At 40.5% G+C, this 72,089-nt stretch overlaps 2 protein-coding genes across 2 annotated transcripts; both read left to right on the top strand.

The window, feature by feature from the left end:
- Nucleotides 1-10,816: 10,816 nt before the first annotated feature.
- KRT222 (keratin 222) lies at nt 10,817-18,013 on the top strand (the record flags this gene model as incomplete). The annotated part of the gene is made up of 6 exons (XM_082861004.1): nt 10,817-10,912; nt 14,314-14,442; nt 15,167-15,387; nt 16,987-17,063; nt 17,243-17,378; nt 17,785-18,013. 6 exons carry the CDS (start codon nt 10,817-10,819, stop codon nt 18,011-18,013), a joined length of 888 nt encoding a protein of 295 aa, XP_082717130.1.
- A 6,783-nt stretch (nt 18,014-24,796) lies between these two features.
- SMARCE1 (SWI/SNF related BAF chromatin remodeling complex subunit E1) lies at nt 24,797-45,923 on the top strand. Its single transcript, XM_082860987.1, has 11 exons — nt 24,797-24,918; nt 26,917-26,968; nt 27,146-27,189; nt 30,125-30,229; nt 35,355-35,435; nt 37,054-37,185; nt 37,445-37,616; nt 40,851-41,023; nt 41,539-41,640; nt 42,297-42,507; nt 44,688-45,923. Exons 2-11 carry the CDS (start codon nt 26,962-26,964, stop codon nt 44,894-44,896), a joined length of 1,236 nt encoding a protein of 411 aa, XP_082717113.1. The 5' UTR covers nt 24,797-24,918; nt 26,917-26,961; the 3' UTR covers nt 44,897-45,923.
- The last annotated feature ends 26,166 nt before the right edge of the window (nt 45,924-72,089 follow it).

The raw sequence follows: 72,089 nt of genomic DNA on the forward strand, positions 1-72,089 counted from the left end.
TTATACTGGAGTCACAAGTTATGAAAAGAGTGTTTTTCTTTTTAGAAATAAATGAAATCCTAAAAATGAAAAAAATATTTTAGCTGAATACACTATAGAAGGCCTGTATTTACAAGAATGTTTTGTGTTCAAATAATCACTACCTAATTTATGTTTCATAAGTAAGAATTATTTCATTTATGTAAAGTTGAAAAACATGTACTGTACCATTACGAAACGATGTATGGTTTAGTGATGCAAACAAAAAAGGTTAAACTAAAAAGAACAGCAAATAAAATATAAACACAAAATTCAGGGTCAGGAAGAGGGCATACAAGTGACTCAATTGTACTGGTAATGACAACGTTTCATTTCTGAGTGTGGTTCATGGGTATCTGCTGCATTGTTTTTTCCAATACATTGTACACAGTTTATAATTATTACCTTGCATCTATTCGATAATGCTTTTAGTTTCAATAAAGTAAAAAGGCTTGAATTTTAAAGGAAGGATTTGAATAGGCAGACATGAAGCCAATATGAATGAAGGAAAAGTGATAGGACTGACCATGATTTACATGGAACTATGACGTTGAATCTGGCAGAATAAAGAATTCACCTTTGGAGAATGACAGGGATAAGACTAGATACATGGAATAGGGTCAAACCATGGAGGGTCTTAGCTTCTCTGAGGAGTAGAAACTAATGTTAAGTTCCACAGAGAACTCTTGGAAGCTTTAGGCTTAGGAGAAACCTATCAAGGGTTGATTAAGGAAATTAATACGACCTCTGCACACAAGATGGATTGGAGTGGTGGGGACAGAGACTAGAGACAAAGTGAGTAGCTTACTGTAGCAACTCAAGGATAAATTGAAATTTTTCTGGATTGAGATAATCCTGGGAGAAATAAAGAATCTGGAGACAGGATTTGGACAATTACTAGACTTTAAAGAGCTAAGACAGGGTAAACAAAAATTTTTCCATTTTAAAGCAGAATAAAAATTGGAAAGTTGGGAGGGAAAGCAGAATTAGGAGAAAAGATAATAGAGCAAGTTGTACGTATATTGAGTTTGATATAACAATGGAATACCCAACTGGAAATATCCAATAGACAACCAGAGATACAATGGACAGTTGCCTACAAGTTTCACTAAGGTAAGTATGCAGAGCATGAAAAACACAGTAGTCTTAATTGGTATGTAAAATTTATTATACACAGCCAAAAACCTAACCAACTGGTAAACGGTCGGACTTTTAGAGTACACTTCAAAATGACTTTACAACTAATACAACTCTAGAAATTCAGAACTAAATATATTTTGAGGTATGAATTATCTCAAGAAGCACAACAGAGAGGTCCTTTCCAGAAGTGAGTTACACACAAAAATACACATATTCAGAACGGAATCATGCAGAGTCTGTCTTGTAGGTACTCAACTCAACTCAAAAGACAGTTATTGATTGTTTAGAATAGGCAAGTACAGAAATAAGGTAATATAGCTGAACTATCAAAGGTATCATATAGCATCATACAGTTGAAAAAAGATCAAAGTTAATCCTAAAAGGTTAACATTTAGGATTCTCAAAGAGAACTGAAAATGTTGCCCTAATTCTCAATCAGTGCTGACTTCTGTGAAAATCTCTTTCAAGGTAAGAGTCACTGGTTTTCTAACCACTTGGAGAAGTTTCAAAGATAATGATTTTTGAGGGTAACTGAGCTTGTGGTACCTGTGGTACCACATACCACCCAATTTCACTTCTGGAGTCAGAAATCATAGATGGTGTGAGCCGCTGGGGAGATGAGCCATTTGACAAAAGTGAGTATGAAGGAGTTGAAGCTTAATGGATTAGTATAATGATTTTTTCTGAAGGCAACAGTGTGGAGATATTTGTAAAAGGTGCAGCAGAACATGGAATCACTAAATGGCAACTATTCTTGCCCTACTGACAGCTTTGTTTTCATATAAGCTGGACTAAATTTCAGAAAGTGTATTAATTTCCCAATGTGATCATTTGTATTTTAAGCCAAAAGACATCTTAAAATATATTAAAACTTTTTTTTTTTTTTACTGAATGCACCAGTGGTGTAAGAAGCAGAAGAGAAATAAAAGTCAAATTGAGAGGCCAAAAAAAATGAAAAGGAAATTTTTAAATGTTCACAAATTTCAGAACATTTTATACCGCAAATAGTATTGCAGACTACAGCCTTCAAGAAATCAACAACTGTGTTAAGCACAAAAGTCAGAAAATGAATCTTGCACATTTTAACCTTAATACCAGATTCTTTCAAAGATAGCTCAGAAGTTATTGTTAACTACACAAAGTTATAGTTAAAAGTAAGAAGGTAGCATAGCTAAACCATCAACGGTATCATATAGGATCATACAGTTGAAAAAAGAGTGGGTTCTGTTTTACTCAATCTTTGAGATTAATATTGAGAATTTGTCAAAGAGAACAGAAAATGTTTTCCTAATTCTCAAACAGTGCTGACTTCAATGAACAGCTCTTTCAAGACATGAGTAGCTAGTCTTGTGGCTGCTTGGAGAGGTTTCAAAGATAATGATTTTTCAAGGTTAAAATCTACAGACTCCAGCATTTCCTCCAAACGCTCAAAATTGTTCACAAAGGTAGAAGTATTACATTCATGTAAAATGATATGATCTACAGGTGTAATTAAGTTGCATTACACAAAAATTGCCAGTATGCTGTATTAGTGTCTTTAATCTGAACACAGCCCCACGCGCAAGAGGAAAAGATTATCATTCAATCCTAAATATACAACAGTAATCCCTAAGAGAGCAACTCCTCTCATGGTTATACAATAAGAAAGTCAAAACAAACCAGAGCTTTGCCATGAACATTCCAGAACTCAAAACATACTTTTAAGAGAAGTTTGACAATAGCCCTCATTTTCAAGACAAGATATAACATCAATAAAAGATAATCTACTCTGGTATTCATTCGTTTGTTCAAAAGCAAGCGTTAAGTCTAAGGGGTTAGTAGGAAACCCCACTAAATTAGTGGGAGTTGGGGCAGTTTCCAAAGAAACAAGACATGCGCTCTTTGCCCTTGAGAAGTTCACAATCTAGTTAAGGAGAAAACAATTACCAAGCATTTTGAATCTCACTTAAAGGTTGTGAACAAATAAAATTTTTTTAATCTATATATATTTTAAATGCATTTATTTAACAGCCAAAGTCAGAGTCTACCTCCTCCAAACCTGTGGGGAAATATCATTTTTTTTAATAACAGTACAGCTAAAATTTCTTTTGTAAAATGTCTTTTTATAAAGAGCCTAAACGTACCACTTCTGAGATTCCTGTTTTTATATATAAAGCTTACTTAGAAAGGGATCCACGTGTAGATACCAGCTGCCATACTACCAGCTACACACATTGCGTCCTTCAAAGCTGTACAACAGTACTGAGCAGCTGAGGGTGCTTGGATACTCAGAGACTGACTGGAAAGTTGAAAGCAAGGGAAGAAGAGAAGGATGGGGAGACAAAAACAGATGCATCTGGTAGCAGCTGTCAGAGAGCAGAGTCCAGCCCAGAAGAAGTTAGAGGACTCTGCAATGGCAGCAGAAAACTAAGGAGGTGATAAGCACCATGGGGAAGTAAGAAGGCAGAAGGAGACACAGGTTGTGGAGAGTTTGCTTCTAGAATAGACACGTTCATCTAGCCAGTTTGTGCAGTGGGAGAGCTTTTAAACCTGAAAATAGAACTCAGTAATTCAAGCCATTATGTGAAGACCAATAAGCAAAAATAATATCCAAAGATATATGAACTTGGGTTAAAAATAAGTACTAAGTCATACATTTGAATGTGATCCACACTGTTCTTTTCCCAGTGCCCACACAATCTGTCCTGGGGAAGCTACTGGAGAAAACAAAAGAGGAAAACTAAAGCTGGGTCCTGCATTCAAGGCATTTGAAACACATACATGCTCAATTCTGAGGACCAGACAATCGCTACTATAACAGTTGTGTATCCAGCATGTATCCAGGCCGAGGCAGCAATCAGCACTAACGTCAGAGAAGTTTCACACAGAGACACAGCTTGCTTAGCTAAGATGAATGTTCAAAGCCAAGCAGGGGAATTTCTGTAAACTCTTGTGTCCCCCACCATCAGCCACCCTCTGATTTTTCTACTTCCCACCAATCCCTCTTTACTGCTACTTTTTACCAGAAAACACTTTACATGAAGACCACACCATCTGTGATAAGGGTTCTAAGTCTAGCATATAATGTCTACCCATATGTGCTAGAATGTTCCCTCCCAAAAAAAAAATGTTTTTTTTTAACCGATTCTGGATATTTCATACAGACAGAAGCATGCAAGATATGTCCTTTTGTGTCTGGCTTCTTTCACGTAGTGTGACGTTTTCAAGGTTCATGCATGTTGTAGCATGTATCAGTACTTCATCCCTTATTATGGCTGAATAATATTCCAGTGTGTGGATATACCAAAATTTGTTTGTTCATTCACCTGTTGATGGAAACTTGCGTTATTTCCACATTTGGGGTATTATGATTAGTGCTGCTACCCATAAAGACACAAAGCAAATTGATGGTTACGTAGGTTGGGGGATCAGATGAATGACAAGTGACTGCTTAATGAATATGGGTTTCTTCTGAGGTGATGAAAATGGTTTGGAACTAGATACATGTGTTGGTTACCTTACCTTGTGAATGTACTAAATAAACTGTACATCTTTTAATGATTAATTTTATGTTATGTGAATTTCACCTCAATTAATTTTTTTTAATTGCAAGGCAAAGCCTCCATTGCCACCTGCCTAAAATAGTGTTCTAAGTGTGGGCTAAACTACAAATAGGAAACGTTAGATATTTTAAAATAGATTGCCTATAACATGTAGGCTATCCTTCATAGCCAAGATCAGAGACTGCTTACTCCCTTAAACTTCTTGGGGAAATATAATTAAAAACAAAATCTTCTCATCCAGAAAACCTCTCCACAAAAGTATTAGAGAAAGAAAACATTTTGCTATTGAATAAGCATTAAACCAGAATGTGATGAACATCAAATTCAATCCACTGAGACCACAGACAGAAGGAGATCTTACCCTTTTATAGCCAAGCAGGTAAAACCCATTACATCCCTGTTCTCAAGACAAGTGATAACCAGTCCTCAAGTAAGAGGGCTTGACATCATCATTTGTCACATAGTTCATCTGGTAATTGGGGCAACTTTACCTGGTGATTGGGGCTACCATCTGTGTTCACTAATGGCTTCATATAAAAGAAAAGTACACTTCTTGTAACAGGAGGTAGTTCTGCAGAGAGCCTCCTACCTTCCCACAAGAACTGGGAGACAGGGGTGCTATATTCCTTGGATGTTCACATTCCAAAATACGTTCCAGGTCATAAACCTGGCCAAAGGCTTGTTTAGGTTTGAAAAGGATTCACTTACATTTCAAAGAGACAGAGGAAGAATTTACAAGGTTTCTAAAGTAATTGCTCTAAGAAAAGAGAGGCGGGGGGGGGGGGGCGCGGGTCTCTTCCCTTATTTTCGGTAAAGAGAATTAAGCCTCTTATTTTTCATTTGTATTTGCCCTATAAGCCTTCTCTGATCTCCTCAGCAAAAAGTAATTACTCCCTCCTCAGAGGTGCCTTTCTGTAGCACTTCCCACTTTCTATCTTGAATTGAAGCAGTTTCAACAGGATCAGTATCTGTTTCCTTTCTGCACCCCTCCTGGTGCCCAGCACACTGCCCAGAGCTAACACTCAGAAAAGGCCCTGGATGACAGGAGAGAGCCTTGTGGCGATGGAAATGTCCTGTATCTTGACTGCATCTGTGTCGATATCCTGGTTGTCATTTTGTCCCTTTGTTCATAAGATGTTACTATTGGAGGTGCTCAGTAAAGGGCATGTGGGATTTCTCTGTCCTCTTCCTTACAGCTGAATCTACAATTACCTCAAAAGTTTCATTTAAAATTTTAAATGTCCTTGAATGAATGAACACATGTGAATTATGAACTGTCAAGTAATAGTTACAGAGTACTATCAAGAGAAATACAGACCAGGCTGAACAGAAGAAAACTCACAGCTGCATTCAGGGGAAGAGTTGAGCAGAATTAAGCGATGCCTTTAAGAAACTATGGGGACTATCAATCAGGATGCTAAAAACTGCTGTGCAGGGCAGGAAGCTATGAGAATGGACTAGGTAAAAAAAAAAAAAAAAAAAATTAACAAAATTAAAATGTTTAGCAACATGGGTGGACCTAGAGATTATCATACTAAGTGAAGCGAGTCAGAGAGAAAACGACAAATACCATATGCTAGCACTTATATGTGGAATCTAAAATATGACATAAATGAACCTAGCTACAAAACAGAAACAGACTCACAGACATAGAGAACAGACATGTGGTTGCCAGGGTGGTGAGGTGGGGGAGGGATGGATTGGAAGTTTGGGATTAGCAGAGGCAAACTCTTATATACAGAATGGATAAACAACGAGGTCCTACTGTATAGCACAGGGAACTATTCAATATTCTGTGATAAATCCTAATGGAAAAGAATATGAAAAAGAATGTATATATCTGTATAACTGAATAAGTTTGCTGTACAGCAAAAATTAACACAACACCGTAAATCAACTATATTTCAATAAAATAAACTTTTTAAAATGTTTAAAGAGAGACAAAAAGAAGACAAAAAGATAAAATCCAAGAAAGAATGAATGCAAGTAAAAGGGATTAAATTGTCTAGAATAAACTAAGATAAGCGGAAATTAACTAAGACTAGACTCTCCAGGACACTTACTAGAAGACAGCAGGGCCAATGTCATCAGGTAAAGGAAGGAGGTTTAGAAAAATCAGTATTTCAATGGCAGGAAGGGAAGCTAAGGGAACACCTGTCAAATTGGTGAAGAAGATATACTTGGGACCCAACCAAGATCTCTCTTTCAGGGACCAGAAAAGAAAGGCCAATATCGTGGCTCAAGTGGGACCAGTGGATGGGTGCACAGTTTTAGCCTAAGAACTACAACTTCAAAGGTTGGGACCTCCAGATGAAAAAGGGGTAGAGAAAAGAAAATTGAACTATTCCTGGATAGTTTTGTTTAGCGCTTATGGTCTGCAATGATAACAATATAACATGCATTGTATTTGTAATACACTGAAACTGTTTATAATTGATATCCTAAACTGGCCTCACTCTCTAGTAATGGTCATTTTTGGAGCATGAAACATCCATGTTTTGGGCTGCAATGAACAAGGTAGGAAGGGGAGTGCTGTGGAAAATGCCATAGAAAATAGGACCCAAAAGCCAAATCTTTGGTTAGAGAAGTAGCCCTGGGTTTTACTCTTGAGTTTCAACAGCAAACAATGAATTCAGTATCTGCCAAGAACACACTGGTGTGTGTACCATGCCTTGATTAATCACCCGACACGAAATGCATGTGCAGGACATATGGAAATGCATGGCAGCTTTGCTCACGCACCTTGAAACATGCTGACAAACACATTCCAACACAGATCTGTCTAATTATATTTTTAACTGATACATGAAACACAAGATTAAACCAGATCGTGTGCAGGCGTGTTCCCGTGAGAAAAATCAGCAACATAACAAAAAGAGGACAAACTAGCAAAGTCAGGTCCTGTCACTTACAACAATTTTTTTAAAGTACAGAAAAATACATCTTTATTTGCTGATGAATTATGCATCTATAATCCTATTAAATGACGTGACTGATTTAAAAAGAAATTCACAATATTTAAGCTGCTAAAGAAATTACACTTAATAAGCAAAATAATACCCGGGCTCTACGAGATTATCCCCTAAATTAAAAGATCAGTTAGACTGATATGTCTGTCTAAAGAAAAGAGATTTGTATTTACAAATGCCTGGAGGAGAAATCCACTTGATAGAAACTTGTGTCACCATCAGTTCTATCTGGTACACTTTTTTTTTTTTTTTTTTTTTTTTTTTTTTTGGCTACGTTGGATCCTCGTTGCCGCGAGAGGGCTTTCTCTAGTTGCGGCAAGCGGGGGCTACTCTTCGTTGCGGAGCGCCGGCTTCTCTGCGGGCACATCTCTTGTTGTGGAGCACAAGCTCTAGGCGCGCAGGCTTCAGTAGTTGTGTCTCGTGGGTTGCTCCGCTGCATGTAGGATCTTCCCGTACCAGGGCTCTAACCTGTGTCGCCTGCATTGGCAGGAGGATTCTTAACCACTGCACCACCAGAGAAGTCCCTCTGGTACACTTCTTAGAATAAAACCTGATCACAACATTTATGTGTAAGACAGGCAAAACACTAAATGGATTAAGATTCGGGACCCTCGTATACAACAAAATGAGGTACTTGAATGAGTGCCCAAGTGCATTACATTACAAGTACATACAGGGACTTCCCCACTAGCCCCATGGTTACTGAGCACTTTAAACATGGCTCATCCAAATTGAGATGGGCATAAAAATACACACTGGATTTCAAAGACAGTACCAAAAATAAAGGATGTAAAATATCTCATTAATAATTTATATTGGGGCTTCCCAGGTGGCGCAGTGGTTGAGCGTCCGCCTGCCGATGCAGGGGACACGGGTTCGTGCCCCGGTCTGGTAAGGTCCCACATGCCGCGGAGCGGCTGGGCCCGTGAGCCATGGCCGCTGAGCCTGCGCGTCCGGAGCCTGTGCTCCGCAACGGGAGAGGCCACAACAGTGAGAGGTCCGCGTACCGCAAAAATAAATAAATAAATTAATAATAATAATAATAATAATTTATATTGAGGGAATTCCCTAGCAGTCCAGTGGTTAGGACTCAGCACTTTCACTGTTGGGGCCCGGGTTCAATCCCCGGTGGGGTAACTAAGATCCTGCAAGCTGTACGGCGTGGCCAAAAAAAGCACAAATTTATATTGATGACATGATATATCTCAGATATATAAAATATAATATTAAAATTCATTTCACTTGTTTCTATCTTTTGATATGACAACTAGAAAGTTTAAATTACATACGTGGTTTGCATTTGTGGCTTGCATTCTATTTCTATCGAAAGCACTGCTATAGGGTAGAAATACCCGAGAGGCTCGTTTCAGATGCAGATTGCCAGGCCTGCCTCCGGGGAATCTAGTTCAGCTCTCTGTATTTTAGGCAGAGAACAGCAGGAGCCAGATAAAGCAACAAGAGTTTAATTCTTTCCTGATTCTCCTCCCACTATCAATGCCTGATTCTCTTCCTATTTCTCAGTTGCAATTACCAAAACAAGAGAATCAGTTTGTCCTAAATAATCATAAGTGATGCTCTTCAGTCAGAGCTTTTGGGTCAGGCTACCTCATAGGTCTCTGACCTACAGGTTGTTTATCCTTAGGTCAAGTGTCCAGCCCAGGCCAATCCACTGTGACCAGTGGGGAGGGTGGAGGAGGCATGGGTCAAATGAAACAGAGTACAAGAATGACCTGGAAACTCGCCTCTCAGCAGGGGCTCTGGTCTGCCAGCTTTCTTTGGAGGCGACTGTGGGAATGCCCAGCGCAGATTGGACTGGCCAGTAGTGAGTTAATTCAGAAATTAAAAGAGCATGGTGCACATTCAAAGGCCCTGTGAGCACTAGAGCCAAAGATTGATTATTTCCTGAACTACACTCCAGATACACTTTCAGCCAAGCCACTCTACAAATAACAGCAGTGATAGATCTAATCTCAAAAATATTTTGAGTCATATCTAACAGCCAGCTTGTCAGGCTAAACAAGGAATTTAGGTGGGGAGAGACATAATGCAGGGGCAGATGGGACAATATTTGGAATACAGCCAAGGAGTCAAAGTCCCAGTCCCAAGGATGCCATAACATCACCATACGTCCTTGGGAAAGATGCCCTAACCCCTCCTGCCTCAGGCTTGTCATCTTTACAGGTTACAAAATGACAGGGATTGTGACTACTGAATGGAATGACAGTCGTAAAGGTGCTTTTTAAAGTTAGAAGAGCTGCACAAATGTTATATTTACAAGTAGGAGCTATCATTAACTCTGTTTACTCATGAAGGAGTAACCAACCCCACAATACATCTTACCTCAGTGAACACATTCTGCCCAGGGACCATCTGATCGTATTTCTTCAACCTTATTAAAACGTTGGAAATGTTAACTGTCAGCTCTCATACTCTCTTAGCACTTACTTCCAGCCATAGCTTCATCTGTAATGTACCTTCAGGAATTCACCACAATATATCAAAGCCTGCGGTCAGAACAGCAGCCCACCATGAGCCACGCAGCATGTATTTAAGAGAAATACTGTCAGTCAGTCCTGCGGCTGATGACAACTGTCAGCTGAATCTGATGGTAGCTTTTTCCAATAACTGTCAGAATATTCAAGGTTTACAACATATTCTAATGCCCTCCCACAGCATTTCTGTGTAAATTATCCAAATGGTGAGGAAAGCCATAAAAGGAAAGCTTAGTTACCATGTTTTGAGCCCAGATTTATTTCCACGCAATATCTTGGGAAAACAAAATACAATTTTCTTTATGTTATGCCTCATTTCCTTTCCACAAGCTAAATTAACCCCCCCCCCCACCAAATGTGCTCAGTTTTAGAGAACCAATTCAAGAATACTGAGACTGTTTTCATTTTTCTGTTACTTTACAGAGAGCCTGACACTTCTACTAGATCAACAACAATAGGAGAAAAGCGTTTATCAAATATTTGCATAATTGATTAGAAACCCGGGATATCCGTGGCTTCCGGGAAAAAAAGGAGCTCTGTATCTTTAAGGCTCCATGGAGCTGTCTCTGCGCGCGATGCAGACAGTGCAGGTTCTGCGGCAGAGACTCATCCTATCGATAAGGTTCTGATAGCCAAGGTGGAGGATGGGAAAAGAATGGAGCTGTCCCAGCTACTCAATGAGATCAGGGCAAACTATGAAAAGCTCCTCACCAGAAATCAGATAGAGACCGTGCTCTCAACAAGGATCCAGGTAATGATTTCATACAGACAGGCATCTTCCAGGATAAGGAGACAATCCATGTCTATCCAATTCCTGTCTCGGCCTCTCTGAGGTACAGTATTTCCTTTTCAATGCAGCATATACTGGGGAAGGAATTTAGGTTTTACTGCAAAGTGACTGGGACTACAGGGGGAAAGGCTGTGATTATTCCTGTTAAATAACCATTAAATGAATGTTGATTGATACATTTGATTTTTATATAAATCATGAGGTTACTATCGTTAACAAAACATGGAATCAACATACAATAAAATGGTGCACTCTAATCTCTTTTAGACATCCTACAGGAAGGAACATTTCAGATACCCTTCGAAGCTATTATGGAGTTATTTATAGAGATAATATAAATAACATCTTTAAAATGACAAGCTTTATAGTAAGATTTATTAGCTTCCACACTTGGCAAGAGAAGACTAAGTAAAATATTTCTAAAAGGTTTCTATCATTTTTTAATGAGTTCAATTTTATACCAGATTGTTATAAATAGAAATCATCTGAGTATGTGAACATGGCATTCAGAAACAATGATATAAATTGGGACAATCAAAATTGCCAAATCGAAAATGACTTTCTACTTCAATTACAGGTTTTTGCTTTTGTACTAAAAGATGAGAAATGTTTATTTCTAATACTAAGCATGCAATATTTAAGTATTTTTTTAAAAGAGAGTCAAGTTAAATAAGAGCTAAATCCTAATTTCATAGACTTACTTTGTTTTAAAGTGACAATCACCTTTAGCAATAAATTAAGGTCTCATCTCTAAACAAATGAATAAACAACTCTTTTAGAAACAAAGATTCAGAAATTCAGGGATTTTTTTTTCTTTTTTTTTTAGTTTACCTATCATATCTGAGTATAAGTTCTATTCCAAGCACCCAAACACAGCAAAGAGTTTACTTAAGAACATACCCAAAAGGGAAAAAATATTACTGGGAAATCATAGGACATTACTGCATGCAATTCATTTTTAGTGACAACATACATTTAACTTCTGGGTAACATTTCCGGTCTTCATAAAGAGTTATCAGCATCGTAGATGAAGCAAATTCACTGGGATATTTGATTTAAGGGTTGGAATAGTTCACTCACCTTTTACAAAGAGAAGAAAACAATTAACAGATGACAATTTCTAAAAATTATAAGCCAAATAAACATTTTATTTTGCAATAATAGAAATACAAGTTATTTAGTTTACAAGTCATTATGCTGAAATGAATAAAGTGAAAAAGCAAGACTACAGTAAGTTTTGTTTCATCTTCTTAACATAAAACTACTTTAGGGAATGTTTTTTCAAAGAATTTAGAAAATCAACTGGAATAAATTCAAGGAAGCCTGATTACTTACTTATTACAAAATAAACATAAGCTAATTTAGTTATTTACTGCTGTATAACAAACCACTCCAGAACTTGGTGGATTAAAACAATTGTATCGTCTTTCACGATGCTGTGGCTTGACTGGGTTCAGTGGGGGTTATTCTTCTGCTGCACATGACATTGGCTAGGACTTCAGTCATCTTGGGGCAAAACTAGGTTGGGACATCCAAGGTGGCTCACTCCTGTGTCTGGCACCTTGGCAGGGCATTTCTGGAAGGCTGGCTCAGCTGAGACAACTGGGCCTGTTTCTCTCCATCTGGCCTCTCTACATGACCTCTGCAACAGGGTAACCAGATCTCTTACATGTTGGCCCAGAGCTCCCAAAATCATAGGAGTGGAAGTCATCAGGGCTTCCTAAGGCTTAGGCCTAGAACTGGCACTTCAGCTATATTCTACTGGCTAAAACAAGACACAGGTTATCCCAGATTCAGTGTGGAAGAGGACCAAACAAGGGCATGAATTTGGGGAGGTGTGATTCATTGGGAGCCATCTTCGGAATCTAGCTACCACACAAGCCTAGCTGCCAGCTCCTCACTCAACATCCAAGAGACCAGCATTTTTATGCTCTTCTGTTTCCAAAATTCTTGTCATCCTCTTTTGTAGTTGCTCTGACATGTGTTGCTGCTTGGCTTTGCCAACTTAACACTAAGAATAAGTGATACAACAAACCAAAAGAAATGAATGAATTTTGTTGTCTAATACCTCGTGCTAAACTTTATTGACTTTCATTTAATCCAATATTTCCTTTTAAAAAAAATCTATTGGGCTTCCCTGGTGGCTCCACCTGCCGATGCAGGGGACCGGGTTCGTGCCCCGGTCCGGGAAGTGCAGTAGGAGCAATGTATGGAATTGATTGCAGTATTTTGAAGCAAAAATTAGAACTTCTTAATGTATTTATAAAAATGCATTTTAAAATGTAAAAAATTTAATTTGGTGGTACAATAGATTTTTTTAAATTTATTTATTTATTTTCTGTACGCGGGTCTCTCACTGTTGTGGCCTCTCCCGTTGCGGAGCACAGGCTCCGGACACGCAGGCTCAGCGGCCATGGCTCACGGGCCCAGCCGCTCCGCGGCATGTGGGATCTTCTCAGACCGGGGCAGGAACCCGAGTCCCCTGCATCGGCAGGCGGACTCTCAACCACTGCGCGCCCTAACATGCCTTCTAAGAAAGGTAAATCAACAATGGGTTCTCTTAATACGGAAGTCTATTATAGAATCTCTAATGGCTATGATAACTTAACTCTCTAAATGATTCATAATACACTTTCTAGCAGTATTGTAAATTATCCTGTAAATTATTGTAAAGTATCCTGTCCATATACCCAGTCCTAGAAATGATCGATTTAGGATATATAGCTGTTTATCTGCTTTTATGAAGCAGCCTACAAGAAAATATGGGAGGGTGGGCAGTAGCTAATTTTCTATCTTTCTTCCTTAATGATAACATAAACAATAGAAAGTTAAGAATCAGAGGTCTCAGGACTTCCCTGGCAGTCCAGTGGTTAAGACTTCGCCTTCCAATTCACGGGGTGCGGGTTCAATCCCTGGTTGGGGAGCTAAGATCTCACATGCCTTGCGGCCAAAAAACCAAAACATGAAACAGAAGCAATATTAACAGATTCAATAAAGACTTTTAAAAAATGGTCCACATCAAAAAATTAAAATAAAAAAGAATCAGAGGTCTCAAACTTAGGTCCTGCAAACTTACTTCTCATTAAATGTATTTTTCTACATTTCATAGACGGTCATGGTAGGAAAAGAATTTTGAGGTTCATTTTACATCCGAGAAAACTGAGGCTGAGAGTGCAATTGACTCGCTCATGAACCTAATTAATTAGTAACGGAGCACCAAGCAGAACACACATTGGTAATTTAAAAATTTAAAGAAAAAGCTATTTGATTCCTGTACTATTTTTCTATAACTGCTTTTAAATGTCTCACTTTCAAGAGTGCTTTTGTTGTTGTTGTTATTGTTGTTGTCGGCTTTCTTCTAGTTGGAGGAAGATCTAAGCAAAAAGATGGACAAAGATGAAGAGGCTTTAAAGGCGGCTCAAGCAGAACTCAAGGAAGCCCGACGCCAGTGGCACCACCTGCAGGTGGAAATTGAATCTCTGCATGCTGTGGTGAGAATCATCTCAAAAGCAACTGGCCCATTGAATCCCCAGATGTTATCTGATTAAGAGAGGGAAAGGAATAATGTCCATTACTGGCCAGTGAGAAACTGAAAATCAGACCACTGAATTCCATCCATGGACCTAGTTCAACTACCGCCCTGCCTCCATCATGGCAGTAACTATTATCAATTCACTCAAGGTTTATTCACACCTTTAAAAATGAAATAACCCTCGCTTATCACCCTGGGGTTCTCTAATTGTTAGAGTAGGGGAATAGAGTCTTTGTCATTATCCAAAGTCATAACAGTGGGGAGTCTTATCCATACCACTGAGAATTCTAATAGAAAAATATTTAAACACTTTCTGAAAATGCCTTTTATAAGCAGTCTGCTCTGGCTTTGATATTTAATATTCTATATTTTTCAATATTTAAGAAATCAAATAAATTAGGGTGATAATAAACTAATCACACTGCAGATTTTTTTTTGGCCATAAGAATTATCACAGGATTCCTTTGAAATAGTAAGCTCTCTAGCTGTAAATAGAAAATACAACTTTTTAAAATTTGGGTCATACCTAAAGCTGTAAGGAAACACCTCTTGCATAAGGGCTGTACAATTATTGCAACCTTTTTAAGAAAGAAGAGAACTCAATAGAACAAAGACATTGCAAATCAGATTTCAGAAACACAGTTAGTTTCCCTGATTCACTGATGAAGATCTGTACAAAACAGGAAAGGGGCCTTGAAAACTCCCTACATGCCAGTGAACAACATTACCAGACGCAGCTGCAAGACCTAGAGGCAGTGATTGAAGGACTAGAAAAAGAGCTACAGGAAGTAAGGCGCGGCATCGAAAAGCAGCTTCAAGAGCATGAGATGCTCCTCAACACGAAGATGAGGCTAGAACAAGAAATCGCAACTTATCGCCGCCTCCTGGAAAAGGAAGAAATCAGGTACCTAATTCCATACAGTGAATGACCAGAAATACAGAGCCATTTATGTCACTGAGATAGAGAAATTAAATCTAAAACCCATCATCACCAAGGCATGCTCACGGAGTTCCTACCACAAAACAGGATTAGTAGGCACTGCAAAAAATATGTGGGAGAACTATTTCCAGCCTCCCAAAATTATGAACAGACTAGCCAAAGTCAGGGACGTTAGCTACAACAAAGAGCACAGCAAGCCTAGAACAAAACGTAAACAATTCTCTATCGCTACAAAAATGACCTTCCTTAACTTTCTCACTTTCCTGGCCATTCACCCCTTTTAGAATTAGTCAGTGCCTTCTATGGACCACCCACAAAGAAAGTTTGAAAAATTCACACATTACCACATTTCCCCTCCCACAAGGGCCCACTCCCAACACACATCAAACACCAAAATAATAATAACCATTATTATAACAATAATAATAATAATGTTATTATTATTATTATAGTACAACCACGGAAAGCAATGTTGTTCTGAGTACATGATTTGAAAGATTTCCAGATATCCTGGTAACGAAAGGTACCAAAAGAGGAATTCTTATTCATTCACATAATTTCATAATCTGCAATCACTTATAAGGTCATATGGCTTTCAGCACAGCACAATGTACAATTTTCCATGTTCCCATAAAAAGAAAACCTTTATTCCTGCTTACTTCAGAATTCTGAGTCCTCTATAAAACTGGATGAAACTACTTTCACCTATAATAAATCTCGACATTTACTAAATCTTTGAAAAACATAAATTGAATTAAAAATATGCCACTTACTAGCTAAGTGATGCTGGGAAAGTTACTGAATCTTTCTGTTCCTCAGTTTTCTCATCTATAAAATGGGAATAACATTGCCTACCTCAAAATTGCTGAGGATTAAATGAATTGTTTGTAAAGTGCTTAAAACAGTGCTATGTAAATATATATATAGCTATATACATGTAATTTATTCATTATGAAATAAAATGGTTGTAAATTTTATTTAATGCCTAATCATTCAAGATGTTGATAAAGTGGTCTTTAACATTCCTTTAAGACAATTTTTTAAATTTTATCATGCTATATTTAAGATACACAGGTATCTTAAATTTATTTAAGATAAATATACAAAGTATCAAGAAAAATATAATGAACTCCCATGTTTAAGAAGTGAAACATTTACAGTGTTATTGAAGTCCCCCCCAATCCCCACCCACAGCACCTAAACCACACCCCCACCACACCCCCACCAATCTCATTCTCTTCCCTCAGTCTAACCTGGCTCCTGGATCTGATGCTTATGTCTCATTAGTCTCATTATATATCCCTAAGCAAAATGTGAAATTGTTTTGCATGTTTTTTAACCTTGATAAAATTAGCTACAATGTATCTTTCTTTCCCCACTCAATGTTATACTTGGGAGATTGTTCCCTACAGATAGAGTATACCCTTAGTTCACTAATTTTCACTGCTAAGTAGTATTTCCTTTGTATGACTATACTACAATTTATCCATTCTCTTATTTGTGAGCATTTGTTTCAATTACATGCTAATACAATGTTGCTCCTATAATTCTTTCCAATTTCAGATATTATGGTTGCATCCAAGGTGGGAAAAAAGAACAAAAACCTACCACAAGTAGAGTTGGTTTTGTTTTACCTTCAGGTGAGTTTCTGATATAAGTTAACTAACTTAAAAAGTGAAGTGCCTGTTTATATGGATTATAAATAAATACTCTAAAGTAGCAAAAACAAGCAATATTTGAATAAAGTGTGACATACAAATTGACTGTGAATAGTACTTCAACATTGTAATTTAATATTTCATAAATAATATTTTCACAGCCATTATAAATGAAATATCTTTTTCAACAAAAGTCCCACAGAAGTATGAGAACGAAAAAGTGGAAACAGTGACCAAACAAGCAATATTAAATGGAAATGTCGTGAAAGAAAGCACTGAAGCTCATGGCACTATTCAGTAAGTAAAAAATTTTGACTAACAGTGAACATATGCCAAAAAAATTAACTTCAATTGAGTAATCTCAGCAATCTTTGAACGTTTCCAAACATAATTTTATATATTGTGATTTTTAACCTGACATGAATAAATATACATAAACAAAAACTCAGATGAAGTACTCTATTCTTAATGGACCATTTTTCCAAAAATATAACCAAAACATGAGAATTCCATAGAATCAGTTAGACATTTTATTAATATGATTTTTAAAGAATATAAATAATAAATGCCACAATGTAAATTATAATTTAAAATGTAAATATAAATTACATTTCTTGATTTATTTTTCATATACAATACATATTACATGTTTTTTACTATAGCCATACTTCTTCATATAGAAAGATTTATTTTATCATTTCAGGACAGAGAAAGTGGATGAAGTTATTAAAGAATGGGAAGGTTCCTTCTTTAAAGATAACCCTCGATTAAGGAAAAAATCTGTTTCTCTTCGATTTGATCTTCATTTAGCAGCCACTGATGAAGGGTGTTTACAGACTAAGCAGGATAATCTACCAGATATAGAAGTCAGGCTTATCATGAGAAGATCATGCAGTATCCCCTCTATCAAACCTCCATCAGCAGCTAATTAATCCAAAGACAGTATTTGACTTGATGTGAAAATGACATTAGGTTGGACCAAGGTAGGCCTGCTGACCACCTTCTGTCCCAAAATGTAAGTTACTAAGTATGTATGTTATGACCAATGTATGACTCTTCAGAAAAAAAAAAGGGGGGGGGACAAAATGTCTCTGAATCTAATTATAGCTGTATTTTTTGGACAGAGGGAGCGTAAACTCAGAAATTTAGTACAGTTTCTATTTTATTTATTCTCCAAATAGTCTTCTTTTTCCCTTGAAATTTTTATCAGAGACTGTAAGCATTAAGATGGTTTAGTTAAGCCTTTGAAATTTCACTCAGTGTCTGAACATTCTAAGGAAAATGGAATAGTCTGTTTAAATATGACTGTATTATGTTAAGAACCACACTGAGTTATTCATCATTATTCCATGACTGGTTATATCTAAAAAGATTTTTCTACTTAAAAAAAGAAAGCAATTATAAATGAACCTTTAAAGAGGACTATTCACTTAACCAAATATTTCCCTTTTGAGATAATAATTTGCACAGGTAGAAAAATAAAAGTTATTTTCTGTAAGATGTTTTGAGCAAACTATAGAACACACCCCAGGGCTAATTTGATGATTAAATTAATCTTCATCTGAAAGTTTTTTGTAATCATTATCTGATTTCCAGAGAGTTAACTTTATTCTAAGAACTTTAAAGTTTGTGTCCTCCCCCACAAAAAAATCAGAAGTCCAGCTGCACAAAAAGAACATGAAAGCTAGTTACTCCAATTACTAGAACAGTTAATCCAACCTCTCACCATCCCAACTTTGCCATCTGTAAAGTTAAATGTGATTAATTTGAGTCTCTGATGCAAGCATTAAAGATACTCTATAAAGTATTATAAATATTTCTTGCGAACATTTATGTGAATTAAGATAACAGTATTGTTCAAACATTTATGTGAATTAAGATAACAGTATTGTTATCTAAGCTAAGAGTATTTGCAGGATTTATGTTTTTAAATTGTTCAAACTCTAATAAATATGGATAGAAAATATATTTGTGAATAAGTCAAGTATTGTTGCAAAGTTTTTTAAACAACCTAATTTGTTTAATACAGGTATATTTAAAGACCTTAAATAATAAATACCTGTTTTAAAACATTAGAAATTTATAGGCTATCAATTTTTTTCTAAGCAGAAAAAAACACTGAGTACAACTCACCATACTTTTTTCCCAGCTAAAGTATCATCTAAGGGCTACAGCTGTTAGCATATTAATACAGCCTTTACAACTCTCCCTCTCTCTCTCTCTTCTTTCTTTCAACCAAAAAAAAAAAAAAAGTATATTTTAACCAGAAGAAAATTATGTTAAATAATCTTTAACATAATACAGGGAATCACATTTAAATTTTCTTTTGATTACATCATATTTCTTTTAGCCTGGCTTATTCTGTTTAGTGAAAGGGATGATTTTGTTTTGTCAAGGATACAACAGCATGTTAAGTGCTTATTCTTGCATAAGCATCTGACCTAAAATACATCCTACACATAAAAATGTTTTCATTCAATATTAGTTAAATGCTACTAACTTTATTAAAGCTTTGGAAATGCAATCGTATAAGCTATTGTACTAAAGTTACTGTACTAAGTAACAGTATCATAAATAAAGAAATATATCTAGTGTAATCTATACGCAGTGTCGAAAACTTAGTACTGGGCATCATGAATGTAACTGCTTGTTATAGTAATTCCACTATGCAGCTATTGTGTGTATTACATGTACATTTTAAAATACAGTACTTGAATTTATAACAGAGTTTTATTTGCTTTGGGGCATTTTAAATTGGGATATGAATTTACCAAAGTAAATGATACCACTACAATAAAAAAAAAAGTTGAAACATGAACTACAAACCTGCATTGTATTTGAGTTTGATACATTGTTTTGGGTTAAATTGTTCCAATATTGTTAGCTCAGTTGGAGGATGAAGAAAACTGTAACCAAGGTGCACAAAAGCACAATTTTTATACTTTTTTTAACAACAGAAAAATTAAGAAGAGTATATTCTAATAAATGGTATATTCTAATTAAAAAATAAAAATAATCCCGTGATCCTGGGAAAAGTATAATAACAGGAGCCACTATTTGCAGAGTGCTCGCTCTACTCCTGGCCCTGTACTCAGCATCTTCGTACACAATCTCTAATTCTTACAACAATCCCACAGATGAATATTATCCTCACTTGATGGATGAATAGAAATGAATATTCTTCAATCTCTCTGAAATGGTTCAAATGCACCCTTCCATAACAAAATACAAAAGTAAATAATAATTCCAGTTACCAACAATTGCAGGATATCAGCCCTGGGACTGTCAGTAATGACCCATGTAACCAGGAAGGAATCACTTAAATTCCCTAGGCCTCAATTTTCACACCTGAAAATTAAGAGAAAGATGGTGGTTGATCAAAACTCCTACGCTGCCTACCTCACAGAAATGTTTGAAATGATATACATGTGAAAATATCTGGCAAAGCACTACTCAAATATACAGTACTATTTGGATGAAAATGGCCACTGGGAGAGAAGAATTTGTGAGGACAATTATAGCTGACGATAAGTAATAGTTCAAACACAACAGGTAAAGAGAATTTTTTAAATTCTTCAATTACTGCCAGAAGAGTTATTCTTTCCCAGTGAGTTATCCAATTTGACCTGTTCTACCATTATAGTTTAAAGTACAAAATGTTCTCCAAAGTAAAAAAAAAAAAAAAAAAAGTTTAAAATAATTTGAACGTTTCCAATGGAATCATGTTATGGTACATGGGCCAAAAAATAAACTTCAGTTAAATAATATGTATACACACATTACTCAAATTAGCAACACAGGAAATGAAAGGAAAGTCTGTGCACAGGGTAGAATTTAGTTCTATGTTTATAAGTTATGGCCATCATGTACACATAGATTGCCAACATTCATGGGCATACTACAAAGAAACATTTTGAAATAAGGTGTATGTGCAAACCAGTACAAGCCTTTTCCAGTTTCCCTCACCCATTTAGACCCTAGACCAGGATTGGCAAACTTTGTAAAAGCCCACATAGCAATTATTTTAGGTTTTTCGCGCCATAGAATCCCTGTAGCAACTATACAACTCTGCCCTTATAGCTGAAAGCAGCTGCTACATAAATAATATGTAAATAAGTGGGCATGGCTGCGTCCTAATAAAACTACAAAAACAGAAGGCAGCCCAGTCCTGGCCTGCACCTGCAGTTTGCTGTCACCTGCCCTGGACCCTCAAATAAGGCCTGTGGATGACAGACCATACCCCAGGTTCTCCAGGACCATTCTGTTTTCAAACACTTTCATCCTTTTCCACACCATGTGTCAAAGTTCATGTCCCAAATCCCCGGGTATTTTGAAGGTAATGCAGAAGGCTGTAAAAACAAACCATACTTTGTCGAAGTCTACAAAACCTCGTGAATCACTCAGACCTGGAAATCTTCCGGGCTTCAATATTTCACAACAATTTCTAGTGATAGCAACTGAACAGCCATAACTTCTGCCTTCACAGAAACAGCTGAGAAAACTAGCTTATTTCACCATTTTTCCTAGAGCCAGAATTTTTTTTTTAATATCCAGACTTCATAAGCTATTTGGCTCAGACAGAGTTCTGTTCTCCCTTTCCCTATTTTAAGGGGGAAAAAATCCATTGAAAAAAGCTTCATTAGAACAAACTACAGACAAATTGCATGGTTCAGTGTTTGGTTCAAAATCTTTTTTGAGTCACAGAACTCTTTGGAAATCTGTTAAACTCCAAACCCTCTATCTGGGGGTTAAAAAAAAAAAAAAGCATCTAAAAATTGTGTACAATTTTAAAGCGTTATATAGGAATAAACCTCCTAGAAGCAATTCGCACAGACTACTAGGTGTCCAAGGACTATGGGTTTTTCCTTGTTCTCTCCCATTTTCTCCTCTTTCTTCCTTCCCACTCATGGTTCTCATTCTACCCCTAATTGTCTCCCTCCCAGCTTCTTCCCACACTACTATAGAAAGAAATCAAAGAGACCTGGGCTTCACTCCCAGCTTAATCACTTACTAGTTTTGACTTCCCTGCTTGGAGCGGGGGAAGAAGTATCTCAAGGAAATATGAGCAGTGTCAGAGAGGAAAGCAGGCCAAGTTCCTGAATCTTGCTGCCAGAAAGAAAACTAAACTGCTTGGTCCTAAGACTATCACTGTGGTCTACCATAAGGCGCCTGCAAGGGCTCCCAATGACTTCACAGTTACATGTAGCTGAACAGTCATGTTAATGATGCATACCACGTTTTCCAGGAATAATCACCATTCCAAAAGTCTGTCCTGCAGTTCCCATAAATATCCCTGTGCATGCAAGATCATATGTGCTGATGGTTGCTTGGGGAAAAATCAACAGCAACTCAGTGTAAGTTGCATCCACTCTTCGGTCTTTATCTCTAGGGCTTTCTCTCTTTTATCTTCCCTATATTCCTCCTTTCTTAATTCTGCAAATCTTTGGAGCACAGAAAGAGCCAAAGGGAAGAAAATGAGATAGCCATTCATTTATTCACTCCACAAATAAGAGCACCTGAATGGGCACTGCTCCAGATGTCGAAAGCCCCCCGCTCAAGGAGCTTTCATCCTGATGGGAAGAAAAAGACAACAAAATAAGCACATAACAAATAGAGGATGTTAGGTGGTGATAAATACTGTAGAAAAAAACAAAGCACAAACCATGAATGGAGGTTGGGGAATGCGATGCAGTTTTAAATAGGTCAGGAAAAACCTACTGAGAAGGTGCCGACATCTGAGTAAAGACCAGGAGGTGAGAAAGTGTATCAATGTCACTACTCCTCCGAGATCCCCTCCTTTCCTTTTCCACCATTTTTGTGCCACTCTGTTCGCACTACAGTGTGCTTTGTTCCTAACACCCGGCACCTGCAGCTTTTCTGCAGAAGACTGCCTAGAGATGACACAACCCAGCACCTGCCCCAGCACCGCACTTGCCCAGACCCCCACCATGAAAGCCAGAGAAAGTAGGTTCTGGGCTTCCCTGTTGAGGCATTTGTGTATCTTACATTAATCTGTATCTCTGATGCATATATATATATATATATATATATACACACACACACACACATATATATATATATATATATATATATATACACACATGCCTTTTTTTTTTTTTTTTTTTGCTCCTCTACGTGGCTTGCAGGATCTTAGTTCCCCGACCAGGGATGAACCCGGGCCCCCTGCAGTGGAAGCACAGAGTCCTAACCACTGGACAGCCAGGGAATTCCCTGATGCCTATATATTTTTTAAAAGCAATTTCGTATACATTATCTCAAGCACCACTCAGGCCCCCCATTATCCTTTGATGACCTCCTTTTTAGTCTTTCCCTTTAACATGCTCTTCAACTTCACTAATCTCTAATCATGAGTATAAAAATATTGGAGGTGTAAGAACTGGACAGTAGGTTCAGCTGGACAGCTTTGCTGACTTCTAGAGATGCCCTAGCCCCTGCTGGCACACCCAGGATGATGGCTAATGGCAGCCGGAGAGTTCAGTCAGTCACCCTAAATGTCAACACTGTTTTCAAGTAACTTCAGATCCTTCTCGCTCCAGTGTCCCACATCGGTCAGGTGTTTATATATCCAAGGAAAAGCTACTATCTAGTAAACGAACGTAGTCTTGATTCAGTGGAAAGAGCCCTGGACTAGACCAGAACCTGCCTCAATACACATTTATTGAGCATCTAACAACGGGTCAAGCCCTTACTGGGCACGGGCGATACGAAGATGACCAATGCAGATGACTGAACCTTTGCTTTAGTGGCTCTCATATTGCATTGAAAATGACAAACAGTCCGATATCAGGTAAAGACCATAATAAAGTTATCAAAGAATCTTGGGAGTTCAGAGGAAGGATTAAGGGGGGGGAGGGGAAAGTTCCAGGTGGGCATCACAAACAATTTGAGCTGGATCCGGAAGGACAGATGAGTTTAAGCTGAAAAGTGAAGAACAGTCGTTCCCGGTGGAGAGAACCGAGTGAGCCAAGGCGCGCTGGGACAGAGACCCTTGCCCGACGTTGCAAGAGCACACAACCTGGGGCAAGGAGATTAACATCTCCGGCCCTTGGCTCAGAAACCTGTGGCAGTTACCCTAGCCTCGCGCTTGGGAAAACTGGAAAGGTCCGTGCTGCTTTCGCCAAGGCTCCTGCCCGGCCGCTAAGGCAGGAAGCCCTGGGAGGCGCGCGGGAGGGCAGAAACTGCGAACCGCGCGCTCCGCGGCTGCATCCTCGGCTTACTGAAGTACACACTCCAGGTCCCAGGGAAAGAGTAAAGAAAAAGACCGGAAGGAAAGAAAGGAGAAAAAAAACACCCTCGGAGGCGGGGACGTGCTCGGCCTGAGTCCGGCCGGAGTGGCGCGCGGGCCTGGCGGCCACAGTGGTTCCGGGGCTAGCTGCCGGCGCGCTTCCCGCTGCCTTCCGGCCCCGCGCGGGGAAGCTGAGGCCGCGCTCCCACCTCCCCTCGGCGCAGCCTCGCACCTCCCGCCGCGTCACCCTTCGCTGCTCCCGCTCCTCAACGGCCGCGGGGTTTGGGCCTACCTAGCGGTCGGGCCACCTCCGCTCTCTCCGCCGTGACGAATCGGCGCCCGGCTGGCAAATTACCCAAATTCGGGGAGTTTTGAGAAACGTATGGGGCCTGAAAAAATCCTTGATTGTACTAAGCACCACCGCGTCCCCACTAGAAGACTTATTTTTCTTAAGAGAGTCGGTTGGAGCCTTGAAAGGAATTAAGAAGAGTGTTGAAAGTGCGAGCGCGGAAGCTCCGGACGCGAGGGGCGGGGCGTGCGCGGGACAAAGGGAAGCGAGGCCGGAGCTGCGGGCGTTTTTTCTGCCCGCGGGTGAGTGTTTCCGACTGGGCTCGACTGGGTCGGGAGGGTGGCGAGGCGTGGGGTCCCGGCTTGGCCCGACCCCGAGTCCCCGGGGGTTGCTGGGGTTCAGGCTTGGCCGCGGCGCCAGAGCCGGGGGCCAGTTGCGGCCTCTGAGGCCTAGCGGATCGAGGGTGCCATCTGGGGCTCCTCCGGGGCGGCCAGATGTGCCCCTTCCACTAACCCCGCGGAACTGGTCAGAGCACCTCTGCATACTCCTCTTTAGTAGAGTCGCTGGGAAAGTGCATCCTTCACACAAACCTAAAGGAAACGACCTCAGAGGAAGCCCTTGGGGCAAGCCAAGCCCGTGGTCCCTCACCCCCGGAAAGGTGGTTTCCCCTCGGTTCAGGCAGCGACCTGAGGACTCGTGGCGTGGCTTAGAGTGAAGAGCGAAAGCTCGGAAACAGTTTGACCTGGGTTTGAAACCCAACTCTGGCACTTCCTGGCTGTGTGTCTTTAGACAAGTTACTTACCCTCGCCGAGACTCCCTTTTTTCTCTGTAAAATGGGAATAGCAGTACACATCTCGTCGGTAGTTGTGACTGTTAAACCAGATGGTGTGAGTAGTAAGCCTGTCCCGTATAAGGTAGTCAACAGATACTTTAGGATTTTATGCCAGGCACCGGGCATGCATCCGGTGGTGGACAAATGCACAAGGTCGCTCTTGGAATTTATAGTATAGCAGAGGAGATCAGTAATTTTAAAGTATTAGCAATAAAGTGTGACATATCAGGGAGCTCGTGACAGTTATTGTCAGGGCTCCCCCCAGCAAGGCCTAGTGGATGTTGACAGCCTACCTGAACTTGAGCAGGAAGGAAATCTGCACCAGACTCTGGTTTCTTGCCTGTTCCTTAAGGAGAGAGGGAGACACCCAGGTTGGGCCATTGAGAAAATAAACGATTTCGTTCTGCACCAGGCCTCTTATTCATAATGCTCCAGGAATTCCCTTAAAATGCAAAACAGAAGCAAAAAACATCATATTTGTTTCACATAATGTTGGATGAAAGGACTCCAGTAGTCATAAAAGTTATTTGCCTTATTTCTAAAAATGAATGTTTGTCTCTTTATACACACAGTGTGTGATGTATATTGAGGTAAGGAACAAGCTCACCTGTGTATGGTCATGTGGTGAGCTAGTAAACTAGGACAAAAGTTAGTAAGAATTGAGCTAGAAAAAAAGAAGAGCTAGGTACAGGGACTACAATAATAAATTAAATGGTCCCTGTTTCTAAGCAGCACACAATATACCCACATTAACAGGTATAATACGATAGCATAGATCTGTGTAAATTGGATAGGAGTACAGATGAGGAAGGAATTAATTCCGCACAGGTCATTTGTCAAGAAAGCTCCATTGAGGAGATATATTTTGAAATGGGCTGAGAAGGGTAATAAGAGTTTTTCAGGTAGACTCTCAAAATTTATTCCCAGCAGTTATAAAGCTGTTTACCACTATAAGAGAATGTAAAGTTCATTGTCACATCAGTTACCTTTTGCACTGCCTCCAGGAATAAAATGGTGCTCCATTTTAGTAGAAGTTGTTATCCTAAAAGGAAGGCAGAGCTGCAGCTGATCAGGGAGCTGTCAGTATCTGGTAGGCCTTGTTGAGCTAGGCCCTGACAATACATTACATTCTACTGTCACTGTATTTTTATCAGTCTGATTAAATGTTTACATGGCATCAGCAAAACGTTTTCCATGCAAGAGGTGGCTCAGTATCAAAAACAAAAAAACTTGCAAGTACATGTCTAATTTTACTTTTTAATATCCCCAGTAATTTGTTTTAGTCATTTAATTCTGATCAACCAAATGACCTCAAGAACTAGTAAAATATTAAAAAGGCTGGATTACTAGAAGACAATGTAATTTTACTAAGAAATACCAATTAAATTACCCTATTCTTTAGGAAAACATTCTCTTATGCTTGCTGAGTTTTGATTATTTTTCTTTATTTTTCTTTTTTTTATTTTAGTGTCTCAGATTCATTCTTAAGGAACTGAGAACTTAATCTTCCAAAATGTCAAGTAAGTTTCATTTTTTATATTTATCAATCTATATTAATAAGAGACTAATGCCCTAGCAAATGGGAATTCCAAAATACTCTCATTTTTTTTTTCTTCAAAACAGGACCATTGGTAGTTTTGTTGCATAGTATTATATCTCAGTTGTTTACAAGAAGTTATTTATTTTCTTTCAAACAGAAAGACCATCTTATGCCCCACCTCCCACCCCAGCTCCTGCAACAGTAAGTTTTAATTTTCTTGTTAATGTAATAGCCAAGTCTGGCCTTGATACAAAAACCCAGATGTCTTCCAGTGACAGTCACTCAGTCATCACAGCAACAGGATGAAAAATTCAGCTAAAAAAAACAGCACTTCCTACTAAATAAAATAACTCTGCATCTTACCTTGAACCAACCCCAACATTTAAAGAAACATACTACTGAAATGCCAACCTCCTATGCTCAGTTCTTTTTTTAATTGGGAATAAGTGACAAGTTTAACATTTCTTTCTTGTTAATCTCTATTAAGAGTCTTGAAAGTTAATATGAAATGAATGCTCGTTCTGGCATTTATTATTTTTAAGCCTGACCTTCAACTGGTTACATTTTTCTGTCCTTGTCTGTATATAATTTTCATGTTAAATCAAACAATAAAGCTTCCAGTTCTATAATAGCTTATTGTAAATCTTTATTTTCAAGCTGTTCAAGTAAGGATTTCATTATCTATGGGTCAGATCCTGCTATTTCACTTTACTCCATAAGTAATGCTTTATTGGACTGAGAATTGATATGTTTCAAAGTGCCTAAATGATAGTCGTGAACTAATTTTTTTCACCCAGCAAGCTCTGGCCCAGCTTGGTCAGCATGTAAAATAATTGTCCAGTCCACAAAACAGTTCTAACAGTAACCATTCAGGCCTTGCTGAAATGGACTTCTTGTTGTTTTTTTATTTAAAAACAAAAACAAAACACTTAACATTGACCATATCCTACAAAAGAAGTTCTTTAAAGCTGTTAGCCCTCCTTCCATACTCCCTACCCCTAAATTTCTGGCTAGTTTACTAATTAGGTCCTTGTGTAATTTTGTTTTCTCCACTAGATAAACTAGTTTTATTTACTAACCCTCAGATGTATGTTTTAGTTATGTTTATCAACAATTTATTTTTCCATAGTAAGATGCTTTTAAAAAAGAGATACTGTATCACATCTTCTCAGCTCAATTTATATAACATACAGTTTCTAAAGTTACTTCTGGTAGATCTTAAAGTCCTGTGTTTGGTTTGTTTCTTTTCTTAAATCAAAGAACATTTCTTATGACCATCTCCTTGGCACTCTGCTAATGGCTATACAGGTGGAGTTGAACAATTGAGATTCCTGACCTCAAAGAGCTAACCATGTACTTCATTTTTGGAAACGGTATAATTGTAATATTTCAGTTTCGATTTTTTTTTTAGTTCCCTTATTTTCTTACATTACTGCCTCATAATGTTGAATAGTGATTATCATTGCTTATGCAACTTTGAAGGTGTCTTTTTGACGCAAATACTGCCTCTGACAGCATATAATATCTTGAAAACAGACTTGATTTTTTGAGATAATAAAAATAGCTCAGAAACTAACCCTATGACTTCTTAAATGTAGAAAGGGATATTTTTACCTTTCTTTAGTCATACTTCTGTACCATTATAATTTCACATTTACACATAAACTACGGAAGACTAGGGGTTAGGACATCCAACAGAATGGATATTAAATGAGTTATCCTCCTTTCTTTTTTTTCCATTTCTTCTGCCACCACCATCACCAGCTCCACCCACCACTACCACCCAAATGTACCACTCCAAGTAATATAAACTTCTTTTGTGCCTTTGATACTTCATCTGTGTTTTGCCTACTTATGTATGCTTGATTTGCGTCTTCTATAACTACATAGACTAGAAATTGATCAGTAGTTTTCTTCTAAAGAATATCAAATGTATTATCTGCTTGACTGTCTTTCTTTTGGACACTAAGGATATGTGCAGTGGCATGTTTTAGAAAATTGTGTTTATAATAGCTACAGTTTAGTTGGGATGTGTTAAGTTTATTATACAATTCAGCATTGGTATTGTCAATTGCATGTTAAAATGAAATTACTGTCACTTGTTTTGATTGAGGTTCATTAGGTAAAATACCTTACTTTTGGTCTCTCTTTGCTACATCCTTTTTATGCATCATACCTTGATTCTCATGAACATTGGATGTCATTTTATTAATCACGAAGGGCACTGCTATATAAGAGCCCATTTGTGATCACATCAACACATAATTTACAAAAGCCAAGAATTCTGTTGCTCCAACAAGCAGTTGTGGTTTGAAAGAGCTAGGGCTGTCAGGAAACTAGATGAGAAAAGAAAGTTCAAGTCTGTCTACTAGAAAAGTAGTTCACATTAAAACTAAATGCAGAAATTGTTCATGATTGACCTGTGGAAGATGGATCAAAGAAGAGATGGAAGAGAAAGCCTATAAAAGAATGGGTTAAAAAGATCAGACAGTACCCTCAGAATGAAATCCATGCATTTCTTACAAGTCTTTGTTTTGAAATCATGTATGTGACATCCATTGAATCCCACATATGTTCTTTTCTATTGACAACTTCTGACTTCCTGATTTGAATCTCTTCTCATTTCTCACACTATATAAAATGATTTAAAGCTGTCTTTGAAAGTGATTCATTTCTTGTTTTTGTTTTTGGTAGATAATACATTGGCGGCATTCACATAACTGTCAAATAAATCATGTTTTGTTTTGCATGTAAAGTGTTCTCAGACTCCTAGCTTATCACATTTCAAGCTTTCCTATCTCAGACATATATCGCTAAGTTGTTATTTCATACTATTGACCATAAAGTAACCCTGAATGTTTGAGACACTTCAGTGCATTGCTTATCCCGAAAAACAAGCACACATATTCACACTCACACGAACACCACTGGCCCCTGCAAAGAGACAGAAAGAGAGGGAAAAAAAAAAAAACACAGACTGGTTTTCACTGAAAGAAAAAGAACAGTTACAACACATCATTGCTTGTTTAAAATCAGGTTGCTTTTGCATGCCATATGCAGATCATTTTTCATTTCTGTGTTTTCCTCGTTTGAGCTCATTTCTCATTCGTGTTTTTGTCTCATTTGTTTCCATCAGCAAATGCCCAGCACACCAGGGTTTGTGGGATACAATCCATACAGTCATCTCGCCTACAACAACTACAGGCTGGGAGGGAACCCGGGCACCAACAGCCGGGTCACGGTAGGAGAATCAACTATTACAGCATCCAGCAAACAACTGGAATTGACCAGAAATGCCTTCAGAGTTAGGTCCTTTGAATCATCAGCACAGCCATTTAAAAAAAAAAAAATTTAACCTGGCTTTTAGACTATTTTAAATATTCATTGTACAATCTTACACTGAAAAATGAAAAAATAGTGAGATCTGGATATGTATATAGAAGAAAAGAATTTATTCTGTTTGATGGTTGGTAGAGATAAAGCCTTGGGCACTTAATGCTAATACTATATGTAGACAAACCTAGAATTTCCTATGGTTAAGATGCCCTTTTTGAGATGAAGAGTATCTTTCATTTAAGGTAATTGGCATTAGGCTCAAGACCTTAGTTTCTTAATAAAGGCTGGGTTTACAGGCCTAGCTGCCCTACCAGTTTGAACTGCTGCACATAATTATTTGTCTTTTGGATTTAACAGTTGACCTAACTGAGATTCATTTCTCTCTAAAAAGATTTTAATGTCACTTCAACGAATTTCAGAACAAAAGTTGAATGAAATTAATTTGAATTATCAGACTATAGATATCTACAGCTAGAAGTGTGTTTATAATCCATAGGATAAAGGATATAATTTCTGAAACTTAGGATGTTTCACTTAAATGATCAGCCTAAGATACCAAAATTGGATGGTGTAATTCAGACTTTTATTTTATTTATTTATTTGTATTTATTTATTTTTTTAAAGAAAGAATTGGAGAATTCTGTTCAAGCCAAATTTGAGGATTATAAACTGGGAAGAACATGTCAGAAAGCTCTGAGAATTGTTCCTCCCGTTGGAAGGCTTTTTATTTTACAGTCATCTTAAAGTCCATTTAAGGAAGTTTAGGTACCAAAGAAACAACTGTAAAAATGTTTTACCAAAAATAAATAATAAATCCAAAAGCCAAATACCTACATACATTGGAATGTGGTATTGGTGAGAATTTATACAACCCAGAATGGCTGTAAACTTTTTAATACCTGGTTTTTGTTTGCTGTATTCATAAGTAATTCAATTATTGTGACTTCCAAAAAGCCCTCTCACCCTGTAGTCAGGCTAGAGCAGAAAGCTTGTACCTATCAAACTGTTTGTCTATCTTGGTAAGCATATTGCTTAGCTTGATAGGTTTCGTTTGTCTAAATTTTTCATTGTTTCTGCATAATTTGTACCTCATAAGCATATCAAGTTTTATGTGCCATGCATATTTCATGGTATCTGAAAAGAATTCTGACAAAGTGTCTGTATGTATGCATTTCACAATGCATATAGTTTTTATGTGCATCGGTACTTGTTTTTCCCTGGCCTGAATGTGTTTCACAAGTGTAACGGGTCACAAAGTTATCAAATGGTAAAGAATATTTTAATTTAAACGAGGAGTAGAATCGATTTTGGACCATTCATGTTAATACAGAAAATTATTCATGGGCAGTAAACAAAAGAATGATTACATTTTAGTAGCTCTATACAGTCAGCTCTTGATTATCTATGTTAATGGAAAAGAAATGGTGGTAACTGTAATATTAGAATCATTTGTATTTCAGTTTCTGTAAGCATTTTGTTCTTAACTTGGATGTATCTGTGGGATTCTTTGTTAACAAAGTGAGATCATTCAATGGAGACTTACTAGGAATAGGAAAGTGCAGTTGCTGTCTCGGGGCCTCAGCAAGTTACCTGTTTCTCCCCATTCTTTCTCTCAGGTGTTAGAACCCAGTGTTTGGGGGTAGGCACCAGCTTCAGGGTAGATTAGTATAGGAGGGCTGTTGAGCATGGGAACATTGATCTTCTGGTTCTTTATGGTGGTTTTCTTTGTATTATTTGTTCTCTCAACACCAGAATGAAGTGTAATCAATTATTACACATTCAGCCACATTCCTTCTGTAGACCTAACTTGAAGAGCCTAGAAAATGTGGAGGCTTTTAGCCTGTGCTAATCCCAGCCCCTTCAACTTCTAGTGACCTCTCAGGTCATTGAATCATTCTCTATGAAAATTAGTTATGCCTAAAGTTTTATACTACTATATATGTATAATTTAAGCTCTGTTAGGACTCAGTAGATCTGATTTTGACCTTTATAAAAGTGTTACTTTAAGATGACCTCACTTATGTGTTTTTTTTGGGGGTGGGGGGCTCCTCTTTGGTATTACTGCCTGCAAATCGCCTTAAGTCATCGATTTGAAGGAATGATTCGGTGACACCCTGTGAATAGCTTCTTGTAGCGTACACAGAACATCGGGTTTTCCCGATGACTCCAGTACACTCGAATGGTTTTCAGACAATAAACATTTTATATATAGCATGTTGAAACCTTTTGGTTTCAACATATGGTAGCTATGAGATGGAATTCACTTCTGGTCAGTTCTTCATCAGATGATGGTTAACATTCTCAAGTACAGGTGTGAAGACAGATCAAGACCAAATGTTAAAAGTAGCTCATTTCTGTGCTTTAATGGAAATTCCATCCCAGAAGAAAACCTTAGATAAGATCCTACCAGAGAAACAGCTGAAAAATGGGAAGAAACAACAAAAATCTCTGAGTAGCCAGAATTTCACAAAATCATGGGCTTTATTCATAGGAGGTTCCCAGGATCTTACTCTATTGTAAGCACAGTTTTAACAAGCATAATTAGTTTTCTCCAAACTCATTGCCAGTTGGAAAGAGGGACAGTTGCTGCTAGAGGTAGGTTTCCTGATAGCAGCAAGGAAAGAAACCACTAAAAAAGGAGACATGCCCTCCAAAAGCATAACCACCAGGCCATTTAATAAAGGGGCCAGCAGGTTTCATACCTCAAACTAGAAGATTATAGCACAGCAGTGATTATAATTGTGTTCAGTGCAGACTGCTTCTTTTTTCTTTTTTAAAGAATAATGTTTGAGAAATTGTAGAAAGATACCTGTTTGAGATGGTTAATAAATTAGGGGTGTTTAGTGATATAAACCTTTAATATCCTGAAAACCAGCTAGAATTTAACTATGTTGTTATTGTTTTGGGTTTGGTTTTGCTTTCCTTGTATTTGTAAATTGGTCAGTGTAATGAAAATACCACCTCAACATGTTCCTTTGGGAGAAAAGAAGAGAAATAAGCAAATTCATTGTTATAAAATACAGTTCTTTGAAAAATATCGAAGAGCAAATATTACTGTAATTTGTTTTTAAAGTGTTTTAATTTCACATATTAAAGCATAAACATTTTAGAATTCTTTACCTCTTTTTTAAAAAGTTGTTAACAGAGGTCTACCATCTTCAGTTATTGGCACAATTCCAACTTTATTTGTAACCTACTTCATGGAATTCTGAAGGTTTGTGTTGGATATAAATTGGAAGTGCTTTCTAATAACTTTATGAAGAATCAGACTTTTATGTGTTACTTGCTCTGAATTCATGACATAGGGTTAGCTTTGTAGAAATCCCCCCCTCCCCCAGAGAACTCCTACAGCCCTGAGACAGATCTCATAGTGGCTGTTCATACCACCACTGTTGACAATTTCCATCCCCCATGGCTCACTTCACCCCGTTGCCCACTGCTGGCTAAAAACAGAGTCTGTCTACATGAGCATCAGCATGAGGTGTGCTAAGAATACGTGGGAGGAGTGGAAAGAAGGGAAATACTGCTTCAGAGGAGAAATACGTTCTGATAAGTTCATGTGTGAAGAAGCAGAGAGGAAGCAGAGTTAATGGACAAGTATGGAGGGAGGGAGGGAGACGCTCCTCACAGGAAGAAGAAGTATTGTTGGAAAGTGGTGGAAGCAGGTACCAACACACTATTCCCGGAGCCCTTGCATGAAAAATAAGGTTGATTGGGGTCTCAGCCCAGAATGGAGGGGTTTCCCTCCGGTTTTACCACAACAGCAACATCAGGGCAAGGAAACAAAATGGCACCTTAGTTTTCTTGCAAGAATTTGCTGATTCCTGTCTTTTGGTCACTAGAGTGAAGCCAGCTCTTCTTCCCCCGAGCCTGGGAAGGAGGATCAGTATCAGGAGTCTCCCAGAAATTTGGGAGAAACAAATGTGATTCAGCCGTGATTTGATTCTGGGTCCTTGATCAAATGCAGCCATGCGTGTAGAGATGAGAGTAGGTTCAGCAGCAGCGCTCGCTCGTTGGAGATGTGTGGGGTGCCCACTGGGAGCTATCTGTTATCTTGCCTAGATTTGGCTTTTAGAAAGAGCTGATCTCTCCTCTTTCTTTCCCTTTTTTCTGTCTCTCACCCACTTTCTTCTTTACCTTTTTAAAACTATTTTTCAGTCTCCTCGCCCCCTTTTCTTCTGTTTTCCTTTCCCTTTCTTTCTGTGTCTTCCCCACAAAACCAGCATTTTTTAAAAATTAAATGGAGTTTCTTGATATAAGGTCTCAAAAGTAACTTAATCAGGCCCTGTTTCTGCCATTTCTCTGTTCCTGGTAAACTTGTTCACTCCTCCACTGTGATTAGGAATAAAAAAAGGCATGACTTCAGTTCACACTTCCTGATCTCCTTTATAAAACAAGACACTAGATATGGGCATAGAACCTTCAGAAAAGTAAAATCTCTAGTCATAATAAAGGAGCTAAGAAGGGTTTTTCCGTTTTCCATTTTTGAACCTAGGAAATAGGGTTTGCGGTGGTGGCGGTTGTTCATGTGGAGGTGTGTTCCTGAAATGGTGCAAATAGTAAGTAGTCCCCTGTAGGCAGTATAAGGTGTGGTAAGTGCTGAACGGGTTCAGCTTCCGCTGAGGTAATCAAGTGTTGACTGTATGTGTAATGGTAAATTAAGTAAAATAAAAGGGTACCAGGTAATGTCCTAAACGTGGGACATCTGATATATAACCATATATTTTCGATGTATGAATTATTGTATAATATTTTATTTGTTCTTACAGCCAGGTTGTCAAAGCAGTGGCAATAAACTGCTAAGTAACGTATTAAAAAATTATGTGCCTAAAGTCATTTTCTCTATTTTCTTCTGATGTGAACGTTTCTGAATTTGCAGTGATAGCTATTTTCAGTGGAGAAAATATAAGAATCTTGTATCCATGGACGAGTAGAAGAAAGTCGCATTAGCATTTTTTAAGGGACTCTCTTTTCAGTTTGCTGGTGAACTTCTTGCAGTTGAGTAATGAATGTATTTAACTCTTTCCTAGGCATCCTCTGGTATTACGATTCCAAAACCCCCAAAGCCACCAGATAAGCCGCTGATGCCCTACATGCGGTACAGCAGAAAGGTAGGTGCTCAGGGGCCAGAAGGGAGTGAGGACTGCCATCCTTGCTCTTGGCTTTATGTCAGGTTTCAGATTGGCTTAGCCAGCTTTTTTGTGCATAGTGAGAGGAAAAGATACAGAATTGCAGTTTTTAAAGAAATTAGTTCTAAATTCCAGAATTAAAATCCAACAAGAACATGATTAAATAAACAGTTAAAATACTTAAAGCAAAGTTATGTAGCCAGTGTTACTTATGTAGTCTTTTGGAGAATATTTAATGATATAAAAAAAATGTTTAGTGAAAAAAGGAATGCAAGACTACATGTACCAGTATCTTATTTTTATAAAAATAATAGCAAATACATGCTAGTTTGAATTTTTAAAAAGCCTAGAAGACAATGGTTATCTCTAAACAATAAGCTTATGGTAATTTTTATTTTCTTCATACTTCCTTGAATTTTTCCTCTTTTTTTTTGGTGATGAACCTCCATTACTCTTTTTTTGTTTTTGTTTTTTGGTTTTTTTAACATCTTTATTGGAGTATAATTGCTTTACAGTGTTGTGTTAGTTTCTGCTGTATAACAAAGTGAATCAGCTATACATATACATATATCCCCATATCCCCTCCCTCTTGCATCTCCCTCCACCCCTCCCTATCCCACCCCTCTAGGTGGTCACAAAGCATCAAGCTGATCTCCCTGTGCTATGCTGCTGCTGCTTCCCACTAGCTATCTGTTTTACATTTGGTAGTGTATATATTCAGTGCTACTCTCTCACTTCGTCCCAGCTTACCCTTCCCCTTCCCCGTTCCTCAAGTCCATTCTCTATGTGTGCGTCTTTATTCCTCCCCTGCCCCTAGGTTCATGAGAACCTTTTTTTTAAGATTCCATATATATGTGCTAGCATATGGTATTTGTTTTTCTCTTTCTGACTTACATCACTCTGTATGACAGACTCTAGGTCCATCCACCTCACTACAAATAACTGAGTTTCGTTTCTTTTTATGGCTGAGTAATATTCCATTGTATATATGTGCCACATCTTCTTTATCCATTCATCTGTCGATGGGCACTTAAGTTGCTTCCATGACCTGGCTGTTGTAAATAGTGCTGCAATGAACATTGTGGTACATGACTCTTTGAATTATGGTTTTCTCAGGGTATATGCCCAGTAGAGGGATTGCTGGGTCATATGGTATGAACCTCCATTACTCTTAAAATAGCAAGTATAACTGATATCTTTATTAAAGACAAGAGCATTATTGATTTTCACCACTATTTAGAAATTTTAAAATTTTTGGTCAGAATTATTATACATATATTTGACAATATGGTGTATTGTATTATGCAGAGTAACCACATTCCTTCTAAACTCTCGTGAATTTTTAGAAAGACATAAGACTATGTTATTGAGTTAGCTCACCATAAGTGTCTGCAGTGATTGGAGATATCCGAGATCTGCCTTAAAGTAACCTGACAGAGGACTCGATAATTACTGCAGCAGGCTGAAGAGAACATGGGGATTTGACACTATTGCCTCTGCCTTTGTTGATGATTGAAGGTTTCTATATTAAAAAGTATTTTTTAAAGGTCTTTATTTTTAGGCATCAATACTGAAATCTCAACTGTTTGTCCTTTTCAAGGTCTGGGACCAAGTAAAGGCTTCCAACCCTGACCTAAAGTTGTGGGAGATTGGCAAGATTATTGGTGGCATGTGGCGAGATCTCACTGATGAAGAAAAACAAGAATATTTAAACGAATACGAAGCAGAAAAGGTAGAATGGGACTGTAGGGATGGGTACAATAGAAAATTCATGAACTCTTGCCTTATTTATAAAAGAAATATAAGATCTAATCAGACAACTGAGTCATTGTCTGCCTGGGTCAAGTCACTTAATTTCTCTAAGACTTCAGATCCCTTGTCTGTAAAAAGGAGATCATTATCATGTCTTTTGATATTCAAATGAGGTAATATAAGTATTCATTGTAACCTGCAAAATGTCAATTCTAAAACTGAAAACATTTGACTTTCAGATAGAGTACAATGAATCTATGAAGGCCTATCATAATTCCCCCGCGTACCTTGCTTACATAAATGCAAAAAGTCGTGCAGAAGCTGCTTTAGAGGAAGAAAGTCGACAGAGACAGTCTCGCATGGAGAAAGGAGAACCTTACATGAGCATTCAGCCTGCTGAAGATCCAGATGGTAAAAAAAAAAAAAAAAAAAAAAGTGGGGCTTTGTTTATGCTTTCTCTGAGAATTAAAATATGAGAAATCTCAAGTATTATTTCCTATTCTAAATGGAAACAAAGCATAATTTAAGTGCCATTTCAATATTTGGAATAATTATTTTGATTAATATTTGTATGTGAACTTCCCAAAGATAAAGAAATACCCTTTTTAGTGTAGAAGATAGCAAAAACTACCTGTCGTTTATCAAAACCTTTGTACTCAGAATGCATGGAGGGTTTTTTAGTTACAATCAGAATTTTACCTCAACTGCTTTTAAAAAGTTAAATGCCTTCAAGTTATATTCTACTTTCTTATTGGTTCCCTAAATTGGCTGAGTTAAAGGCTCTTAAGGGAGAAAGTTAATGAGTGGGAAGAGGCATTATGAACTTTCTTTTCTAGTTAATTCAGAAATCCAGCTAGAATTTATAAATACAACTCATGATGACGCTTAGGAGGGTGCGCACCTACAGACTTTATACACACGCACGCCACCGCACACAGAGCAGAGCTTCCTAGTTGGCGTTCCACGAAGAGTTTGCAGGTATGCTTTTGTACCTCTGGTTGGTCCTCTGTAGCCATGCAGGGTCTGAAGCTGCAAGGAGCTTCAGAGCTAGCCACCTCCAGCTGTGAGTATACTCATCCACACAGCAAGCATGCTATACAAATATTTCCTTCGTGTACTGCTGTGATGTGGTAAAGGTTGGAAGCTCTAGCTGCAAGCAACAAAAGCATCTAGAAAATAATTTAAGACCCCATTTTAAAGAAGTAGTAGTAACAAGGAAAAGGCTTGTAAGACCTTAAAGAAGAGACCTTTCATAAAGGAAGCAACACTACCACCTAAAGACATGGACAAACCGATATACGTAAAAGGAGAGAAAAACAAAAATGAGTTGTTAAAAGAAAGGACTGGGATATTGACAAATGTTCTCATAAATACAAAATATAATAATAAATACAGAAAACAGAATAGGGAATAGAAACAATATAGCATGTTAAGCAGAATCATCAGTGCTAAAGACACAGTAGTGTAAGCAAACTTTAGTTGCTCAAATTGGATAATTAGTGCAAGAAAATATACAGAACTAAAAAAAATAGAGGATCCAGTCTACAAATAATTGGAAGGATGGGGGTCAGTAATAATCGGAAACAAAGGCTAGCAACATAGAAGACGTAAGTAGAAATCAGTTGAAGTTTTCACAGGTGGAAGGTAACAGCAGGAACACTGAGAAGGACTGAAAGAGCTTCACTTAGGAACAGTCTTCAAAGAGAGTCCTTTTCTCTGTTTCTCAGACTTCTGCCCATTATGTTTTTTAAGTTTAAAATAGGATATTAGAGTTGCTAATAAGAAAGGATGGTAATAGTTAAGATACCAGGATAAGAATGACTTTAGACCTTGGACCTTATCCCTCAGAACTGAGTAGAAAGAGGAAGACTTGGGAGGTGGAAATGTACATAAAACCAAGAGAGAGGCAGCACATCCACGAGTACAACAGCTGCTCACTTTAACAAAGAAGACCTACAAGGCCTACAAAACATACGTAGTTATCCACACAAGACAGTGAAGTCTTTTTTTTTTTTTTTTAGTGAAGTCTTTTTTAACTGACATTTTAGAAAGAGAATATTCATGAGATAAAGTAAATACCTGGTGAATTAGAAAATATAAACCTACCCCCCCCTCCAAAAAAGAAAAAAAAAATCAGACAACTAAAGTGCAAAGAAAGACAGGCCCAGATTTTTAAGACTTTATTTCCCCTACAGTCCAGTGGTCAACACTGGGGACATATACATGAAAGAAGAAAAAGAAAGGTAACCTAGATGGATAACCTAGCACAAATGTATATAGTCTTAAGTGTGAATATGAAAAACTCTCCCTTAAGAAGTGAAAAGAGGACTTCCCTGGTGGCACAGTGGTTGAGAGTCTGCCTGCTAATGCAGGGGACACGGGTTCGAGCCCTGGTCTGGGAGGATCCCACATGCCACGGAGTGGCTGGGCCCGTGAGCCACAGCTACTGAGCCTGCGCGTCTGGAGCCTGTGCTCCGCAACAAGAGAGGCCGCAATAGTGAGAGGCCCGCACACCATGATGAAGAGTGGCCCCTGCTTGCCACAACTAGAGAAAGCCCTCGCACAGAAACGAAGACCCAGCACAGCAAAAATAAATAAATAAATAAACTCCTACCCCCAACATCTTCTTTAAAAAAAAAAAAAAGTAAAAAGGTCACAGTTTTTTTTATTCCAGTAATTTTAATTTCAGAAGTGTATATCCTAAAGAAATTACTTGAAACAAAAAGCAATTTGCACAACAGTTCGTAGTGGTGGTGTTTCTGGTAATAAGAGTTTTAGGAACTACTTAAGCACCCAAATTAAGGGACGTGCTAAACTGACATAGCACAGTTTGACTCTTTGTAGCAGTTTCCTAAACTGTGGTCCCCCACCTCTGACGGCACACTAAGATGGTTAGGTGGTTCAGAGAGGAACTTTTGTTTTAATGTGTATTGCTTAAGAGGAAGCTCTTTTTTTTTTTTTAAGTTGATTTAAATAAAAATATTAAGTAAATAATAGCACAGGTTGTTAGCAGATACGTCAAAAACTGGTAGTGATAGAGCAAAGGTAATAGCTATTAAGAATAAGCTTGTAAACCAGATCCATACTATATGTATATGCACTTGAGTGGATGAAAACAGCATGTAATATACCTTCATACACTGACAACAAAGGTATGTGTGTGTAAATTGATAAAAATTAAAAGTGAAATTTAGAATTAAACGTTTTTAAGGCTTTAGTGGTATTTTAATCTTATAAAATATATATGCCCATCTGGGAAACTGAATATTGCTAGAGATAATGTTTTCTCTGCAGTGGGCATTTTCCTTACTTTAAAGTGCTACAGTGACAAAGACACCACCCAGTTCCTGTGTATCATCAGTTGTAAAAGCCTTAAATTACTACCCCAAAAGTGAGACATTTGGCAAAATCTGTTTTGCTGTCAGTGCAGCCTTCACGTTGATTTCCAGGCCAGAGACACATGGTTGTATTTCATTTGCGTTTCAGCCACATCTTCCAGATGCACATCATAACTTAAAGATTTATTTTAGATTTTGTTAGACCGGTGAGGGCCGTGGCTCCTTGGCAACTAAGTGTGAACGCTGTTGCGCTCTCCTGATGATGGTAGTTGGTGACCTAATTTCCAGATCCTTTTGTTTATTCCAGATTATGATGATGGCTTTTCAATGAAGCACACAGCTACCGCCCGTTTCCAGAGAAATCACCGCCTCATCAGTGAAATCCTTAGTGAGAGTGTGGTGCCAGACGTTCGGTCTGTTGTCACAACAGCTAGAATGCAGGTCCTCAAACGACAGGTCCAGTCCTTAATGGTTCATCAGGTAGAGTCACAAAGCATTTTATTACGCCCCAGGTGCCAGGTGACCTGATCCTATACCATGCATCAGTGTGCCTGTTAAATACTTATGTTCAGTCTGACCTGTTCCTGATTGAGGGAAGAGGCTGGAGGGAGTAGACCTTTCCCAGAGATTTAATAAGTTTGTCATTAAACCTGTAACGTAGAGCCTTTTGACAGAAAGCATACCCATTAAGAATTTTGAGACATCCTGTCAGCTCTTACTGATGTACTAAATATTTCTTTTCCAAAAAATCGCTGAGGCCTGAAACAGTATTCTCCAACATATACTTATTAATCAGTCATTCCCTCTATGCTGCATTTTACATTTTAAAAATCTTAGCTAGATACATTATGTAATAAATAAATTAAAAATTCAAAACATTTATCACACTATGAGAACGTGTGGACCATTAAAAAAAATGAGACATTTTCAGTGTTTGACGTTTGCTTTAGAGAAAATAATTCAGTAGTAACAAAACCTGACCTTATGTTTTACAGCGAAAACTAGAAGCTGAACTTCTTCAAATAGAGGAGCGACACCAAGAAAAGAAGAGGAAATTCCTGGAAAGCACAGATTCATTTAACAATGAACTTAAAAGGGTATAAATTTAATGTGTTAACTATACTTTTTTCACTGTGTCTGTTACTTTTTTTTTCCTCTTTCTTTTTTCCAAGATAGTGATTTCATGGAACGTTGTTCACTTTGAAACAGGGTTAACTTTGCTATAACTGGCAAGGTCTTTGCTTTATGAAATAATTTCCATTTTCTGGTAGAGTTGCAATAGGTTTGAAATATCATATAGTACACACATATGTACTAGGCCTTAGACCCTAGAACCCTCTGAGGTTTTAATTTAAACTCTCATGCAGTTGTGAATTATTTTCATTTCATTGCAGTTTATTCATCAAATGTCTCCATTAGCTGTAGTTTACAGTTTGCACTTTGTATGAAAACAAGTAAATCTAGTGTTTGGCCGCCTGAAATATAAAATGGAAGCTTTGAGTATAATCCAGAACTTTCAGCATTGTCTCACCAGCTGTTCTGTAATACTTGATGTTATGTGGCATGCTAGGGCAACTTTCCTGTAGACCCAAGAGCTTCAGAGAGGACGTGGAACCATGTTTTTTTCTGCCATATATATGTATATAGTTCTTAGCCAAGAAAACCCACTATTAAAACAATTTCTCTGGTTCAGAGATTGTAAGAAAAGAACATTACTAAGAGAGTTTTTTGGGTTCTGTTTTCTGACTGCTAGTTGTGTGGTTTGAAAGTAGAAGTGGATATGGAAAAAATTGCAGCTGAAATTGCACAGGCCGAGGAACAGGCTCGCAAAAGGCAGGAGGAAAGGGAGAAAGAGGCAGCAGAGCAAGCTGAGCGCAGCCAGAGCAGTATTGTTCCTGAGGAGGAGCCAGCAGCTAATAAGACCGAAGAAAAGAAAGAAGACGAGAGCATTCCGATGGAGACAGGTAACCTTTCAGTTGATACTGAAGTAAATGTCGAGGGTTTTTACAGCTGTCTTTAGTTCTGCTTTTCCTTTCTCAGTGCTTTTCAGAAGTCACTCTGTTGACCTTGCCTCTTGAATTATTCTCCATATACTACCCATTTCTTTCAAAATCTTAATCTCTTATAGTAGAGTCCACTAAAAATGTTGGTATTGGTACAAAACAGCAGTGGTGTGTTGTCTTTAGTCTTGCTGTGTGAGGTCTTGGTTGTTTGCCCAGATTGAGTCATGTCATTTCCTGGGAATATAAAGTATAATGGTTTAATGGTTAAGGATACTGGCCCGGGAATCAGACAGATCTGGGTCTAACACTGCTTCACCATTTGCTAGCGCTGTGACTTTGGGTAAGTTATTTAATATCAGTTTCCTCATTTGCAAGTATTCTAGCACCTGCCTCTGAGAGTGAGTTCCCAAGGATAAATGTACATAAAATCATCATTACTGCACTTGACATGATATTGGCACTCAGTATTTTAACGTTTATTGCTAAAATTGTTTAAACAAGATGTGGTCATTGCTCTTAAGATCAGTGTTGTCTCTGGTGTCCTAGAACGGAGTTAGGCAAATAAAACCTGCAGGCCGAATCCTGCCTGCCACCTGCTTTTGTAAATAAAGTTTTGTTGGAACCGTTTATTTACGTATTGTCTGTGGCTGCTTTGGGGCGACAACAGTATAGTTGAGTAGTTGCAACTGAGACTGCCTGGCCCACAAAACCTGAAATATTTACTATCTAGCCTTTGTAGAAAGCATTTGTTGACCCCATCCTGGAACAATTCATACTTCTGTTCTACTGATGTTCCTGATTAAAAGCATTCCTCAAGGCAAACAATAACACAGCTTACATGAAGTACTGATTACATCGATTATTGCTTGAAATTTTGAGATCACTCTACTTTCTGGCACTGTTTTGACCCTGCGCAGTGCGCTGTGTAATAAACAGAACTGAGCTGAAAGTATGGGAAACACAATCAAAGGCTCCCTGGACCATCATTACAAGAAGTGAGAGGGACCATAGTCATACTTGGTGCTCAACCGACAACTTCTGATTTGACATCTGGAAAACGTTAAGTAGAATATAGTATCTTTACCAGATATTTCTACAGAGTGATTCAGCAGATTAACATTTCAGATAGTCAGATTTTAAGTTTTATTATCTGAACCTTTCTCTGTTTTGTGTGAACATGTTTTTTATCTTAACAGATTTGGAGCGTGAACACATTTTGTGGTTAGAACAAGAGCTTGAGAATTAGAGCATGGTTCTTTGGCTCATTTTGCAGCTAGAATACTCAGCCTTGCCTCTGTTTTGTCATCTATGAATAGAGCATGCCTAGGTCTTTACTCAGATTTCATCCTTCTAGCTGAAGAAAAAGAACTGAAGAAGATTGTTCTGAAGACTATTAGAGCAATAACAGAAAACAGCCCAGCGTGACTTGTAACAAAGTACTTTAAATATCAGCCTTATACCATTTCCATACCTGCTTTCTCACTCATTAAATCCAAGCGCTTCACAAGAGCACTGTCCAATAGAAATGAAATATAAGTCACTGTGTCATTATAAATTTTCTACTACTGACATTTTTTTAATGAAATCTTTTTTTTTTTTTTTTTGCGGTACGCGGGCCTCTCACTGTTGTGGCCTCTCCCGTTGCGGAGCACAGGCTCCGGACGCGCAGGCCCAGCGGCCATGGCTCACGGGCCCAGCCACTCCACGGCACGTGGGATCTTCCCGGACCGGGGCACGAACCTGTGTCCCCTGCATCGGCAGGCGGACTCAACCACTGCGCCACCAGGGAAGCCCAATGAAATCTTTTAAGTGAAATTAATTTTAATAAGTCTTCAAAATCTGGTGTGTATTTTTAGACTTAGAGCACATCAAAATTTGGAAGCTAAATTTTCAGCAGAAATACTTGATCTGTATTTAGATTTCAAAATTTACAGTTAAAAAGTAGATTGTTTCCAAATCCCAAATTGTTCTAAACATGCTAAAAGTTCTTTCCTCGGTCACACTTGCTCATATCAAGTGCTTAGTAGCCATATGTGGTGAGTGGCTGCCTTATCATCGGATGCTGCAGCTCTGGACTGTCAGCATAATTAGAAGAGGGCATTTCTGTATTGGAACTAACAGTGACAAATGTGTGATTACAGAGGAGACACACCTTGAAGAAACGACGGAAAGCCAACAGAATGGTGAAGAAGGCACGTCTACTCCTGAGGACAAGGAGAGCGGGCAGGAGGGGGTGGACAGTCTGGCAGAGGAAGGGACCAGTGATAGTAACACTGGCTCAGAGAGCAACAGTGCAACTGTGGAGGAAGCACCAACAGACCCCGTACCAGAAGACGGGAAAAAAGAATAAATGTTGCCTTGTTTTATGTGTTCTAAATACTTTTTTAAATGAAAAAATGTTTTTCGAGTTTTAATGGTGTTATGTGGTTTGTGTATTAATTTTTTTCTTGTCCATATCATACCACCAAAGGCTTTTGGACCATTTAGCATCATGAGCTGAATGGCACAGTCACCTTTCTTAAGCGGGAAGAAGATGATTCTTTTCTTTGGATCTTGTTTCTAGCCCTCAACTGTTGAAAGCCTCAGAATTTAAATTAATTGAGAAAATGCCCACCTCTTTTAGAGAAGTATCCTTTGATGCTGCAGAATCTACTCTTACAAATGCCTTCCTACAGCTCACTTGGGTGCTTCCCAAAGCCATAGCTTTAAACCTTCCCAGTGCCCATCAACAGCTTCCTGAAGGGCCCCTTTCCTGTTTGCTTCCACAGAGAGTAGCTTCTTGAAAACATAGTTGTGTGAGTTCACTTACCCTTTTTTTATTTTGAATCAATGTCAGATACCAAGAGTTGTGTTAAGGTGTTTTGTGTACCTACAGCCAACACTTGGATTGTATTGATCCAGAAATAGTCTTCATAGTTACTGGCTTATGAAATAGTCATTAAAGTGAACATGACACATATACATTTATCTATACTGCCTTTTGTTATAATTAATATTGGATATGTTCTGGTGAATTCATCCCTGTTGTACAGCGGGGGGAAATTACTTTTTTACCAAGTTTTCCAAAGACAGAATAGATCACAAAGCTGAAGGAATTGAATATTCTTGCAATGGAGGAAGTAACTTCAAAATGATTAGCCCATTCTAGAAGAAAAACAGCTGGGAATTAAGTTCATCCACTGGAAATTGTTTTACAATAATCAAAACATTTAAAACCTCAAGGCTCAGGATCCCATAGATCAGAGCCTACCTTTTTGATAAACTCTTAGTAAAGTCTTAGAGACCAGAAGCAAGATAGTTTGTGACACATATGCATTCCAAAAACTAGAATAGATTTTTACTGAATAGTGGTATAACTGGTGGTATATGTTTCTTAAAGGTCCAAATGTAATAAAAAAAAAATGGAAAAAAGAGTCTCAGTGTTTTTAATGCACTAAATATGTTTATGCAACACAAGCTTGTAACTTCATTATTGTAATGTAGTGACAGTAGGGAGCGGCCTCTCACAACTGTTATGAATTTGCCTCTTGAGATAAGGCCCCGTCTCACCCAACTATGTGAACTGCTGTAAGTAGTAAGTTCATATGTACAAGACACTTGTGAAAATTAGTTTCCTCATATTATAGTCATGTCACATACAGTCTTTGATTCCAAAAGTAAAGTGATAAGTTTCTACATACACATATGAGAAACTTTTTTTACATTGAAAAAAAATATATGGCCAAGTGAATAAAGGTAAGCCCTGTGCTTACATGTAGATAACTTCTCTATATGGACAAAACTTAATTTATAGTGAATTCACTGCTACTGAGCTCACGGCACACAGTGACTGTGACTCCACTCTGTTGGGCCTCCTGAGAGAGAGGAGGAAAGGAGACAAAATTGGGCGGAAACACCCCTTGATACCTGTTTTTCTTAAAAACACATGGAATGTTTCTTTCTGAATCAAAAACTAATTTATCAGTTCCGGGCGTAGGGCGTCATAGGGCTAAGAACTTCAGCCAGCTCATCCCCAACAAGCTGGATATCCTTTTCAGTAACTTGTCAAAACTGGGTAGAGCAGTTGTTAATATGGGTGGGAAACAGTACCAGATCAAGATGTCACATTATTACCCTGGTACTGAAGTCTCTTAAGAGGATGGAAGTGGTTCTTTTGCTGAGCTGGAGATGGCACAGGGAAAACAAGGATATCTAGACCAAGCCTGCCCGTACGATGCTACAGCAACGGATCGAAACTTAAGATGGGATTTGGCAGCCTTTAACTGAGGGTGGGAAAAGTGAATTAAAATACCTTCTTGTCAGAGTGATAACAGAAACCACCAATGTTTGAGTTGTTCCCTAGTTTCTTTGAGAATGTGGCATATAGTCAAGGTCTTTGTTTTCCATATCCCCTGTAGGCATTGGGCGTGTCACTTAAACTCTCTGAGCCTGTTTCAACCGTAAAATAGATTGAACTACTTTCAGTCCCCTTACTTCTCCACATAGCCATGATTTTTAATGCATTTGTTTTGAGTATGAATGCGTAAAGTTTGAGGGCTTACATTTTTATTAATTTTTAACAACAAACGGAAGAGAGGGGAATCCCCGACAGTCCCCCTGTTTTCTTACAGAATTTTCAAGTGTCATATCTTTCCCCATTTGTCAACAAGCATGTCTTTTATGTGGCTCACCTACAGTACATAAAAATTTTGTATTTGTAAAGCAGAGCTTTCGGGAAAAGTCAGAGCAAGCTCATTTTAACATGAGAGGATGAACGTCCTATGGAAAGGATGTAATACTCGATTCACTATATTTGAAAGAGAATCCGGAGTTTAAATCCCTCCAAATTTTTAGTTTTGATGCTTCCTACTTAGAGACTAGTTTGGGGTTTTAAACAGTTGGTGCTGACAGTGTGAAACTCCTGTTGCCTGCAGTTAAATTGAAGCTGTGTTTTCTCACGTGAACAGGCAATGAAGCTGGGATTATACTGCGTTAAATCCTCCCTTCAGAAATCATTGCCCTCCAACCCCCAAGCACTACCCCACACGGTCTCCCCGCCTGGTCTCAACAAGGGCAGGAGTTTATCCGGCTGTTTTGCACTGCTAGGCAAACCTTGCTGGAAGAGCAACAACTGCCTTCTTAATGATTCGCACATTAGAGGGCTTAGCGTCTTTACAAATGAAACATCCACTGGGCAATATCGAGCTGAAAGGAACGCGGAGGCTTTTTAGAAGAAATCGTACTGGATTATCATCTGGCTTGTGGTGATAATGTTTCTTTGATCAATACGGTAGGGGAAATTCTAGGTTTAGTCGAAAATGTCTACAAGTCTTAGTAATCATAGAACTGTTTCTAAACATCTTAGTAGTAGGTTAACTATATGAAATTGGCTATGTAAGTTTTTTATCTACAAGATGACAATATCACCTGGTTCAACCTAATAATTCTGCATTTTATTATAGTCCAAGTTATAAGCTCTTAATAGCAGTTTTCTGAGTGTGAAATGATGGAACTTTGGACTTTGCAGATTGGTCGATACACTTCTCTAAAAATTACTGATTATTGTTAAACAAAACCCTGATTAACATGCAAATCCTAAACTATCAAGTATTTAACAGCCTGATTTTAAAAATATATCCCAGTAAACAGTTAAGATAGCTGGCTTATGTTCACATGTTTTGCCATTTAGCACCAAAAATATATAATTGTTTTGCATGTATTCAAGAGTGTTATATGGGGGGGTGGGAGGGAAGTTCCCAAAAGATTTGATTGCCTTTTTTTTTTTTTTTGCGGTACGCGGGCCTCTCACTGTTGTGGCCTCTCCCGTTGTGGAGCACAGGCTCCGGACGCGCAGGCTCAGCGGCCATGGCTCACGGGCCCAGCCGCTCCGCGGCATGTGGGATCTTCCCGGACCGGGGCACGAACCCATGTCCCCTGCATCGGCAGGCGGACTCTCAACCACTGCGCCACCAGGGAAGGCCTGATTGCTTTTTACATAGAACTGAGACCGTAACTGCAGATAATGACCCCCTATAATGAGCCATTTGAAAGGCAGGAAAGGCCACCTCAGAGTCCTTGACATTCAGAAGTGGCAAGGACCTTGGGTCAGCCACCTCATGTACCCATCAGCCCTTGGATAAGAGCATTTCCTTCCCCATATCCCCTAGGGTTGTCACCTAAAATTAACACCTCTAGTCTTGGGGAGCCCATCCTCTCTTAAGACAGCTCACTCCTAGAATTAACGAAAAGTATTTCCTCTCATTCAGCTAAAATCTGTCTTTCCGTGATCTCACCCTTCTGGTTCTGCTTCTACACCTTGAAGTCAAATAGAATAAATAGAATCCTCTTCCAAATGAAAGACCTCTGAATATTTCTTTTTTTTTCTCCCTAAATAACTGAATAAGCATATGATCCTATGGATTTCTTAAGATAGTTGAGTCTAGATGACTTATGACATTTTTTTTCCTGAGTCTTTTCAAATGATTAGCAACACTTCTGTGGACAGCTGTGTTTGAGAGGTAGCAATGGTTTCAATGAATACTCTGAAGCAAAGAGAAAATAAATCTGCAAAAAAAAAAAAAAAATGAAGTGAATGCATGTGATAACACTGTTTTAGGCGTCTATTCATGTTGATAGGTTGATTTCCTTTTTGTTCTTATTTCCCTTTTTGGTTTTTTTAAATTTATTTTTTATTGAAGTATAGTTGATTTAGTGTTAGTAAATATCATGTTAGTTTCAGGTGGACAACTCAGCGATTCAGTTATACAAAAATACCTCTGAGTATTTCAAGACAGCTGCCCCTTGAGATCCTGCCATAGAACACAATTTCTCTCTTCCAGTGTCTCTCTTGATAGACTGGGGGTAAAGGACTACCCCTTTCCTACTCTTGAGGTCTAGACCACCGGAAAGTATGAATGTTTTCTCTAACAGGGTGAAATCCCAATTCCTCCAGAACGTGCTGCACTTAATCAAGGCGCACAGCATCTCTAGACCTCAGAATCCACCTAACTATAAAAAGGAAGGTGGTTCTGTGATGATCTCATGGTCTTATACAATACGAAAGTTTTATAACTGTGTGATATATGCAAACCCTATAAAATGAGTGTTAATATTTTCATATGTAGCAAAATGGGGAGCAGGCAGATTCGGTTCATCACACAGCACTTCTCAAGGCGCAATCATTTGCATACCACCGCCACAATTTTTACCATTTCTGGGTACCACCTGTACTATGATTACTTAACAGCTTTCTTTGAATCAACTTACTTATTCTACTTTAATAATTTACTTTAAAAGGAAACTTTATATCAGCATAAATGCAAAACCATTGTCTTTTGTCATAAAAACATATTTAAACATAGATATTTTACCAGTTATGTTTATTTTTAAATACATAGTATTTTAAAGAACATTATTTAAAAGGGCTGCACACCGGGCTTCCCAGGTGGCGCAGTGGTTGAGAATCTGCCTGCCAATGCAGGGGACACGGGTTCGAGCCCTGGTCTGGGAAGATCCCACATGCTGCGGAGCAACTAGCCCCGTGAGCCACAATTACTGAGCCTGCGCGTCTGGAGCCTGTGCTCCGCAACAAGAGAGGCCGCGATAGTGAGAGGCCCGCGCACCGTGATGAGGAGTGGCCCCCACTTGCCGCAATTAGAGAAAGCCCACGCACATAAAAGAAGACCCAACACAGCAAAAATAAATAAATAAATTTAAAAAAAAAAAAAAAAAAAAGGGCTGCACACCATCTAAAATCAGCTGAAGGACCCCACATAGTAGTCTGGGTAAAACTCTTTGGGGTGGACTGCACTAAAGGGAAGCTGTATTTCCCTTATATTCCCTGGAGTGTCAGGAACTTGGTCTTCTTAGAAACTATGCCTGGGTCAACAGCAGCTTATAACTCAAGAGCAAATTAGTGAAAGTCAATCCCATGATCACCTAATAATAATAAAAGCCAACATTTGTTGAGCACTTACTATATATGCCCATGCGGTTTTCATACTTTTGTATGAAAGTATGAAACTTTCTAACCCCTGAAGTCAATATGAGAGTCGATCATTTTACCAGTGAAATCTATAATTTACAATCTTGGGCTCAATCAACTCCTACAAATATTTTTTTCTTGGAGAACAAAACTAGCCTCAGGCTGTAGACCAAGGTAGTAAATGATATGGAAATTGAAGATTTGTCCTAAGGATTTCATCACTGTGGATCAATAATGCAAAAGACTCAAGACAAAAGAATATACTTCAAGATCAGTATTCTTATAATGGGAGATGTACGTGTAAAAATTATTCCCACTTGAATCCTCACCCCCTTTTCCTCCAGAACTCTCCATACCACCAAAATGAAAAAACACAGGCACAGATTTAAAACAAGTGAGTTACAAACTTTTCCACGATGCGAGTTATTGTACTGTATACAGAACTGCCCTCACATCTGATAGGGTGTGTTATGTTTGCATTTTACCCCTGTTGTGGTTTCCTGTCAATCTGTGAGCCTTGGGGAACCTTCTAGAAGACCTCCCTGGTTGACTGTCAGAATTTCAGCAAGTGCCAACCTCAGATGGCTGTTATGCAGGGTTCCTGACTCTTTGAGCTTTGCTTGCCTCTTCCAGTGTGGGTGCTTTGGATGGGTCTTCCTCCTCAAAAAAAAACACTCCACATTTCCTGGGATATTAGCTTTAAAATCAAATGTCAGTCACAGTCTAGGTGGACATTTCTGAAATTAATGGGGATTAGAATATCCCCATTAATTAGGGGATAATTAGGGAGGCTGCTGGGCCCCACCCACGCCTACTGAGTTAAAGTCTACCAGCGTGGAGCCTAGGAATCTAGCACATCAAAGTTTTGAGAACCAGCAATTTGGTTTAATCCCCTCATTTTCCAAAAGGGGAAACTGAGGCCCAAGAGAAGTGAATGGCTCACCTAAGATCCGTCTCAGAGGCAGGACGAGAATTGTTCTTCGCAGCTTTTTCTGGGAGAGCAGAGCCTCAAGAGAGTCAAAAACCCATTCCAGCCCAGTTGGACTGGATTTTGCCAAATGTTTGACATCTTCACCGTATGGTACTTTTTCATGTTTCCCATTATGCTAGTTTACGTAGACCTCAAGTGGCTGCACCATTAGTTGTCTTATCATTGCCAGTGTCATCAGAAATCCCAAACCAGTTGTAACCAGTACCCAGGAACCTAGAGTTTGGTATGCTCTTCAAAAGCAAAACGTGTAAAATCCAACCTAGCCAGACTCCTAAAATCCATCCTATAAAGGATGAAATTAGCCATGGCAGAGAGGCAGTGGGGAGGGGTGGCTTAGAACACAAGCCTTCGTGCAGTTCTGGGTTCAAGTATTTTGCCCGATGCCTGGTACATAGTAAACACTCAATAAAAATTAGCTGGTATTCTGTTGTTGATGATGATGATGATGATGATGATGATGATGATGATAATTCAAGCTAGAGTACCTGGGACTTCCCCTGCTGGTGCAGTGGTTAAGAATCCGCGTGCCAGTGCAGGGAACACGGGTTCCATCCCTGGTCCGGGAAGATCCCACATGCTGCAGAGCCACTAAGCCCGTGCGCCACAACTACTGAGCCTGCGTGCCACAACTACTGAAGCCCGTGAGCCTAGAGACCGTGCTCCACAACAAGAGAAGCCACCACAATGAGAAGCCCGCACACCACGACAAAGAGTGGCCCCCACTCGCGGCAACTAGAGAAAGCCCGTGCACAGCAATGAAGACCCAATGCAGCCAAAAATTAATTAATTAATTGATTAAAAAAAAAAAGATAGAGTACCTGAGCAAACTTGGAAACACCCAAACCCATTTGATGAGTGTGTCTAAATACAAAGAAAGTCATAACTTAATTGACTGCAACATGATTCTAGCTGAGCTGTATTGGGTTAACAGACTAGGCAGTCAGCTTGGAGTTAACAGAAAAGGAGCCACTCAAATCGCTGAACACCTACCAGGCACCAGGCTCAGAGCTGGGTGCTTCAGACACATCATCTTGTTTATCCCTGACAGTAGTCTAATGAGGGATACTAGGATATACTACTTTATCATCCTAATTTTAAAGATGGAGAAACTGAGGTTCAGAGAAGTTAAATAACTTGTCCAAGATCACACAATTAATTTATGGTGGGGACAGGATTCCCACCCAGATCTGTCTGACTCCGCTACTATGGGTAATAGATAAAATTCCACCCGTGAAATACAAACTCAAATAACTGCCGACTGGCCTCCTCCCTTCTGCAACTCTTTAAAAGCACCTAACTCCTCCAGTTCTTCAAATGATGTTTTAAGAAGGAGAAAGGATTAGAAGCAAATAACTTCTCTTTGTAGAACAGTATAGACCAGTATCCTAGAGTCATTTCCCAGATACTTGTGTAGAGGGAAACATCCACACGAATGACATTCCAAGTCATAAATGGCAGCTCTGTGTGTTTAAATCATTTTGTTGGTATTTTCAGTCAGGCCCTCCTTACATAACAGTTCTTACAGCATAACTAATGAAACATAATCATCACCCAAAATATGTAGCTTAACGGCAAAGGGGGAGCAAGTGAGAGAACTGGTAAAGTATCCCACCATGATGGTATCTATCCTAAATACTCTGCGACCCAGTTGTATCCAACACATCAGCAATAGGCGTTATGCACAGAAGCGGGGGGCTGATGAGAATGAGGCACTGGGAAACCTGTGCTTATCAGAAGAGCTGATGTGAGTTGGCTAGTTGGCTGCAGCCAGGCTAATTCCCAAAGTAGGATCTGTACGGGTCTCCCCTTGCACTGCAATTGTAGCAAGGTTTTTTTTTTTTTACTATGGCCACTCACTTTGAAAGTAAACTTTATGATTTCCCACTTAATCTCCCAGGGTAGGTCTATAAACCAGGGGAAGGTGAATAGTTGATAGACACGCTTGAAAGGAAGCCAGTTTGTTCTGCTGTGGCTGAAGGTGTTCTAGGTTAATGCAACCGGGGTGTCCTGCCATCAGGGCCGTTAGTGCTGGAACACACTGGGTAGCTTGATAGCCTGAAACTGAACCACAATTTATTTATCCATGATTTGCTTTCTCAGGAGCAAGAAACGGAGAGCAGCAGGCCTGTGGACAAGGTAATTCCCTCTTCTCCAGCGAGGGTCGGTTCCCTGACACAGGCGTTCCCTGCCGGGAGGGGCGGGAGTAGGCTGTTTTCTGACGCACTCTGGCCAGAGGCAGAACCCTTTGTCTGAACGGTGTCTGTGTGGTATTACCTCCCACCTGGGAGAGCAGACAGGTGCTCCATCCACCGACGCACCTGTCTCCTGTGCTGTGCCTCCAGCGCCCTCTACAGGACGTTGTTAAGAACTGGACGCGGGGAACTAGGACAAAACCCGCTCCGTTTACTTGGGTCTGACTGGGGGCTTTCAGGGCTAAACTGGGAAAGTCCTGGGCAAGCTGAGACAAGATGGCCACCCCATTTAATAAAGGGGGGCCTAAATCTGGGTGTAGGGGCGGGATGGAGACCCTGCACTATGAAATCGTCATCATCACTTTACGGTTGAAATTGGGGGATGGGGAGGGGACAGCGCAGACCAAGATTCTAAGAGGTGCAGGGGCTAGCTAGGAGGGAGAAGTAAGCTGTTGAATAATGAGGCACTTTGCCCTGAGTCAAAGCCTTCAGCCCTAAAGCAGAGCCAGATTCCACAGCCCAGGCTGGGGAAAGAACGGGGCGGTGGCGCGGCGGGGGTGGGGGGTGGGTGGGGAGTGGGGGGATGGGGATTGGACACTTACATGTTTCCTTGTGAGCTGTGAATCATTCCTTTGCCTTTCATTCACTCAGCAAACAACTGCTGAGATCTATTATATTCCAAGAACCCTCTTAGGCACTAATAATGAAGCTCCATGGGCTTCCCTGGCGGTCCAGTGGTTAAGACTCCCGCTTCCAAGGCAGGGGGTGCAGGTTCAATCTCTGGTGGGGCAGCTAAGATCCCACATGCTTCAAGGCCAAAAACCCAAAACATAAAACACAAGCAGCATTGTAACAAATTCAATAAAGACTTTAAAAATGGTCCACATCAAAAAAAAAAAAAATCTTAAAAAAGAAAAAAAGAGATCCAACATAGCATGCTCCCTTGCCTTTTGTCTGGTAGAGGAGATGTGTATACAAATGGTCAGAGCCCAGTGGGTGAGCACCTGCATGAATGAAAAACTTTGCAAAAATGTGCCCTGGAAATGCCTTTTCCCTACAGAGCAGTGGGTGGGGAGCTCCTTTCTGTGGGTACCTGAGCATGGCAGGAACCAACTGGCAGGAGTCAGGCCCAGGAAAGGGGGTGCCACAAGAGGGATCATTAGAGTCATTTGAACTCTGCTCTGAAGCTAGCCCACTTTCTCTGCCTGGCCCCCAAGGACTGACAGAGCCCAGAAAATATCCAGCCAGAGGAGGCTGATTAAATAAATTATGATACTTAAGCTATTTTGTGAGGTAACGTTGTTAAGAAAGGATAAGTAGCAAGATGGGGCAATACATACACCCTCAGATTAGGTTCTTTCAAAAAGTAAATGTATATCGCTGGACTTCCCTGGTGGCGCAGTGGTTAAGAATCCACCTGCCAATGCAGAGGACACGGGTTGGAGCCCTGGTCCGGGATCATCCCACATACCGAATCCGTGGAGCAACTAAGCCCATGAGCCACAACTACTGGGCCTGAGCTCTAGAGTCCACGAGCCACAACTACTGAGCCCACATGCCACAACTACTGAAGCCTGTGCACCTAGAACCCATGCTCCGCAGCAAGAGAAGCCACCACAATGAGAAGCCTGTGTACCACAATGAAGAGTAACCCACGCTCACCACAACTAGAGAAAGCCACGTGCAGCAACTAGAGAAGACCCAACACAGGCAAAAATAAATAATTTTGTTTTTAAAGTAAATGTATATCGGGATCACACTCATGTATAATTAAATATGCATCCAGACAAAAACTGGAAGGGAAAACACAGAAACTGGATCCAGTGGGTTTGTGGCAAGATTAGGGGTGATCTTTTATTCTTCTCTTTGCAAAACTGGGTTTCGTATAGTTAAAACATTTTCATAATAACCAAGGAAAATATCTTTAGTGTTATAAAGTTCACATGGACTACATTCTAATGAAAAAACTATGGTATAAAAACCCCCAAACAGTGCTGCTATAAATTAGACCTGTTACAAAAGGAAAAAAAGAACAGTCCTGGATTAACACATCTGAAGCTACCCAGAAAGAGAAGAAACAAAAGTTTGTACAGGGGAATTAATTCTCCTTTCAACTCATGGGGCTTAATTATTTTGTCCATCTTCCCACCCGACTGGTGCCAGAGGTGGCGTCAGAACGCCCAGTCCACAAGCGAATGCAGCAGCCAAAGATGCCAGATTAGCTGAGCAGCCTCCAGACAAGCTGGGAGATGTAATAAGAGCTGGTGTGCTTCCAAGAGATGATCTGTGAAGGATAACAATTCCAGGCTGCCATCGAAATGAAGAGGTGGAGACAGATGCAGCTGCCAGGCTAGGCTGAGCGGCGGCTCGCTATAGCCCTGGGGGTGTGTGCAGATGACTAAGGAGGGACAGAGGCCACCAGGACAGGTTCCCAGCTGTGAGGACCCAGCTCTCCAGTCCCAAGGAGAAGCATCCACCCAGTGTCCGGTCCGTCCCTCACAGCCCTTCACACGGCACCACAGACTCCAGCCACCCCTCCGTGGTACTTCAGAAAAGGCCTTAGATCGTTTCAGTTTTAAATAGGATGCTTCCTGTTCATCTAGTTTCAAGACTACAGGGATGCCAACGAAGCCCCATCACATTAAATCTCCACCCAGCGCCTATCCCAGGACCCAAGGCCTCCCCCTGGATTGAGGAGAAGGAAGTATAGATATTAGCTTGTAGGAGATTTGAATAGTGGTTGAATAATCAACTCTGTCCCTGAGCTTTATCCATTTGGAAACATGGTTCTGAGGTCAAAGGGGGCCACCCTGGAAGTTGCCCAGCACCTTGGCTCCTTGCATTCACCCCACTGTCTGTGCCCTAGAAAGCGAGAATAAGCTGGAATATACCTGGGTAGAACTTCCTTGGCCTCACCTGGAAACTGCCTCCCCCACCCCCGACACAAGCCCGGACCCTGTTGGCGAGAATTTCTGCCGCCTTCCTCCTGCCCAGATCAGCAAACAGCTCTGTCATTCTCAATCACCCTGCCAAGGTACCCTTGACACAAGCCCTGATGAGATTCCAGCCCTCCTAGATCCTGGGACAGAGGGTGGGGGGCAGGATTTTCTATGAATGTTTTTTCCTGGCTCTCTCCCCAACCTCCTACTCAGAACCAGATGGACAAACTGCCTCTTCTAAAGAAAAAAAGATGGCAGACAGAGGCGGAGGAACCAGTGACGGATCTTCTCCATGCGTTCATTCAATGCTCACTGATAGTTTAATAGAGTCCTGTGATGGGACACACTCAGAGATGAGGGTGGGCCTCGGCCCTCGGAGAAAGAGGAGAGAAATGTACTGACTGCCTCTGGCAGGAGCCAAATGCATGGTCCCTGGAGCTCGTGGTCCCACGAGCCAGAGGAGGGAAACAAACATTCCTGTTTGTTTCCAGAGAAGGCTTCAGAAGTGTGGTGTCTGAGCTGACTCTGAAAGGGCAGTGGGAGATGGAGATAGGGCACTGTGGGAGGAAAGGAAGGCCCTGGTGGAAAATGCAGAGCAGAGATGGAAAGGAGCAGCAATTGAAAGCGAGTCCCCCTAAAACTGAGTTCCTCTGCCGAGCTTATGATTAACCTCTCCATCCAAAACTTTACTCCCTTTCTTGTCCTGCACCTGTTCCCCCTCCAGATTGAGGAGTATCAAAGAAAAGGAGGGGATTATAATGGAGCAGGACTCTACGGGGTCTTCCTGGGACAGACCTCCCCACCCCCACCCCCACCCCACACCCTGTTCTCCATCTGCCTCTTGTTTGTAGAAAAACTTCAGCCTCCTAGACCTTCCCCAAGTTCCAAAGAACAAATTTAATCAGAGAAGTGAGAAAATGCAGAAACCAGTCAAGCAAGACAAAATAATAATAGTTTAGCCATTAAACAAAGTCAAGGACCTTTAGTTCCTCCTCAAGGGCTATTGATAATATTCTGAGCCATATCCTTGAGCTGTTCTGCAGATACTGAAACCCCCACCAGATGGAAGAAGTTAACTGCATGCTGACCACAAGCACATAACCCCAGACCAGGTGGAACCAGAAGGTTGATGATGTTGACTCCTGATTACCTCACCACCAACCAATCAGAAGAATGTCCATGAGCTGATCACGTACCACGCAACCCTCTCCCTCACCCTACCTTTAAAAACCTTGCCCTGAAAGCCACTGGGGAGTTTGGGTCTTTTGAGCGTTAACCACCTGTACTCCTTGCTTGGCACCCTGCAATGGACATTGCACTTTCCTTCACCACAACTCGGTATCAATAGATTGGCTTTACTGCTCACAGCAGACCCAAGTTTGGTTTGGCAACACAATAAACCAGTTGCTTAAGCGGAGGGGGGATGCTCTTTGGAGGGTTCTGATTCCCAGCCCAGACTGAATCTCAGCTGCCACTCAGTCCTCCTAGCTGGGAGGCATAGGAATGAGCTGTCATGGAAGACTATTAAAGCAGCACGAGAGGTTGAGACGTGCCTCCTGGACTCTGGGAAGACACCCTTCTCTTGGCAGCAGAGACTGCAATCGAAAGCTCTCAGAGGCCCTGGGCTTTGGGTAAGGGATCCCCCGCACCCAGGAGAGTCCCACGGCTGGGAGAGGTCAGCCAATGGCGGTTACTCAGAGCTGGGGAGACCAGCGCCTCCATCTTCCTTGGCCGAAGGGCTCCAGCCAGAGGACTGTTGGCTCAGATGCCTATTCACACAGGCCTTTCCCCACCGTATATGGATCAGTTTCCACGAAGAAATCCAGAAACCCCAAGCACTTCTCCAGAATGGCTCTGAAGAACTACCTCCTCCTGGAATAGCCTGTCCCCAGCGCTCGCCTCCCACCCCAGGAGTGCATCCTGTCTGCAAATGAGAGCAAAATCAGGGCAGCTCAGAATCCTGCCTCCCACCTGGGGGAGATCTGAGAACCAAATGAGGCAATCCCTGGATGCAGGCGAGCTATAGAAAGTACAAGGCTCTGTTCAAAACCCAGGGGGGTTTTGGTTGTTGTCTGCAAGGCGAGAGGTGCTGTACGAAAATTCTCCCCCTGCTGTTTTCACTTCCTCTTCTCTCGCTTTACCCTGGGAATGGGAAAATCCTGCAAAGATTAGCAGCTGATGTGTAAAAGTACCAAAACAACATTCTTCTCGTGGCATTTTAATAGCATCTTCTGGTAGCAGCCACGTGACTGGGTTCTGACGTTTCAGACTCAAGTCTTGAAGAATGGCCAGATCAGAACCAACCAAGGGGGTGGAAGGGCCTGTGGGTCCAATGTGCCACCATATTGCCCTGTCGGAGGGTCTCCAGCCTGGGCTTGGGTGCCTCCAAATGAAGAGCAGGCGCTGTCGCCGTATTAAGGCAGCCCTGCTGACACTGGCTCTGTGTTATGCTAAACGATGTGGGCCCACCATCCACTGGTCCTCGGTGGGGCCTGGCGGGATTTCTGTGGTACGGAGAGCCCAGGGATGCCCTAACCCTGCCCAGCTTCCTCCCCCTCCCAAAACAAGTTCCCAAGGGAACCAGACCAATGAAGGGCAGTTCAATGGGAGTCACAGTCCCCAAGCCATCCCAGCACCAATAATGTCACCAAGCTCTGGGAATAGTTCTTACATTTACTGGGATGAATAATAACACACATCATAACCTATATGGGAAAACAATCTGAAAAAGAATAGATATATGTATATGTATAACTGAATCACTTTGCTGTACACCTGAAACTAACATGACACTGTAAATCAACTATACTCCAATATAAAGTAAAAATTTCAATAAATAAATAATAATAATAACACATCTGTACTGTACATTTGCTCTGGAGCCAGGCCCTGGGATGAGCCAAGCTGGGAGTGAACGATGAAGGACAAGAGAAAGGGAAAGACACTTTCAGTGGGTTTGTGTAGTGGGGAAGCTGGGAATGAGGAGGTGTGGCTGGAGCACGGCCCCAGCATGACTTTGAGATGCCAGACCTTGACACATGCAGCCTGAATGCTCCCCCTGGCCCCACCCCAGCCTCACAAATGCCTACCCTGCCATCAAGATGAATCCCACACATGCTGTCCTCTGAGAATCTTTTCCCAACTCCTCTACTTCCAGATGGAGTGAGATGCTCCCCATTTGTGTCCCCTACCAAGAATGTATCACCTGAGTCACCATGGTATTCCCAGAACCCCACTTGTGGGGGGTATTAAAGAATATTGATTAACATTCATCTTTGTACCTCAGTGACGATTACACAATATACTGCAGAAGAGGGGCAGGTAAATGTTCCATGGAACGAATGAGTGAATGAATGAATACCAAGGGGTTATAGAGCTAGCATACGGCCAGACCTCGGGACAGGCACCCAACCTTACACCACTTTTGCTCCCCACAGGGCTTCATGGCAAAGCGACCACCTCATTGGAAGGACTAGCTCAACTCAACATTTGAGAACCACTCATTTCACAAATATTTACTGAGCTCAGATGATGTGCCAGGCTCAGTTCTGGGTGCTGGGGACACATCAGTGAACAAGACACAAAACCCTCTGCCCTCAAGAAATTTTCATTCAACAGGGAATGAGACACACTGTCCTTTGTGTCATATATGCACTCATCCCTTCCCCTCACGCCTCCTCCTTGCCCACCCAGGTCCCCCAACTTTAGCACTTTAAGGCACAAGTGATGCCCTAATTCCTTCCGAGAGAACCTGCGTCTTTTGGACGGCAACTCATGAAGCGTAACGAGAAGAGTGACATGGTACCATCAGTGACAGATGCAGGAGAGGTGGCACTTTTGCTTCCTGGTCCCAAAATCTCACTCTGCATCCACTGGCAGTGTCTTCCGCCCTGGGGTGGAACCGGCCCTCTTAATTAAAGTGAATTAAATAGTCAGCTTTTCATAATGGGATGACGCAGAAATGCTCTGATGGCCACTCTCGCCCTGGGCACCTTGCCAGCATCGGGCCTTTGGCGCGTCACTGTCCTGGGCTTCCTCCTCAGGTACATCACTTGCTTCCCTGGCTACCTGGTTTCTGGCAGAGAGTCTGTTAGACCCTGGCTCGTGCTGTTTGGCACGCATTTGGAGAGGGGTTGCCAGCCCCCAGGATGACCGTCTGCTGAAATGTGGATGTTGCCCCTAGGCAGCATTTCCCACTTTCCTGGGTGGCACGTCTCTCTCACTAGCACTGGAGGTGGGTGCTGAAAGACACACAAAACTCACTTGCACAGGATGAGGGGGCGTGTGACCACCTTGGAGACCTGGCGTGTGTGGTTTTCCTGACGAGCTAGGCACGCAGTGCCATCTCAACAAAGACTCATCCTTGAAACAAAAATCAGATAAAATGCATGAGAAGAACCATCTATTTCAGGTCATCACATGGTGAATTGTTGCAAAGTGATCAGTCCTTTTTTATAGCAGATTATCTCAACTGGGTTTTCATGGTGTGGATTTGGGAAAGGTTTGAAGTGAATTGCATCCTTCCTAGATTCACTTTGCCTACGTCCTCGTTAATGTGGAGGGGCTGCCAGTTCCTAAAAGTAGCAATCATTTACATAACCCTTTTCACACCCACGGCACGAGGGAGGGGTGTCGGTATAATCCATCACCAGAAGAAAGCCTTACAATTTCCACGATCACAGGGAATTCAGAGGATGGCAAACAAAAAACAACATATGCTCTGCATTTCACAGTTAATAAGTATTATCCTCTTTATTCTTTTCCTGTTTCTGCCAGTAAAACTGAGCTCAGCGGGCCTGCTTTCTTCCTTGTAATGCCAACTGATAAAGTCACCCCCAAAATGCAGGCCAGCATCACAAACACAACATCTTAGAAGGAACTACAGACGATGGCCTCTCTGCCCTGAAGCCGGGAAGGGAGAGGTGCCACTCTATATCCAAACAGTACTTCAAAGACTCAGATTTGATAAGGTGTCAGGTTGAAGATTTTCACAAGAATATAAATCTTGTTCTCTGGGGCTATGTTCGGACTCGTGTGATTCTTCATCACTCTTTCAGGCTGGACTTGGTTAGAATAAACATGTCCCTGGACACGTACCATCAACAAAAGGGTCTGGTGAGATGCCTAAGGCTTTAGAAATGGTTGCCACATCCTACAAAAAGAGCCCCCAAAGATACCTGCAAGTCTGACTGGTTTTCTCACTTGAGAATGGGTTGTCTTAGCAATCACACTGGAGCCGGCATCTCGGCCTCCCTCAGCTGTTCTGGGGGCTTTCTCTATCAAATCACAAGAAGGTAATTGGCACTTTCCTCTTCGCCCACCTGCACAAAAGAGCAAATGAAACCTAAGCATGTTTTCCCCTACTGAAGTGTCCTTTGGGTCATTTGAAATCCACAAGGGTGGCATCCTCTCCCTGCCTCTTCCCCCTGCCTCCTCTGTCCCCTAGAAACCCTCCTGGTCCAACTTGAACTTCCCTTCTGGATCCTTCAGAGTCTTCAGTGTGAAACAAGACAAATAAATCTCTATCACTAAGTCCCTGACTCTTGGCTTTGTTTTAAAAAAGATTTCTCCTCATCGGGAATACACAGTGGAGAAGGAAAGAGGGGAGTGAGGGATGGGGAAAGCAATCATCACTGGTCACTGAGTCACTTATAAAAAAGCAGCATCTCGATTAAAACGATTAAGTGTTCATCAAGTTCAGTCTCACACTGTAGAGTCAGATATTGAATTTCAGGTGCTCTGTAAGTTCTAACTGAGATTCTAATTAGATATAAATTGTACAGGTGGTTCATTCTTGGGACCCTTCAGGGCTTCTCAGAAGCAGCAGCGCTCTCCCACCCACAGTGTATCCCCACCAAAAAAAAAAAAGTATACATTCTTTCAAGTGTAATCTACCTGATTCTGAGAACTCCTTTGGCTCAATTTGCTGAAGTCTATGTAACCAACGACTATGCCCTTGGAGCTCATACCATTCCCTCCCATAAGGCTACTTCTTCTCTATCCCAATATTGGCCAATCAAAATCCCACCACCCATTCGTTGACTACATTGAATATATTCTTCGAATGGGCCACGACGCAGTCATTAAAAGTGATGTTGTGGAAGAATGTTTAATGACAAGGAGGAAAGTTCATGAGATATTTGTCAAGTGAAAATTGCAGGTTACAAAACCACAGGTGCCATAAAGTATAAGCCCATTTTGAAAAGTATATATTTATTATCTTTTTAATTGCACAGATATAGTCATCTCTTAGTGGTTTTATTTTCCTTCTTGTGCTTTTGTGCTTTTCTTTTGGCAGCACCAAGCAGCATGCGGGATTCTAATTCTCTGACCAGGGATTGAACCTGTGCCCCCTGAAGTGGAAGTATGGACTCTTAACCACAGGATGGCCAGGGAAGTCCCCTCCTTGTGTTTTTCAACACTTCACAACATTTTATGAGGTGTTTTTTGGTTTTGTTTTGCTTTTTTGCCACACAGCATGTGGGATCTTAGTTTCCAGACCTGGGATCAAACCCGCACCTCCTGCAGTGGAAGTGCAGAGTCTTAACCACTGGACCACCAGGGAACTCCAAAAACATTCTACTTGTTATAGGCTAATTGTGTTCCACCTATCCCTATTAATATGTTGAAGTCCTAATCTCCAGACCTCAGAATGTATTTGGAGATAGGGCCTTTAAAGAGATAATTAAGGTCAAATTACGTCATATGAATAGGACCTAATCCAATATGACTAGTATCTTTATAAGAAGATGGTGTTAGGGGCTTCCCTGGTGGCGCAGTGATTGAGAGCCCGCCTGCCAATGCAGGGGACGCGGGTTCATGCCCTGGTCCAGGAGGATCCCACATGCCACGGGGCGGCTGTGCCTGTGAGCCATGGCCACTGAGCCTGCGCGTCCGGAGCCTGTGCTCTGCAACGGGAGAGGCCACAACAGTGAGAGGTACATGTACTGCAAAAAAAAAAAAAAAAGAAGATGGTGTTAGAAATGAGAAATCGACAGTAACACAATAATAGTGGAGGACTTTAATACCCCACTTACACCAATGACAGATCATCCAGACAGAAAATAAGTAAGGAAACACAAGCTTTAAATGACACAATAGGCCAGATAGACTTAATTAATATTTTTAGGACATTCCACCCGAAAATGGAAGAATACACTTTCTTCTCAAGTGCACACAGAACGTTCTCCAGAATAGGTCACATTTTGGGTCACAAATCAAACCTTGGAAAATTTAAGAAAATTGAAATCATGGCCCGTGAGCCATGGCTGCTGAGCCTGCGCATCCAGAGCCTGTGCTCCACAACGGGAGAGGCCACAACAGTGAGAGGCCCGTGTACCACAAAAAAAAAAAAAAAAAACCCTCCAGAAAGTGGGCATAGAGGGAACCTACCTCAACATAATAAAGGCCATATATGACAAACCCACAGCAAACATGATTCTCAATAGCGAAAAACTGAAAGCATTTCCTCCAAGATCAGGAACAAGACAAGGATGTTCACAATCATCACTATTATTCAACATAGGATTGGAAGTCCTAGCCACAGCAATCAGAGAAGAAAAAGAAATAAAAGGATGACAAATTGGAAAAGAAGAAGTAAAACTGTCACTGCTTGCAGATGACATGATACTATACACAGAAAATCCTAAAGATGCCACCAGAAAACTGCTAGAACTAATCAATGAATTTGGTAAGGTTGCAGGATACAAAATTAATGCACAGAAATCTCTGGCATTCCTACACACTCACTAACAATGAAAGATCAGAAAGAGAAATTAAGGAAACAATCCCATTTACCATAGCAAAAAAAAAGAATAAAATACCTAGGAATAAACCTACCTAAGGAGGCAAAAGACTTGTACTCAGAAAACTATAAAACACTGATGAAAGAAATCAAAGATAACAAACAGTTGGAGAGATATACCATGCTCCTGGATTGGAAGAATCAATATTGTGAAAATGACTATACTACCCAAAGCAATCTACAGGTTCAATGCAATCCCTATCAAACTACCAATGGCATTTTTCACAGAACTAGAACAAGAAATTTTACAATTTGTATGGAAATACAAAAGACCCCAAATAGCCAAAGCAATACTGAGAAAGAAAAATGGAGCTGGAGGAATCAGGCTCCCTGACTTCAGACTATACCAGAAAGCTACGGTAAACAAGACAGTATGGTACTGACACAAAAATAGAAATATAGATCAATGGAACAGGATGGAAAGCCCAGAGATAAACCCACACACATATGGTCACCTTATCTTTGATAAAGAAGGCAAGAATATACAATGGGGAAAAGACAGCCTCTTCATTAAGTGGTGCTGGGAAAAATGGACAGCTACATGTAAAAGAATGAAATTAGAACACACCCTAACACCATACACAAAAATAAACTCAAAATAGATTAAAGACCTAAATGTAAGGCCAGGCACTATAAAACTCTTAGAGGAAAACATAGGCAGAACACTCTGTGACATAAATCACAGCAAGATCCTTTTTGACCCACCTCCTAGAGAAATGGAAATAAAAACAAAAATAAACAAATGGGACCTAATGAAACTTAAAATCTTTTTCACAGCACGAGAAACCATAAACAAGATGAAAAGATGACCCTTAGAATGGGAGAAAATATTTGCAACTGACAAAGGATAAATCTCCAAAATATACAAGCAGCTCATGGAGCTCAATATCAAAAAAACAAACAACCTAATCCAAAAATGGGCAGAGGACCTAAATAGACATTTCTCCAGCGAAGACAAACAGATGGCCAACAAATGCATGAAAAGATGCTCAACATCACTAATCATTAGAGAAATGAAAATCAAAACCACAATGAGGTATCACCTCACGCCGGTCAGAATGGCCATCATCAAAAAATCTACAAACAATAAATGCTGGAGAGGGTGTGGAGAAAAGGGAATCCTCCTGCACTGTTGGTGGGAATGTAGATTGATACAGCCACTATGGAGAACAGTACTTAAAAAACTAAAAATAGAACTACCATGTGACCCAGCAATCCCAGTACTGGGCATATACCCTGAGAAAACCATGATTCAAAAAGAGACACATACCACAATGTTCATTGCAACACTATTTACAATAGCCAGCACATGGAAGCAACCTAAATGTCCATCAACAGATGATTGAATTAAAAAGATGTGGCACATATATACAATGGAATATTACTCAACCATAAAAAGGAACGAAATTGAGTTATTTGTAGTGAGACAGATGGACCTAGAATCTGTCATACAGAGTGAAGTAAGTCAGAAAGAGAAAAACAAATATCGTATGTTAACGCACATATATGGAATCTAAAAAAACGGTACTGATGAACCTAGTGGCAGAGCAGGAATAAAGATGCAGACATAGAGAACAGACTTGAGGGCACAGCGGGGAAGGGTAAGCTGGGACGAAGTGAGGGAGTGGCATGGACATACATACACTACCAAATGTAAAATGGATGGCTAGTGGGAAGCTGCTGCATAGCACAGGGAGATCAGCTCCGTACTTTGTGACCACCTAGAGGAATGGGATAGGGAGGGTGGGAGGGAGGCTCAAGAGGGAGGGGATATGGGGATATATGTATACGTATAGCTGATTCACTGTGTTGTACAACAGAAACTAACACAACATTGTAAAGCATTTATACTCCAATAAACATGTGGAAAAAAAAATAAAAAAGAAGGTGATGTTAGGATACAGACCGAGGGGTGAACATGTGAGGACACAGCAAGAAGGCGTCCATCTGCAGGCCAAGGAGAGAGGTCTCTGAAGAAACGAATCCTGCCGAATCCTTGATCTCGGACTTCTAGCCTCTAGAACTGTGAAAAAAAATAAATATCCATCGTGTACGTGACCCGATTTGTGGTATTTTGTTTTGGCAACCGGAGCAAACTAATACACTACCCATCCACCAAAGACCAGCCCCAAGGCCAGCCCTGCCATGAAACCGCCTATCGCCCCCAAACTTCCCCTCCCTCTACCTTTCCTTTGCTACTGTTTTCGTGTCACTTGGCCTTGTTTAGAATAACATTTGCTCACACTCCCCTGCTGCTGCACTGTAAGCTTCCTGAGGATGAAGTCCACGTGTCATTCATCTTTTTCTATCTCACCTCTGCTGGTTCAGAAGGCCTGGGGGTTCTCAATGAAGGGCCACTGAAATAATCAAAGAGCAAGGATGTCATTGTGGGTCAGACCCCCCAGATATTTCCTGGTGGTGCTGCTGTGTGCGTGTGTGTGTGCGTGTGCGTGTGCGTGTGTGTGTTTTCGAGTGGGTGTGGTTATTCCAGGAGGGCGCCACCTCTTACCAGCTGTGTCATCTTGGGGGCGGTCACACTTCACACCCAAACCTTAAGAGTTTACAGAGCATTTTCATATGTCGCCTCTCATTTGGTTGTCATGGCAATCCACCAAGATTGCCCATTATTTCCTCCGGTTCCCAGGTAAGGTAACCAAGCTCAACAAAGGCAGAAAAACAAAACATTTAGTTGTGAAAACGTACAATAATAGAATGTATTGAGTGCCTGGCGCCGCACTAAACACTTTGTGTGGCTTGTCTCAATTAATCCTCGTGAGGGGCCTGTTAGGGAGGAATTGTTACTAGAGCTATTTTACAGGGAGGGAAACTGAGGCTCAGAGGAGTTACCTGAGATCACACGCCACAGCTAAAAATGGTGGAGCTGGGACTCCAACTCAGGTTGTATAGCCACAGCCCACACTTAGAACCAATAGTGCCTCCTCCCAGCATAAATTAGTATATAGAGGGTCCTCACTGAGAGGAGGAGACAGGAATTGCTCCAAAATTCAGAGACTGAGTTGGTCTAGAGAGTCACCTTAAATAAGGTGAGATCCGAGCTAAGGCTTTACAGACAGCTGAGTGGAGAGGATGGGGTGGGGCCCAGCTGCCTCCCTTGGGCTGTTTACGCTGAGTACCACAAGTCAAATTAAACCACCCAATCCAGCTCCCCACACTGTGCTGGAGCCCCCAGGATGCGCCAGCCAAGGGGCTGGGACGTGCAGGGATGTAGAGAGGATGCAGAGGTCTGTGCCCATGAGGAGCTCAGTTTTCTGGGGAAGGCAGACTGTGCAGAATAATAGGACCCAAGAAGGTGTGAATCAGTTACATTGCCGTGGCTTCAAGGTTCCATCCAGGGCCTTGAGGGGAAAGCCCTGGTCCAAATTCTGCCGCTAAATTTCTGTGAGACTTTAGGCAAATCACAACCCATCTCATGGCTTCAGCTTCTGCACCTGGAAACAGAATCAATGAATACGTATTAAAGAACGACTCCCGTAGGCTAACTCCTATTATTTACAGCCAACTTCTCCTCACTCTCTCTGTCTCTCCCTCCCTCTCTCTTCCTCTCTCTTTTTGTTAAAAATATGAGTTTAATGTTAAAGAAAGAGGTCAAAGCAAAGACATCGTTTTAAAAGTAAACAACATACAGATAAAAGTCACTGGAGCCACTGGACACTCAAGAAAGACGTCTGTTAAACACAAGATTAATTAATCCATTCTCCCAGGCCCACCTCATAGTTCCACACAATCAAAAACTCTAACACTGGTAATTAAACTTATAAAGTTTAATTTACATCCCCTTTCTTGAAGAAGGGGATATACACGGCGCCAATCGCAATTTGCATCGCCCTGGGATGAAGGATGCTTTCAGAAGAGATGCTGTAAGTGGATTAACCATTTCCTAGGGAAGCCAGAGAAAGAAGCTTGGGTCTACAGCGATATGTGGCGCCAAGAGCAGCACCCCTCGGACTCCAGTGCTAGAACTTGTGGGGGCCTCTCCTAACTTCTGCCCCTCGTGCCTGAACCTCTCCCACCGGAATAGGCACCTCGGCAGTGGCGGCATATTTCTCATTGTCTTATTTCTTGTAAGACTCAAGAGACAAGAGGGATTCTTCAGGAGCTGTCTGGGCAACATTTTCTTATTAAGGACGCAAGTTGAATAAATGGAAACATTCCCCTGGTGGGCCCAGTTGACCGACGCAAAGTCTCTTTGGATTCTTCTTTTTTATTCTATTGGAGTAGAGTTGATTTACAATGTTGTGTTAGTTTCAGGTGTACAGCAAAGTGATTCAATCATACATATACATATATTCATTCTTTTTCAGATTATTTTCCCGTATAGGTTGTTACAGAATATTGAGTAGGGGTCCGTGCTATACAGTAGGTCCTTGTTGGCTATCTATTTTATATATAGTAGTGTATGTGTGTGTTAATCCCAAGCTCCTAATTTATCCCTCCCCCAACCCCATATTTCCCCTTTGGTAACCATAAATTTGTTTTTGAAATACGTGAGTCTGTTTATATAGTATAGCTTTGTGCCATGCAGCATCTGAAGCCTCAGTTTTTAACATTTTTAGCCTGTTGCTGACTTTATTGTGTTAATTCCCAGTTCAACAGATATTTCCCTTAATTCAGGATACAACTTGTTGTGTATGACAGTTTTCCTTCACACACCATTTTTGTGGGTGTGTATATATCTGACTTGGGGAGAATCGGGGAAAAAAACACAGCTTTTTAATTTGTTTAAAAGAGACTTTCTACCTGTTACATTTTGTGCTCTTAACCAGTTAAAGAAACCAATAGCCTCTTTAGTTTTACCTTGTCTATGTTTTCCACTAGTATATCCCTGTTGATTTGTTTGTGCCCTTTATTAACTGTCATTTTCTAAAAACTTTTTCAATAAAAGGAAAGAAGATGTGAAAAAAAAGAAATCTGTGTATCTGTTTCTGAGACAACTGTGTAAAGCACTTGAACAGTGCCCAGCAGAAGTGGAGCCTCAATACTTGTTAACTGTTGTTATCTGCTACATGGAGTTTTTCCTGATCCTTCCAGTAAAAATGGCCTCTGCCCCACCTTGAATTCATGTCACAGTCTGGCCTTATCTGTCATTTTCTGCCCTTGAAGGGAAGATCCCTGTTTGGTTCATATCCACAGCATCTAGTCAGAACTCAAATGGTGAGAATTTAGACAATTCTCATGCGAGAGGGAAGAAAAAGAAAGAACATAGAAGAATGATATCTATGAGCAGAAATATGTAACTACTGCCAACTACCAAAAAAAAAAAAAACAGACTGAGTTGCTGGAGCTTGGAATTCAGCTTCCTGGACGTTAAAGATAGACTTGCTATGACTCAAGATGTGGCCCATGGGGATCACCTGGGAACTTGGGAGAAATGCAGACTCTAGCCCTATGCCAGGCCTATGGAGTCTGAATCTGAATTTTGACTCCCAAGCATGATACACTCGAGAAGCTGGATAGACCAGAGGTTCTTAATCTTAATCTTAAACATTAGAATCATCTAAGGAGCTTTTAAAAATCCTGATGCCCAGGCTGTATCCCAGAATAATCAGAGTCTCATTTATTTTTGCAGCTCACCAGGTTATTCCAACGTATAGCCTGGGTTGAGAACCATTGGTTTAGACCAACCCTACAGTTTACTGGTCAAGAAACTAAGGTCCAGAGGGGTAAACTGACCTGCTCAAGGTCACACAGCAAGTAAGTGACAGCGCTTGGGACTTGAGCCAAGTCCTCCAACCCCAGGGCTCTCTTCACTCTACTTCACTTCCCTACGGCAGAGTTTAGGGAATGGGGGGGAGGGGAAGAAAGCACTGGGCTTCCCCTTCTGGCTTGGCGTCTTCATGGTTGAGTCCTGAAAGAGGAGTTTCCTGGACACAGGTGGCCTATGCATGGGAATTCCCTGACGGACTATGTCTGTCTCCATCCATCCGTTTCCCAGGAGGTAGGTCCCAGGAGCCCAGGCCAGGGGTGGGGGGAATTCTGCTTCTAACCGGTGGCTAGTCTTAAGCTAAAACAGCCCCCAGGCTCTCACCCAGCCAGCCTGACCCTGCCATTCCCACACACCTTGTCTTCCCAGAGACATGGAGCATTCAGGGACTGTCCCATCACCAGGCCATACAGTTCTCAGAACTCAGGTGAGGTTTCTGAGCCCCCATGGCCTCAGCTCCCAGCTCCTCTCAGAACTGGCTGGGACAGGCCCCGTTCTCAAAGTCAGCAACCGCGACGGTCTCGAAACTAGAAGGTCTAGAAGCTCTCCCTTGACTTGTTTTTGCTCTCTTGTCAGGGTTTTAAGGGGGTGTGTGTGTCTCAAACCTCTGATTGTCTCTGCTCTCTGACTTCTTCTGGTGTGTTTTTGAAGTGGCTTTTTGTTATTCTGCTTCAGCTCACTCACCTTTCTCAGCAGCTGTGGAAAACACTCGGCCCCGCTCTGCTCTCCACTGAGCACTTGGATTCCGTGTAAACAGCTCGCCTACTGGCCTGCTCAGGAGGGCCTGGGCCTGTGGAGCCTTTGAGAACAGTCATGGGGCAGAAAACCCCCCCATGCTCAAGGAGGAGGATGGGGGAGACCTGACAGAGCAGAAGGAACTTTCTAGGCACACAGGTACCGATGGCCTAGGCAGACCTGGAGAGGACGAGCCTAGGGACCTCTCCTTTTATGAGCATCAGGACTGCTAGAAGGAGGGTGCCCACCTGCCAGGAACCTCTCCAGTCTCCTCTGCTGAAATTTGAGTAGATCTAGAACTGCGTTGCCCAAGATGGTAGCCACTCATCGTATGTGGCTAGTGAGCATTTAAAATGTGGCTAGTGTGACTAAGGAACTGAATTTTAAATTTTACTTAATTTTATTTAATGTCCATGAAATTTAAATAACTACATGTGGCTCGTGGCTGCTGTGTTAGATAGGGCAGCTCACCAGCTGCGGTTCTCACAGTTGGCTGCACAGAAGAATCACCCAGGGAGATGTAATACTTGGATGCCTGCATCCAACCCAGTGATTCTGATTTACTGACATAGGGTGTGGACTGAGCTGCAGAGTTTGGGAAGCTCCATGGGTGACTCCAGTGTGTAGCCAAGTTTGAGACCCTCTGGCCCAAAGGACTCCCAACTGCTCTTCCAACCCCAACTCCCTATATTTTGATTTGTTTTCTAGGATTTTCAGAATTTGAGGACCACAAATCAATGTGACACACCACATCAAAAAAAGAAAAAACAAAAACCATGTGATCATTTCAATAGATATAGAAAAAGCATTTGATATAATTCACATCCATTCATGATCAAAATGCTTATGAAACTGGGTATAGAAGGGACGCATCTCAACGTAATAAAAGCTATTTATGACAAACCCACAGCCAATATAATACTTAATGGTGAAAAGCTGACAAGCCTTCCCACTAAAATCAGGAACAAGACAAGGATGTCCACTCTCAGCACTTCTATTCAACATAGTATTGGAAGCCCTAGCCACAGCAATCAGACAAGAAGAAGTAAAAAGTATCCAAATTGGTAAGGAAGAGGTAAAATTGTCATTATAATGCAGAATTTTTAAACAACATTATTGAACTATAATTGATTTACAATGGTGTGTTAGTTTCTGCTTTATAACAAAGTGAGTCAGCTGTACATATACATATATCCC

This window comes from Leucopleurus acutus (assembly GCF_964270905.1).
Source record: "Leucopleurus acutus genome assembly, chromosome: 19".
In the NCBI taxonomy this organism is placed as follows: Eukaryota; Metazoa; Chordata; class Mammalia; order Artiodactyla; family Delphinidae; genus Leucopleurus; species Leucopleurus acutus.

Excerpts from the sequence above, each read along its gene's own strand:
- SMARCE1 (XM_082860987.1), top strand. Across the intron at positions 30,230-35,354 it reads GCACCAACAGCCGGGTCACG|GCATCCTCTGGTATTACGAT; the intron begins GTAGGAGAATCA and ends ACTCTTTCCTAG. Across the intron at positions 37,617-40,850 it reads GCCTGCTGAAGATCCAGATG|ATTATGATGATGGCTTTTCA; the intron begins GTAAAAAAAAAA and ends TGTTTATTCCAG.